Genomic DNA, 68,342 nt, shown 5'->3' on the forward strand with positions numbered 1-68,342 from the left:
AGGGAGGTGAGAGTGTCTTTGGCTTTATTTTTTCAGTTGGAATTTAAAAAAAAAAAAAAGATGAAAAAAAAAAGTGAGAAAAAAAAATACAAAAAAAAATTTCGTTTTTAGGGAATGAATGGACAAAGGGAAGTTGTGGTTGAGAGAGAGAGAGAGAGAGAGAGGAAGACAAAAAAGTGAAAAATGTTGTTAAAATAAAAAAAAGCTAAAAAAGATGGAATTTAAAAAAATTAAAAAAAAAAAAAAAAAAGAATCCAACAGCACAAAAATAACAAAAAAAAAAATCACAAGAAATGGACATTTCAGAGTCCCCGGGTGATTTTGCACTGCCCGAGCGAGGGGCGCTGCCCCCTGAGCCATAGACCCTGCGACAAACACTGAATGTACCGGGACGGCTGGGACCGATGGGACAGGTGGGGACAGCCTGGGATAGCCCAGGATAACCTGGGGACAGCCTGGGATAGCCCAGGATAACCTGGGGACAGCTTGGGGACAGTTGGGGACATCCCAGGATAGCCCAGGATAGCCCAGGATAACCTGGGGACATCCCAGGATAGCCCAGGATAACCTGGGGACAGCCTGGGATAGCCCAGGATAACCCGGGATAACTTGGGGACATCCCAGGATAGCCCAGGGACAAAACAGGGACAGTTGGGGACATCCCAGGATAGCCCAGGGACATCCCAGGATAGCCCAGGATAACCCGGGGACAGCCCAGGATAGCCCAGGGACAAAACAGGGACAGTTGGGGACAGCCTGGGATAGCCCAGGATAACCCGGGGACAGCCCAGGATAGCCCAGGGACAGAACAGGAACAGTTGGGGACAGCCCAGGACAGCTTGGGGACATCCCAGGATAGCCCAGGGACAGTTGGGGACAGCAGGGGAACATTCCAAGATAACCCAGGATAACCAGGGACATCCCGGGATAGCCCAGGGACAGAACAGGGACAGTTGGGGACAGATAACCCAGGAAATAAACCCAAACGGATAAACCCAGGATAACCGGGTGACAAAACGGGAACCAGTTGGGGACAGCCTGGGACAGCTTGGGGACATCCCAGAATAGCCCAGGATAACTTGGGGAAACCGGATAGCCGACTGGGGATAGCCCAGGATAACCTGGGATAGCCCGATAGCCCAGGGAAGAACAGGGACAGTTGGGGACATCCCAGGATAGCCCAGGGACAGTTGGGGACAGCCCAGGATAACCTGGGGACATCCCGGGATAGCCCAGGGACAAAATAGGGACAGTTGGGGACAGCAGGGGGACATCCCAGGATAGCCCAGGATAACCTGGGGACATCCCGGGATAGCCCAGGGACAAAACGGGGACAACCCCGGGATAGCCTGGGATAGACAGAGACAGCCTGGGACAACTTGGGGACAGTCCAGGACAACTCCGGGATAGCCTGGGATAGACAGGGACAGCCTGGGATAACCTGGGCTAGCCCTGGGATAGCTCGGGACAACCTGGGGACAGCTTGGGGACAGTCCAGGATAACCCGGGATAGCCCAGGGACAGTTTGGGGACAGCCTGGGATAACCTGGGGTAACCTGGGGTAACCTGGGGACAATGGGGGACAGCCCAGGGACAGCCCTGGGGCTGCTGCTGCCGGGGATTACGGGTTGGTAGGGAAGCATGTCCCTCTGTCCCTCTGTCCCTGTGTCCCTCTGTCCCTCTGTCCCTCTGTCCCTCTGTCCCTCTGTCCCGCTCCTGTCCCCATGTCCTGCTCCTGTCCCTCTCCTGTCTCTTTATCCCGTTCCTGTCCCATTCCTCTCTCTTGTCCCTCCGTCTGTCCATTCCAGCCTTCCTTGTCCTCCTTCCTCTGTCATGTCCTCTCGCTCCCTTCCCACGTTTCCTCCTCTCTCCCTTTCCATTCCCTCTTTCCCCCTTTTCCATCTCCTCCCTTTTCCTTCCCTTCCCTTCACCTTCCTCTGTTTTCCTTCTCTCCCTCTCCTCTCCATTTTCCTCTCCTCCCTCTCCCCCCTTCTCCTCCCTTTCCATCTTTCCCTTCCCTCTCCCTTATCCCTTCCTCCTTTTTTCCTTTCCTCCTCTCTTCCCTTCCTTTCCTTTCCCTTCCCTTTCCTTCCTTTACCTTTCTTTCCTTTCCATCCTTTCCTTTCCTTTCCTTGAATCCTTTCCTTGAAATTTCCTTTTTCCTTATTTCCTTCCTGAATTCTTCCTTAATTTCCTTCCTTTCCTTCCTTGAAATTTCCTTTCCTTTTTCCTTTCCTTTCTTGAAATTTCCTTGAAATTTCCTTGAAATTTCCTTGAAATTTCCTTGAATTTCCTTTCTCTCCTTTGAAATTTCCTTTTCCTTGAAATTTCCTTCCTTGAAATTTCCTTGAAATTTCCTTTCCTTTCCTTGAAATTTCCTTTCCTTGAAATTTCCTTTCCTTGAAATTTCTTGAAATTTCCTTTCTTGAAATTTCCTTTCCTTGAAATTTCCTTGAATTTCCTTGAATTCCTTTCCTTGAAATTTCCTTTCCTTGAAATTTCCTTTCCTTGAAATTTCCTTTCCTTGGAATTTCCTTTCCTTGAAATTTCCGTGAAATTTCCTTGGAATTTCCTTTCCTTCCCTTCCTTTCCCTCCCCTTCCCCCTTTCCCCTTTTCCCCTTTTTCCCCTTTTTCCCCTTTTCCCTTTTCCCCTCTCATTTTTCCCCTTTTTCCCCTTTTTCCCCTTTTCCCTTTTCCCCTCTCATTTTTCCCCTTTTTCCCCTTTTTCCCCTTTTCCCTTTCCCCTCTCATTTTTCCCATTTTTCCCTCCCCAATCCCACAGGAGCAGCCCCACCTTCCCACCCCTGGCCACATCCCGGGGCCGAAATCCAACAGATCAAAAAATTTAAAAAAATTAAGAATAATAAAAAAACAACATAGCACTAAAAATCCAAGCAAAAAAAAAAAAATAAAATAAACCCACACACAAAAAAAAAATCTCCAAAAATGTGGAATCACTTTGAATTCTGGTCCCGTTTTTGGGGAGCTCCGTGCAGATCCCAATTCCCAGCACGGGGAGGAACAAGGAAAACCCCAAACCTACAAAAGCAGAGACCCCAGAAAGAACCATTTCTCTTTTATTTTTATTTTTTTTTAATTCTTATTTTTATTATTCCTTGATTTTATCCCGATGTTCTGTGGGGTGGGAATGTCGGGGTGGGATCCCACCTTTGCCTTCAGTGAGAAACCAAAGGATAAAAACCCAACCCCTTCCTGTCCATCCTGGCACGGACACGTGGATTCCTCAAAAATTCACATTTTTTTTATTATTTTATCCTTTTATTTCCCTTTTTCTTCCTTTTTCTCCAAGGACACAAGGAGCTGTTCAATCCTCTTCTCCTGGCTGGAATTTTTCTGAGCTCGGCAGCGAAAAGGAAATTTAAAAAATCCAACAAAAAAAAAAAACCCACAAAATATATTTTAAAAAATCATAAAAAAAGCCGAGGTTCACCCAAAAAAAAAAATAAAAAATCGAGAGGGGAGCTCTGGAGCTGCCCTAAAATATTTGGAATTATGGGGTGAGGCTGGAGGGGATGGGGGGAAAAACATTTCTAAGGCATCTGTAGCAACTCTGTGTCTTTAATATCCTCCGTGTCAATGCTGCACCTCTGTATTTTATGCACATAAATGTTCCTTTGATGCCGACAGGACAAAAAAAAATACAAAAAAAAAGATAAAAATATAAAAAAATAATAATAAATATACAAAAAAAAAAAATAAAAAAACCTCATCATCACCTGTCAGGTACAGCCAACTCCTCCTTGTGCTGGTCCGTGTCTCGTCCCGGGCCTCGTCCTCCTCCTCCTCCTCCTCCTCCTCTTCTCGTGCAGGGGGGACAAAAAGATGGGGAGAGGGGAGAGGGTTTAAAAAAATAACAAAAAAAATTTAAAAAAAAATCATTAAAAAAAAAAAAAGGAAAATAGCCTTACTCGACCCAGTCGTTATCGATATTGTTCTCTGTCAACTTGAAAATAAATAAATAAAGGAAACTTCGCATGGAAAGTTTGGGTTGTGGTGATTTTGGGGGGTTTTTTTGGGGGGGTTCTTGTTGCTCCTCTGGGGTTTTGCAGAGTTTGGTTCTTCCTCCTTCCTGGTCCTTTTTTGCTTTTTCTGAGCCAAATTTTTCATGGTTTGATCAAAAGCTGGTGGGTTTTGGAGCTCTGGGTTGGTTTGGGGGAATTTTGGGGGTTTTGACCTGGGATGAACCTCCAGGATGGGTCAGGGAGGGACAAAGAGAGGGGGGAGAGGATGGAGGGATCCCAAAACCTTGAGGGATCCCAAAACCTTGAGGGGTCCCAAAACCTTGAGGGATCCCAAAACCTTGAGGGGTCCCAAAACCTTGAGGGGTCCCAGAACTTTGAGGGGTCCCAAAATCTTGAGGGGTCCCAAAACTTTGAGGGATCCCAAAATCTTGAGGGGTCCCAGAACCTTGAAGGGTCCCAGAACTTTGAGGGGTCCCAAAATCTTGAGGGGTCCCAAAACCTTGAGGGGTCCCAGAACTTTGAGGGGTCCCAAAACTTTGAGGGGTCCCAAAACCTTGAGGGGTCCCAAAATCTTGAGGGGTCCCAGAATTGTGAGGGGTCCCAAAATCTTGAGGAGTCCCAAAAATTTGAGAGGGCCCCAAAATCTTGGGGGGGGGGGTCACAGAATCTTGAGGTGTCCCAGAATCTTGAGGGGTTCTGGACCTCCCGGAGGAGTCTCAGAACCTTGAAGGATCCCAAAATCTTGAGGGGTCCCAGAACTTTGAGGGCTCCCAAAATCTTGAGGGGTCCCAAAACTTTGAGGGATCCCAAAACTTTGAGGGGTCCCAAAACCTTGAGGGGTCCCAGAACTTTGAGGGGTCCCAAAATCTTGAGGGGTCCCAAAATCTTGAGGGGTCCCAAAACTTTGAGGGATCCCAAAACCTTGAGGGGTCCCAGAACTTTGAGGGATCCCAAAATCTTGAGGGGTCCCAAAACTTTGAGGGGTCCCAAAACCTTGAGGGATCCCAAAATCTTGAGGGGTCCCAAAATCTTGAAGGATCCCAGAACTTTGAGGGGTCCTAAAATCTTGTGGGGGTTCCAGAACCTTGAAGGATCCCAGAACTTTGAGGGGTCCCAGATCTCCCTGAGGGCTCCCAGAATTGTGAGGGGTCCCAAAATCTTGAGGGGTCCCAAAATCTTGAGGGGTCCCAAAACCTTGAGGGGTCCCAAAACCTTGAGAGGTCCTAAAATCTTGAGGGGTCCCAGAATTGTGAGGGGTCCCAGAGTCTTGAGGGCTCCCAAAAATTTGAGAGAGCCCCAAAATCTTGTGGTGGGTCTCAACCTTGAAGGATCCCAAAATCTTGAGGGGTCCCAAAACCTTGAGGGGTCCCAAAATCTTGAGGGGTCCCAAAACCTTGAGGGGTCCCAAAATCTTGAGGGGTCCCAAAACCTCGAGGAGTCCCAGAGTCTTGAGGAGTCCCAAAAATTTGAGAGGGCCCCAAAATCTTGGGGGGTTCCAGAATCTTGAGGGGTCCCAGAACTTTGAGGGATTCCAAAACTTTGAGGGATCCCAAAATCTTGAGGGGTCCCAAAACCTTGAGGGGTCCCAAAATCTTGAGGGGTCCCAAAACCTTGAGGGGTCCCAAAATCTTGAAGGATCCCAGAACTTTGAGGGGTCCTAAAATCTTGTGGGGGTTCCAGAACCTTGAAGAGTCCCAGAATTTGAGGGGTCCCAGATCTCCCTGAGGGGTCCCAGAATTTTGAGGGGTCCCAAAACCTTGAGGGATCCCAAAACCTTGAGAGGTCCCAAAACCTTGAGGGATCCCAAAACTGTGAGGGGTCCCAGAATTTTGAGGGGTCCCAAAATCCTCAGGGGTCCCAGAATTTTGAGGGATCCCAAAACCTTAAGGGATCCCAAAATCTTGAGGGGTCCCAAAACTTTGAGGGGTCCCAAAACCTTGAGGGGTCCCAAAATCTTGAGGGGTCCCAGAATTTTGAGGGGTTGCAGAACTTTGAGGGGTCCCAAAACCTTGAGGGGTCCCAAAACTGTGAGGGCTCCCAAAACCTTGAGGGGTCCCAGACTCCCCTGAGTGAATCCTGGGGGAAAAAAAACCCAAAACAAACCCCCAAAAAAAGCAAAACCATTCAGAATTTCTCTATTTCTACCCTGTAACTGTGACCAAATCCTTTTTTTATTGCAGCTCTGGCTCAATTCTGTTTATTCAACCTCGTGCTCGGGGGGTCCTTCCTCTTCCTCAGCTCCTCGGGGGGGTTCAGGAGGGTTCGGATTCGGGAAAATTCGGGGAAAGTCGGGGAAATTCGGGTCCATTCGGGAAATTCGGTTCCATTCGGGTCCATTCGGGTCCATTCGGGTCCATTCGGGTCCATTCGGGGAAATTCGGGGAAATTCGGGGAAAGTCGGGGAAAGTCGGGGAAAGTCGGGGAAAGTCGGGTCCATTCGGGTCCATTCGGGTCCATTCGGGGAAATTCGGGGAAAGTCGGGTCCATTCGGGTCCATTCGGGGAAATTCGGGGAAAGTCGGGGAAATTCGGGGAAAGTCGGGGAAATTCGGGGAAAGTCGGGTCCATTCGGGGAAATTCGGGTCCTCCCGGGGAAATTGGGGGTTCAGGGGGTTCGGAGCCAGCCCCGGAGCCGCCCGTGACCCCCAGGGGGCAACGCGGGGACCCCGAGTCCCCTCCCTGGGGCTGCTCCGGCCCCGCGAAACCCTCGGGGGCTTCGTGAGGAGGGGGAAAATCCAACCCTGGGGAGGGTCCCGGGGGTCCCGGGGAGGGTCCCGGTGCTCCCGGTGCTCCCGGTGCTCCCGGGGGTCCCGGGGTCCCTCAGGGCTGCAGCCAGGAGCGCAGGTGCCCCTCGGCCAGGGCGATGCCCAGCATGATGCCAGCGCCCAGCAGGAACCCCGCGTTCTGCAGCGCGAAACGGCCCCAGGTGCCCTCGGCGGAGCCGCGCAGAACCTCGGGGAGCTGGGGGAGAGCAGGGGGGGCTCCGTGAGACCCCCGGGATACCCCCAAACCCTCCTCAGGCATCCCCAATCCCCTGTGAGACCCCCGGGCACCCCCAAACCCTCCTCGGGCACCCCAATCCCCCGTGAGACCCCCGGGTACCCCCAAACCCTCCCCGGGCATCCCCAATCCCCTGTGAGACCCCCGGGTACCCCCAAATCCCTCCCCGGGCATCCCCAATCCCCTGTGAGACTCGGGTACCCCCAATCCCCCGGGTACCCCCAAATCCCCCCGGGCATCCCCAATCCCCTGTGAGACCCCCCCGGACACCCCCAAACCCCCCGCAAGACCCCTCGGACACCCCCAAATCCATTGTGAGACCCCTTCGGACACCCCCAAATTCATTGTGAAACCCTCCCGGACACCCCAAACCCCCCATGAGAGCCCTGGACACCCCCAAACCCCACATGAGACCCCCCCAGACACCCCCAAATCCATTGTGAGACCCCCAGACACGCCTAAATCCATTGTGAGACCTCCAGACACCCATAAACCCCCCATGAGACCCCTGGACACCCCCAAACCTCCCATGAGACCCCCAAATCCATTGTGAGACCCCCGGCACCCCCAAACCTCTGTGAGACCCCCGGACACCCCCAAATCCATTGTGAGACCCCCCCGGACACCCCCAAACCCCTTGTGAGACCCCTGGACATCCCTTGTGAGGCCCCCGGACACCCCCAGAGCCCCCCAGCCCCCCTCACCATGTCGGCCAAGGCCACGTAGAGGAAAACGCCGGCGGTGGCCGCGAGCAGCCAGGGGGCCAGGGGGGTCCCGCTGCGGCCCAGGGCGACCCCGGCCCCCGCCCCCAGGCACGAGAGCAGCGCCGAGAGCAGCGAGAGCAGCAGCAGCGAGCGCGGGGCAGCGCCCGCCCGCAGCAGCAGCGCCAGGTCACCTGCGGGCACCGGGGGTGGCACCGGGGGGCACCGGGAAGGTCAGGGGGTGGCATCGAGGGGGCACCGGGGGGGCACCGGGGAGGCACCGGGGGGGGGGGGGAAACCGGGGGTGGCATCGGGGGTGGCACTGGGACGGTCAGGGGGTGGCACCGGGGGGGGCACCGGGGTGGCATCGAGGGGGCACCGGGGGGGCACCGGGGATGGCAACGGGGGTGGCACCGGGAGGTTCAGGGGGTGGCACCGGGGGGCACCGGGAAGGTCAGGGGGTGGCATCGAGGGGTGGCATCGAGGGGTGGCACCGGGAATGACACCGGGGTGGCACGGGGGGCGCCGGGGGGGGCACCGGGGGTGGCATGGGGGAGTCAGGCGGTGGGCAGCGGGGGTGGCTTCGAGGGGGTCAGGGGGGTGGCACTGGAGGGATCAGGGGGATGACACCGGGGGTGGCACTGGGAGGTGGCATCGAGGGGTTTAGGGGGTGGCTCGGGGGTGGCACAGGGGGGTGGCACCGGGAGGTTCAGGGGGATGGCACGGGGATGGCATCAAGGGGTGACATCGAGGAGGTCAGGGGGTGGCACTGAGGGATCAGGGGGATGACACGGGGGTGGCACTGGAAGGTGGCACGAGGGGTTTAGGGTGGCACGGGGATGCACAGGGGTGGCACCGGGGATGGCACTGGGGGAGTCAGGGGGTGGCAGCGGGGGGTGGCATCGAGGGATGGCATCAAGGGGTGCATCGAGGGGGTCGGGGGGGCACTGGAGGGATCAGGGGATGACACCGGGGTGGCACTGGAAGGCGGCACGAGGGGTTTAGGGGTGGCACGGGGATGGCACAGGGGGTGGCACCGGGAGGTTCAGGGGATGGCACCGAGGTGGTCAGGGGGGTGGCACCGGGGATGGCACCGGAGGTTTGGGGGTGTGCCCAGCTCGGGGAGGGCACAGGGGGGGCGCAGGGACTCACCCAGCTCGTGGGGCAGCTCATGGCAGAGCACGGCCAGCGCGGTGCTGAGCCCGCTGGGGAGGCTGTGCGAGAAGGCGGCGCCTGCGGGGGGAGAGGGGACCTGGTCCGCTGTGCCCCTGTCCGTCTGTCCGTCTGTCCCTCTGTCCCTCTGTCCCTCTGTCCCCCTGTCCCCCTGTCCCTCTGTCCCTCTGTCCCCTTGTGCCCCTGTCCCCCTGTCCCTCTGTCCCTCTGTCCCTCTGTCCCCCTGTCCCTCTGTCCCCCTGTCCCTCTGTCCCTCTGTCCCTCTGTCCCCTTGTCCCTCTGTCCCTCTGTCCGCTTGTTGCCCTGTCCCTCTGTCCCCTGTCCCCAACATTCTTCTTTTCCCCTGTCTTTGTGGCTCTCCTCCATCTCCATCCCATCCCCATCCCCGTCCCCGTCCACGCCCCGTTCCCTTTCCCGTTCCCGTTCCCGCTCCCCTCCCCTGCCCCGTTCCAGTCCCAATCCGTTCCCGTCCCGTTTCCCGGTCTCACCGATGGCCAGCCGTCGCTCAGTTGTGCACGCCGTCCCGCTCCCCTTCCCATCCCGGTTCCATTCCCGTTCCATCCCGGTCCCGTTCCCGTTCCGTCCCATCCCCTGCCCCGTTCCCGCTTCCGCGTTCCGGTCTCACCGATGGCCAGCCCGTCGCTCAGGTTGTGCACGCCATCCCCGTTCCCGTTCCCATCCCCGGTTCCCATTCCCGTTCCCATCCCCGGGTCCCGTTCCCGTTCCCGTCCCCATCCCCTGCCCCGTTCCCGTTTCCCGGTTCCGGTCTCACCGATGGCCAGCCCGTCGCTCAGGTTGTGCACGCCGTCCCCGCTCCCGTTCCCATCCCCATTCCCGTCCCCATCCCCGTCCCCGCTGCCGTTCCCGTTCCCGGTTCCTGTTCCCGTCCCCATCCCATGCCCCGTTCCCGTTTCCCGGTCTCACCGATGGCCAGCCCGTCGCTCAGGTTATGCACGCCATCCCCGCTCCCGTTCCCATCCCCATTCCCGTCCCCATCCCCGTTCCCGTCCCCGCTCCCGTTCCCGTTCCTGTTCCCGTTCCCGTCCCCATCCCCTGCCCCGTTCCCGTTTCCCGGTCTCACCGATGGCCAGCCCGTCGCTCAGGTTGTGCACGCCGTCCCCCAGCACCACCATCCACACGATGTCGGTGGCACCGGGCCCGGGGGGCAGCGCGGGGCCGTGCGAGTGCCCGTGGGGGGGTCCCGGCGGTCTCGGCTCCAGCTCCGCCTCCGGTACCGCCAGCAGCCGCAGCTCGGTGCCTGCGGCGGGACGGGCCCGGTGGGTCCGGGGCTCCGGTGGGTGCCGGGGCTCCGGTGAGGGGTGCGGGGGGGTCGTACCTGCCCGTGACGGTGCCAGGCCGGGGGTCTCTCCATGGGAGTGTCCCTGGGGACAACGGAGGCGTTTTGTGCGGAGCCGGCCCCGGTGCCCGCCCGGTGCCCGCCCGGTGCCCTCCCGGTGCCCGCCCGGTGCCCGCCCGGTGCCCGCCCGGTGTCCCGCTCTCACCGTGGCCTCCCGGCGGCGCCGCAGCATCGCCAGCAGCAGCTCCAGCACGAAGAGCGCGTAGATGCCGCCCAGCACCGCCAGCCCCTGCAGCACCGCCGGGCTCGCGTCCCCCGGAGCCTCCGGGTGCTTCCCCTGAGCCTGGAGACCGGGCGGGAACGGAAATGGGGACGGGAACGGGAACGGGGATGGGAACGGGAACGGGAACGGGAACGGGGATGGGGACGGGGACGGGAACGGGGATGGGAAACGGGGATGGAGAACGGGAATGGGAACGGGGATGGGGACGGAACGGGAAGGAATGGGAACGGGGATGGAACGGGAATGGGATGGGAACGGGGAACGGGAACGGAAATGGGAACTGGGAACGGGAATGGGAATGGGGATGGGAGCGGGAACGGGGATGGGAATGGGGAGGATGGGGACGGGACGGGAACGGGGAGGGAACGGGAATGAGGACGAGGATGGGGATGGGGACGGGAAGGGAATGGGAACGGGAACGGGAACGGGGATGGGAACGGAACGAGATGGGGACGGGGACGGGGGAACGGGAATGGGAAAGGGGATGGGGACGGGTTCGGAATGGGGTGGGAACGGGAACGGAAATGGGAACGGGAACGGGGAGGGAACAGGGTCCGGGGATGGACCACGGAATGGGAACGGGAACGGGGGGGGACGGAGACCGGGATTGGAACGGGAACCCGACGGGGACGGAGACAGGGATGGGAACGGGAACGGAGATGGGGATGGGAACGGGAACCCGACGGGAACGGAGATGGGGATGGGAACGGGAATGGGAGATGGGGACGAGAACGGGGACGAGAACGGGAACGGGGATGGGGACGGAAATGGGAACGGGAACGGCGAAAGGTAACAGGAACAGGGACGGGGACGGACACGAGAATGGGGACGGGGGACAGGGAACGGGGACAGGGGCGGACGCGGGGATTGAGACAGAGATGGGTACGGAGGGAGCAGAGGCGCACAAGGATGGGGTAAAGCCGTGCCCCCGGTGCCACCCCCGGTGCCACCCCCGGTGCCACCCCCGGGACCTACGTGCGGCCAGAGGTGCAGCAGCGCGTCCCCGCAGAGCGTCCCCACGGCCAGCGCCACCAGGAAGGCGAGGAGCGAGCGGAAGGAGCCGCGGGCGCGCAGCGGGAGCAGCAGCACGGCCAGCACGGACGGGACGCTCACCGAGAGCACGGCCAGCAGCGCCCAGCCCAGAGCTGCGGGCACCGTCAGGGCACGGCACGGACGGGGCACCCGCAGGGCGCGTGGGGAGGTGGGGATGGGGATCCAGGGGTGGAGACCGCGGGGATTTAGGGATGGGGACCCCAGGGATGTGGGAATGAGGACCCCAGGGATGGGGACCCCAGGGATGGGGAATGGGGACCCCGAGGTGTGCGGAATGCGGGACCCATGGGGTGGAGATCTCAGGGACTTAGGGACAGAAACCCCAGGATGGGGACCCAGGGACTGGGGGAATGGGACCCCAGATGGGATTGGGGATGGGGACTCCAGGGGTGGAGACGAGCAGGGATTGGGAATGGGAATCCCAGAAATGGGGACCCCAGGGATGTGGGAATGGGGACCCAGAAATGGGGAACTCAGGGATTTAGGGAACCCCAAGGATGGAGACCCCAGGATCAGGAATGGGGTCCCAGGGATGTGGGAATGGGGAACCCCAAGGATGGAGACCTAGGACAGAAATGGACCGGGTAACCCCAGGGATGGGGAACTCAGGGATTTAGGGAACCCCAAGGATGGAGACCCCAGGATCAGGAATGGGGTCCCGGGGATGTGGGAATGGGGAACCCCAAGGATGGAGACCCCGGGATCAGGAATGGGACCCCAGGGATGTGGGAATGAGGATCCCAGGGATGGGGAACTCAGGGATTTAGGGACGCGAACCCCAAGGATGGAGACCCCGGGATCAGGAATTGGGGGCCAGAGGGACACAGGGATGGGGGTGGGGAATGGGGGTCCCTTGGGGATGCAGGAATGGACTCCCCCACATCGGGGACAGGGAACCCGAACTCGGGGACCCCAGGGCCGGGGGAGGTGGGCGCGGGGGCCGGCTCGGAGCCCCGGGCTGGGGTTACCTGGCCACAGGGCCCCCCCCGGCGGTGGCGGCGCCACCTCATCGCGGTGCCGGATGCAGACGCGGCTGTCGATCTGGTAGAGCAGCGCCGGGCAGAGCAGCGTGAACTGCTCCGGTGTGAGCTGCGCCACCGAGTCCAGCCCGAAATTCCCCAGCAGCTGCGTCACGTTCAGGCACTGCGGGCGGGGGGCTCGGGCTGAGCTGGGGGAGCCCCCAGACCCCCGGAACGCGGCACAGCGCGACCCCTCCCCGGCCCCGCTCACATCATCGTGCGGGTGGTCGGCGCTGGAGTGCTCCAAGCCCAGCACCCTCCCCAGCAGGCTGAGGGTGGGCCGGTACTCCCGGGGGAGCCCCGCAGCACCGGGGGGCTCGGTGGGCACCGCTTGGGGCCAGCTCGGTGTCTGGGAGGGCGGGGGGCTGCGAGAAATGGGGGTGCTGAGGTCAACGGATCGGCAGCTCTGTTCCCGTTCCCGTCCCCGTTCCCATCCCTGCTCCCGTTACCTGGCGCCGTTTCCGTTCCCATCCCCGTCCCCGCTCCTGTTGCCATTCCCGCTCCCGTTCCCCTTCCATCTCGTCCCGTTCCCGTTCGGAATCCATCCGTTCCCGTTCCCGTTCCTGTTCCATCCCCGTCCCTCCTGCTCCATTCCGCTCCCCGTTCCGTTCCGTTCCTGTTCCCATTCGTCCCCGTTCCCACTCCATCGGTCCCGCTCCCTGCTCCGTCCCCATTCCGTCCCGTTCCCGTCCCGTTCCCACTCCGTTCCCGTTCTCGTCCCCGTTCCTGCTCTGAGCTCCCCCTTGCTCAGCGCAGCCCCTCGGGGATGGAACCCCCCGGTTCCTGAGGGGTCCCACCGATACCTGAGGGCTCTCCCCGGTACCCGAGGGGTTCCCCCGGTATCTGAGGGGTCCCCCCGTTATTTGAAGGGTTCCCCCGTTACCTGAGGGATCCCCCCCGTTACCTGAAGGGTTCCCCCTTACTGAGGGGTCCCCCCGTACTGAAGGGTTCCCCGTACCTGAAGGTCCCCGTTACCGAGGGCTTCCCCCGGTACCTGAGGGGTTCCCCCGTTACCTAAAGGGTTCCCCCATTACCTGAGGGGTTCCCCCGGTACCTGAGGGTTCCCCGGTACCTGAGGGTCCCGTTACCTAAAGTGTTCCCCATTACTGAAGCCTCCCCATACCTGAGGGTTCCCCGTACCTGAGGGGTTCCCCCGGTACCTGAGGGTCCCCGTATTTGAAGGGTCCCCGTTACCTGAAGGGGTCCCCCCCGCCATTACCTGAGGGGTTCCCCCGGTACATGAGGGGTCCTCCCCACCATTACCTGAGGGATTCCCCGGTATCTGAAGGGTTCCCCCGTTACCTGAGGGGTCCCCCCGTTACCTGAGGGATTCCCCGGTTCCTGAGGGGTCCCCCCTGTACCTGAGGGGTCCCACCAATAGCTGAGGGGTCCCCCCGTTACCTAAAGGGTCCCCCCGTTACCTGAGGTGTTCCCCCATTACCTGAAGCCTCCCCCCATTACCTGAGGGTTCCCCCGGTACCTGAGGGGTTCCCCCGGTACCTGAGGGGTCTCACCAGTACCACAAGGGTCCCCCCCGTTACCTGAGGGTCCCGCCGGTACCTGAGGGGTCTCCCCGGTACCTGAGGGGTCCCCCCGTTACCTGAAGGGTCCCCCGGTATCTGAAGGGTCCCCCGGTACCTGAGGGTTCCCACCGGTACCTGAGGGTCCCACCAATACCTGAGGGGTCCCCCATTACCTAAGGGGTCCCCCCGTACATGAGGGTCCCCCCACCATTACCTGGGATTCCTCGGTATCTGAAGGGTCCCCCGTTACCTGAGGGTTCCCCGGTACCTGAAGCCTCCCCCCTTACCTGAGGGGTCCCCCCCCGTTACCTGAGGGTCCCTGCGGTGCTCGGAGCCGTTTCCCCGCCGTGCTCCCACAGCGGGTGCCGGTGCCGGTGCTTGTCCTGCTGCACCTCCAGCAGGTCCAGGTGGCTGACGTGGCCGTGGCCGAGCTCCTCGTGCTGGATCTGCACCACCTGCACCCGGCCCAGCCCGAGGCTGCCCAGCAGCCGCGCCAGCCCCTCGGAGGGCAGCGTGCCGTTCTGCCCGTAGGCACCGAACAGCTGCCGCAGGTAATAGCCGTGCTCCTGCTCCGCGTCCTCCGGGAGCGGCCCCGGGGTCCCCGCAGCGCCCCCGGCCCCCAGAACGAGCAGCGGCAGCAGCGGGGCCAGGAGGAGCCCAGGGCGGCGCATGGGGCCGGGTCTGGAGCTGGGAAAAGGGGGGACAGAGAGGTTTTGGGGATCCCGTGCGATGTCGGCCGAGCGTGGGGAAAGCGACAGGCGGTACCGGGACACGTGCGGTGGCACCGGGGCTTGGGGACACCTCCGGGGAGCGAGATTTGGGGTGGAATTTTGGGGTACGCGGTTGTTGTGCCCCCCCGGGTGGGTTTGGGGTGGGATTTGGGGGTCACAGGGACCACCAGGGAGGGGGGGGACAGCGCGATTTTGGGGTCCCCTCCATGTCGCCAGCGTGGGGAAAGCGAAGATGCGCACCGGGGACACGTGCGGTGGCACCGGGACTTGGGGACACCTCCGGGGAGGGAGATTTGGGGTGGATTTGGGGTGGAATTTTGGGGGTACGCGGTTGTTGTGCCCCCCTCCCCGCCACCCCTGTGGAATTTGGGGGTCACGGGGAGCACATGGGGGGGCACAGAGCGGTTTTGGGGTCCCCTCCGATGTCGTCAGCGTGGGGAAAGCGACAGACGGCACCAGGGTCACCTCCCGGTACACGTGCGGTGGCACCGGGGACCGGTGGATTTGGGGGGGGATTTCGGGGTACGCGGTTGTTGTGCCCCCCAGGTGGGTTTGGGTGGGATTTGGGGGTACAGGGACCAAAAGAGGGGGCACAGAGCGATTTTGGGGTCCCCTCCGATGTCGCCCGAGCGTGGGGAAAGCGACAGGCGGCACCGGGGACACGTGCGGTGGCACCGGGGTGGACACCTCCGGGACCGAGATTTGAGGGGATTGGGTGGATTTTGGGGGTACCGGTTGTTGTGCCCCCCCCCGCCACCCTGTGTGGATTTGGGGGTCACGGGGAGCACATGGGGGGGGCACAGAGCGATTTTGGGGATCCCTGCGATGTCGCCCGAGCGTGGGGAAAGCGACAGACGGTACCGGGACACGTGCGGTGGCACCGGGGACACCCCGAGGACCGGGATTTGGGGGGATTTTGGGGGTACACGGTTGTTGTGCGCCCCCAGGTGGGTTTGGGGTGGGATTTGGGGGTCACAGGGACCACAAGGGGGGGGCACAGCGCGATTTTGGGGTCACCCCAGCCCGAGCGTGGGGAGAGAGGACAGGGCACCTCCCGGGACACGTGCGGTGGCACCGGGGACATCTGGGACGGGATTTGGGATTGCGGGATTTTGGGGGATTTTGGGGGTACGCGGTTGTTGTGCCCCCCAGTGGGTTGGGTGGATTTGGGGGTCACGGGGACCACAAGGGGGGGGCACAGAGCGGTTTTGGGGTCCCCTCCGATGTCGCCCGAGCGTGGGGAAAGCCACAGACGGTACCGGGGACACGTGCGGTGGCACCGGGGACACCCCGGGGACCGGGATTTGGGGGGATTTGGGGGGATTTTGGGGGTACGCGGTTGTTGTGCCCCCCCGGGTGGGTTTGGGGTGGGATTTGGGGGTCACGGGGAGCACATGGGGGGGGCACAGAGCGGTTTTGGGGTCCCCTCCGATGTCGCCCGAGCGTGGGGAAAGCCACAGCGACCAGGTCACCTCGGTACACGTGCGGTGGCACCGGGGACACCCCGGGGACCGGGATTTTGGGGGGATTTGGGATTTTGGGGGTACGCGGTTGTTGTGCCCCCCCGGGTGGGATTTGGGGCTCACGGCGACCCCACCGGGGGGACCCAGCCGGTGACCCTCGGCCTCGAGGCGCCGGTTTTGCAACGGGCGCGGGTTTAGGGGCAGTTAATGTTTCACCGGGAGCGAGATAAAAAAAAAAAATCCAAAACCAAACCGGGGCGACCCCGCAGCCCCCCCAGGCCGGTACCGGGAGGGGGAACCGGAGAGAACCGGGAAGGCCGCACCGCCCCCCCCCACCGCGCGCTCCACGTGCGCGGCCCGGCCACGCCGCCGCACCGGGAAATCCCCGCGGGAGCCGCCCCGGTGTTCCCGCCTCGTTCCCGGGGTCTCCGCCATCACCGGAGCCCCCCCAGCCCGGTGTGGCTGCGGCCCCCGAGCACCGGGACCGCTCCGGTGCCAACCGGGACCCCTCTCGTGCCCCCTCCGGTGCCTACCGGGACCCCTCCCCGCACCCCACGGGGGTCTCGACCCTCACCGGAGCCTCCCCTGCCCGGTGTGGCTGCGCCCCCCCAGCACCGGGACCGCTCCGGTGCTCACCGGAACCCACCGGGACCCCTCCCGTGCCCACCGGTGCCCATCCGTGCCCACCGGGACCCCTCCCGTGCCCACCTGAGTCCCCGGTGTTCCCTCCCGTGCCCATCGGGACCCCTCCCGGTCCCCTCCGGTGCCCACCGGGACCTCCCCGTGCCCACCGGGACCTCTCCCGTGCCCCCTCCCGTGCCCATCGGGACCTCTCCCGGTCCCCTCCGGTTCCCACCTGTTCCCACCGGGACCCCTCCCGTGCTCACCGGGACCCCTCCACCACCCACGGGACCCCACCCGTTCCCACTTTAGCCCACCGGGAACCCACCCGTGCCCACCGCGACCCCTCCCGGTGCCCTCCGGTGCCCACCTGAGCCCCCGGTGTCCCCTCGGTGTCCCCTCGCCGTCCCCTCGCCCGTCCCGCTCCCGTCGCGCCCGAGCCGGGGGGGCCAAGGGTCAGCCCGGAGCTGCTCCCAGCCGGCCCCGGTACCGGGAGGGGCCGCGGGGAGGGGTCCGGGCAGAGCGGCCGAGGCGGGGGCAGAGCTCGGTTCTTTATTAACCCGGCCCGAAAACGGGGGGGCACCGGGGGAACACCGGGACCCCCGAGCACCGGGGGAACACCGGGGGGACACCGGGGGGACACCGGGAACTTTGGGATTGGGGAAAACGGGGATCCCCCGGTTATGGCGGTGCCGGGGGGGTCTCCATGAGGTCCCGGTGGGTCCCGGGGAGGATCCAGACCAGCACCGGGAGAACACCGGGACCTTCGGGACTGGGGAAACCGGGGATCCCCCGGTTGTGGCGGTACCGGAGGGGTCCCGGTGGGATCCCGGGGGGCTCAGGGGGGTCCCGGGGAGGATCCGGACCAGCACCGGGGGAACACCGGGAGGACACCGGGCACCCCCTCCCCGTTACCGGCTTGGGAATCCCCCGGTTGTGGCGGTGCCGGGGGGGGGGGTCCCGGTGGGGTCCGGACCAGCACCGGGGGGCACCGGGAACTCCGGGCTTGGGGAAACCGGGGATCCCCCGGTTATGGCGGTACCGGCGGGGTCTCCATGAGGTCCCGGGGAGGATCCGGACCAGCACCGGGACCTTTGAGATTGGGGAACCGGGAACCCCCGGTTGTGGCGGTACCGGGGGGGTCTCCATGAGGTCCCGGTGGGTCCCGGGGGGTTCCCGGTGGGTCCCGGGGAGGATCCAGACCAGCACCGGGGGAGCACCGGGACCTTCAGGGCTTGGGGAACCGGGGAGCCCCCGGTTGTGGCGGTGCCGGTGCTGTCCCGGTGCCGTCCCGGTGCCATCCCGGTGCCGTCCCGGTGCCGTTCCCGTTATCTCTTGCCGCTCCTCCGGGTCTCTTTGCCGTTGCTGACCGGGCCGGGCTGGCTGCGGGTGATGCGGCCGCTCGGGGGGTGCGCGGGGGGGCCCCCGGGGCTCAGCCCGTTCCCGTTCTGGCTCTCGGGGGCTGCGGGGAAGCGGCAGTTACCGGGGGGGGCACCGGGAATCACCGGGAGGAGTCTGGGGGTACCGGGAGGGTATTGGGGGGGGGCACCGGGGAGTACCGGGGGGGTATCGAGGTTACCGGGGGGGTACCGGGAGTTACCGGGGGAGTTTGGGAGGTACCGGGAGGGTACAGGGGAATAGCGGGAGATGAGGGGGGGGGCACCGGGGGGTACCGGGAGGGGTTTCGGGGGGGGTTTGGGGGGTACCGGGGCATTTGGGGGGTACCGGGAGATGAGGGGAGTACCGGGAGTTACCGGGGGGGGGGTTGAGGGTACCGGGGGGTATCGGGGGGATACCGGGAGATGAGGGGGGGGACACCGGGGGTTACCAGGAGGGGGTTTAGGGGATACCAGGGGTTACCGGGGGCCTTTGGGAGGCACCGGGGGGTACCGGGAGGGGTTTGGGGCGGGGTTTGGGGGTACCGGGGCTTACCGGGGGTTACCGGGGGGGTATCGGGGGGGGCACCGGGAGTTACCGGGGGGGGTTTGGGGGTACCGGGAGGGTACAGAGGAATACCGGGAGATTGGGGGGGGGCACCGGGGGGGGTTTGGGGGGTACCGGGCTTACCGGGGGTTACCGGGAGGGTACGGGGGAATACCGGGAGATGGGGGGGGGTTACCGGGGGATACCGGGGGGGTATCGGGGGGGGTTTGGGGGTACCGGGGAGTACCGAGAGGGTTTTGGGGGGTACCAGGAGATGAGGGGGAGTACCGGGAGTTACCGGGGGGGGGGGGGTGTTGAGGGTACCGGGGGGGTATCAGGGAGTACCGGGGGGGCACCGGGAGTTACCGGGGGGGGGGTGTAGGGGGTACCGGGGAGTACCGGGAGTTACCAGGAGGGTACGGGGGAATACTGGGAGATGGGGGGGGGTTACCGGGGGGGGGTTGGGGTTACCGGGAGGGTACAGGGGAGTACCGGGAGGTGAGGGGGGGGCACCGGGGGTTACCGGGGGGGGGTTTGGGGGGGTACCGGGAGATGGGGGGGGCACCGGGGGTACCGGGAGGGGTTTGGGGGGTGCTTTGGGGGTACCGGGGCTTACCGGGAGGGTACAGGGGAATACCGGGAGATGAGGGGGGAGGCACCGGGAGGTAACGGGGAGGGGTTTAGGGGTTACCAGGGAGTACCGGGAGGGGTTTGGGGGGTACCGGAAGATGGGGGATGGCACTGGGGTTACCGGGGGGCTTTGGGGGTACCGGGGGGTACCGAGAAGGGTACGGGGGGGGAAGTTGGGGTTACCGGGGGTTACCGGGAGGGGGTTTAGGGGGTACCAGGAGATGGGGGGGGGGTTACCAGGGAGGGGTTTGGGGGTACCGGGAGAGTACGGGGGAGTACCGGGAGATGGGGGGGGTACCGGGGGTTACCGGGGGGGGAAGTTGGGGTTACCGGGAGGTACCAGGGAGGGGTTTAGGGGTTACCGGGGGTACCGGGGGGTGTTTGGGGGTTACCGGGGGGTACCGGGGGGGTTTGGGGGTACCGAGAAGGGTACGGGAGGGGGAAGTTGCGGTTACCGGGGGTTACCGGGGGGGTTTGGGGGTTACCGGGGGTACCGGGGGTTACTGGGAGGGGTTTGGGGGTTACCGGGGGCGTCTGGGGGCGGTACCAACCTGCGGGGGCAGCGGGGGGGCCCGGGGGGGGCTGCGGAGCTGCCGGGGCCGAGCTGTCGGGGGGGGCCTGGGGAGGGCAGGGAGAAACCAAGAGAGTTACACGGGGGGGGGGAAACTGGGGAGATTTGGGGAAATTTGGGGGAAATTCAAGAGGAATTAGGGGGTGTTTGGAGGAAATTTCAGGATGTGGATTTTGGGAGAAATTTGGGGGAGAATTGGGGCAAAGTTAGGGGAGATTTGGGGCAAATTTGGGGTAAATTCGAGGGAAATTGGGGTTTTGGGGGAATTTGGAGGGATTTGGGGGAAATTAAAAGGAAATTGGGGAAATTTGGGGAGATATTGGGGGAGATTTGGGGCAAATTTGGGGGAAATTTTGGGGGAAATTGGGGAGATTTGGGGTAAATTCGAGGGAAATTGGGGTTTGGGGGGAATTTGGGGGAAGTTAAAAGGAAACTGGGGAAATTTGGGGGAAATTAGGGGAGATATTGGGGGGATTTGGGGCAATTTGGGCAAATTTTGGGGGAAATTTGGGGGAACTTGGGGAGATTTGAGGGAAATTTGAGGGAAATTGGGGGAGATTTGGGGGAAATTTGGAGGGGGATACAGGAGAAATTTGGGGGAAATTCAAGAGGAATTAGGGGGCATTTGGAGGAAATTTCAGGATGTGGATTTTGGGAGAAATTTGGGGCAATTTGGGGGAGAATTGGGGCAAATTTGGGGGAAATTCTGGGGGAAATTTGGGGGAACTTGGGGAGATTTGAGGGAAATTTGAGGGAAATTGGGGGATATGGGGGAAATTTGGAGAGGGGGACAGGAGAAATTTGGGGGAAATTTGGGGGAAATTTCAGAGAATGGATTTGGGAAAAATCTGGAGGGATTTGGGAGAAATTTGAGGCCATTTGGGGGAGAATTGGGGGAAAGTTAGGGGAAATTTGGGGCAAATTTGGGGGAAATTTTGGGGCAATTTGGGAGAAATTAGGGGGGATTTGGGGTGGAGCTTATGTGGGATTTGGTGGGGATTTGGGTAAATTTGTGGGGATTTGGGGTAAATTCATGGGGATTTTTGGCAAATTAATGAGGATTTGGGGTAAATTAATGATGGTTTGTGTCAAATTCGTGGGGATTTGGGGTGATCCCCCCTTGCCCCCCAAACTCACCCCCTTGCCCTGTGCCTGCTGTGCCACGTACTCGGGGTTGGGCTCGCTGAAATTGGGCACCTCGGAGTAAACCATGCAGAACCTGTGAGGATGAGAGGATTTGGGGTTTGGGAAACGCCAAATATCCCCCAAATATCCCCCAAAATATCCCAAAAATATCCCCCAAATCTACCCCCAAATATCCCCAAAATATCCCTCAAATATCCCTCAAATATCCCCCAAATATCCCCAAAATATCCACCAAATATTCCCCAAAACCACCAAATATTCCCCAAAATATCCACCAAATCCACCCCCAAATCCCCACCAAGTCTGCCCCAAATTCTCCCTAATTTCCCCCAAATTTCCTCCAAATATCCCCCAAATATCCCCTAAATTCTCCCTAATTTCCCCCAAATCCACTCCCAAATATCCCCCTAAAAATCCCCCAAATCCACCCCCAAATTTCCCCCAAATCCCCACCAAGTTTGCCCCAAATTCTCCCAAAATATCCCCCAAATTTCCCCCAAATATCCCCCAAATCCACCCCCAAATATCCCCCAAATATCCCCCAAAATATCCCCCAAATATCCCCCAAAATATCCCCCAAATATCCCCCAAAATATCCCTCAAATATCCCCCAAATATCCCCCAAATATCCCCCAAAATATCCCCCAAATCCACCCCCAAATCCCCACCAAGTTTGCCCCAAATTCTCCCTAATTTCCCCCAAATATCCCCCAAAATATCCCCCAAATCCACCCCCAAATATTCCCCAAAATATCCCCCAAATTTCCCCCAAATCCCCACCAAGTTTGCCCCAAATTCTCCCCAATTTCCCGCAAATTGCCCCCAAATTTCCCCCAAATATCCCCCAAATCCACCCCCAAATCCTCACCAAGTTTGCCCCAAATTCTCCCTAATTTCCCCCAAATCCACCCCAAATATCCCCCAAATTTCCCCCAAATTCTCCCTAATTTCCCCCAAATATCCCCCTAAAAATCCCCCAAATCCACCTCCAAATTTCCCCCAAATCCTCACGAATTTGCCCCAAATCTTCCTTAAATTTTCCCCAATTCTCTCCCAAATCTGCCCCCAAAAATTTGGGGTGGATTTGTGGGAAACTTGGTGGGGATTTGGGACAGATCTGGGAGAGAACTGGGGGAAATTTAAGGGAGATTTGAGGCAAATTTGTGGAGATTTGGGGGAAATTTGAGGGAAATCAGGGAGAATTTGGGGAAAACTTAGCAGGGATTTAGGGGAAGTTTGGGGTGGAATTGGGGGAAACTTGGGGGGATAATTGGGGGAAATTTAAGAGAGAATTGGGGGAAATTTGTGGGGATTTGGGGGAAGTTTGGGGTGGATTTGGGCAAAATTTGGGATAAATCAGGGAGAATTTGGGGCAAACATAGCGAGGATTTGGGGGAAATTTGGGGGGGGATTTGGGGAAATTTGGGAGAATTTGGGGGGGGTTTGGGGGATATTTGTGGTGGATTTGGGAAAAATTTGGGGGAAATCAGGGAGCATTTGGGGAAAACTTAGCAGGGATTTGGCGGAAATTTGGGAGAACTTGGGGGAAATTTGGGGTGGTTTTGGGCAAAATTTGGGGGAAATTAGGGAGAATTTTGGGGAAAAGTGGAGGGATAATTGGGGGGAAATTTAAGGGAGATTTGGGTCAAATTTGTGGGGATTTGGGGGAAATTTGGGAGAACTTGGGGGATATTTGGGGTGGATTTGGGAAAAATTTGGGGGAAATTAGGGAGAATTTGGGGAAAACTTAGCAGGGACTTGGGAGAAATTTGGAGGTGGATTTGGGGAAGTTTGGGGGGATAATTGGGGGAAATTTAAGAGAGAATTGGGGGAAATTTGTGGGGATTTGGGGGAAATTTGGGAGAAAGGGAGAATTGGGGGGAAACTTGGTGGGGATTTGGGGGAAAACTGGGGAGAGAATTGTGGGAAATTTAAGGGAGATTTGAGGCAAATTTGGGAGAATTTGGGGGAAATTTGAGGGATATTTGGGGTGGATTTGGGAAAAATTTGGGGGAAATCAGGGAGAATTTGGGGAAAACTTAGCAGGGACTTGGGGGAAATTTGGAGGTGGATTTGGGGGAAACTTGGGGGGATAATTGGGGGAAATTTGGGAGAAATCAGGGAGAATTTGGGGGAAACTTGGTGGGGATTTGGGGGTAAACTGGGGGGATAATTGGGGGGAAATTTCAGGGAGATTTGGGTCAAATTTGTGGGGATTTGGGGGAAATTTGAGGGAAATTTGGGGGAAATTTGGGGGATATTTGGGGTGGATTTGGGAAAAATTTGGGGGAAATCAGGGAGAATTTGGGGAAAGCTTAGCAGGGTTTTGGGGGAAGTTTGGGAGAACTTGGGGGAAATTTGGGGTGGATTTGGGCAAAATTTGGGAGAAATCAGGGAGAATTTGGGGGAAAACTGGGGAGATAATTTGGGGAAATTTAAGAGAGAATTGGGGGAAATTTGTGGGGATTTGGGGGAAATTTGGGGGTGGATTTGGGGGAAATTTGGGGGAAATCAGGGAGAATTTGGGGAAAACTTAGCAGGGACTTAGGAGAAATTTGGAGGTGGATTTGGGGGAAATTTGTGGAGATTTGGGGGAAGTTTGGGGCGGATTTGGGCAAAATTTGGGAGAAATCAGGGAGAATTTGGGGGAAACTTGGTGGGGATTTGGGGGAAAACTGGGGGGATAATTGGGGGAAATTTCAGGGAGATTTGGGTCAAATTTGTGGGGATTTGGGGCAAATTTGGGGGTGGATTTGGAGGAAACTTGGTGGGGATTTGGGGGAAATTTAAGGGAGATTTGGGGCAAATTTGTGGGGATTTAGGGGAAATTTGGGGGTGGATTTGAGGGAAAATTGGTGGGATTTGGGGGAAAATTGGGGTGGATTTGGGGGAAAATTGGGGGATTTGGGGGAAAATTGGGGTGGATTTGGGGGAAAATTGGGGTGGATTTGGGGGAAAATTGGGGGGATTTGGTGGAAAATTGGGGGATATTTGGGGGAAAATTGGGGGGATTTGGGGGAAAATTGGGGGATATTTGGGGGAAAATTGGGGGGGATTTGGGGGAAAATTGGGGTGGATTTGGGGGAAAATTGGGGGGATAATTGGGGGGAAATTTCAGGGAGATTTGGGTCAAATTTGTGGGGATTTGGGGGAAATTTGGGGGTGGATTTGAGGCAATTTGGGGATTTGGGGTCCCTCCGACCTCACAAACCCCCCAAAAACCCCCAAAGCCCCCCAAAATCCCCTCCTTACTCCCCAATCTTCTGCAGGTCCCCCCCTCGGCCGGTGTAGAGCGTCAGGCAGCCCTTGAAGACGGAGGCGTAGCTGAGGATGAGGAGGATGAGGAAGGTCAGCCAATCCACCCCAAATATCCCCAAAAATTGCCCCAAATCCCCCCCAATTTTCCCCAAAATCCCCCTCAATTTTCCCCCAAATCCACCCAAATTTTCCCCCAAATCCATCCCAAATTTTCCCCCAAATCCACCCTAATTTTCCCCCAAATACCCCCCAATTTTCCCCCAAATACCCCCCAATTTTCCCCCAAATCCACCCCAATTTTCCCCCAAATCCACCCCCAAATTTCCCCTAAATTCCCACAAATTTGCCCCAAATACCTCCCAAATTTCCCCCTAAGTTTCCACCAAATTCTCCAATTTCCACCAATTTTTCCCCAAATCCACCCCAATTTTCCCCCAAATCCGCCCCCAGATTTGCCCCAAATCTCCCTTAAATTCCCCTCAATGATCCCCTCAAATCTCCCCCAAATCCCCCTAAGTTTCCCCAAAATCCCCCCTAAATTTCCCCCAAATTATCCCAAATTTCCCCCAAATCCATCCACAAATTTGCCGCAAATCCCCACCAATTTTTTCCCAAATCCACCCCAAATCTCCCCCAGTTTTCCCCCAAATCCACCCCCAGAAGTGTCCCCAGGTGTGTCCCCAATGTCCCCAGTGTCCCCTGTACCCCTTGGTGAGGTGGATGATGTCCCCGGGCTGGATCAGGTTCCCCACATCGTCCTAAATCCACCCCAAATTTCCCCCAAATTCTCCCCAAATCTACCCCCAAATGTCCCCAGATCCCCCCAGAAGTGTCCCCAGGTGTCCCCAATGTCCCCAGGTGTCCCCTGTACCCCTTGGTCAGGCAGATGATGTCCCCGGGCTGGATCAGGTTCCCCAAATCCCCGCTAAATTTCCCCAAATTCTCCCCTAAATTTCCCCCAAATGTCCCCAAATCCACTCCCAGGTGTCCCCAATGTCCCCAGGTGTCCCCTGTACCCCTTGGTGAGCCGGATGATGTCCCCGGGCTGGATCAGGTTCCCCAAATCCACCCCCAAATGTCCCCAAATCCCCCCCAAATGTCCCCAAATCCCCCCAGAAGTGTCCCCAGGTGTGTCCCCAGGTGTGTCCCCAATGTCCCCAGGTGTGTCCCCAGGTGTCCCCAGGTATCCCCAGTGTCCCCAGGTGTCCCTCACCCCTTGGTGGGGCAGATGATGTCCCCAGGCTGGATCACATTCCCCACATTGCCCCAAATCCACTCTCAGGTGTCCCCAAATGTCCCCAAATCCACCCCCAGGTGTCCCCAAATGTCCCCAGGTGTCCCCAGGTGTCCCCAGGTGTCCCCTGTACCCCTTGGTGAGCCGGATGATGTCCCCGGGCTGGATCAGGTTCCCCACATGGCCCCAAATCCACCCCAAATCCCCCAGGTGTCCCCAGGTGTCCCCAAACGTCCCCACGTGTCCCCAATGTCCCCAGTGTCCCCTGACCCCTTGGTGAGCCGGATGATGTCCCCGGGCTGGATCAGGTTCCCCACATTGCCCCAAATCCACCCCAAATCCACTCCCAGGTGTCCCCAAATCCCCCAGGTGTGTCCCCAGGTGTGTCCCCAGGTGTGTCCCCAATGTCCCCAGGTGTCCCCAATGTCCCCAATGTCCCCAATGTCCCCAGGTGTCCCCTGACCCCTTGGTGAGCCGGATGATGTCCCCGGGCTGGATCAGGTTCCCCACATCGTCCCACACCGAGATGTTGATGCTGCCGCTCTTGTCGGCCACTTTGCACGTCCGGACCTCGTGGCCGTCCTTGGTCTTGGTGACCCGGCCTGGGGGTCACAGGGGTCACACAGGGGTCACACAGGGGTCACACGGGGGTCACACAGGGGTCACTCAGGGGTCACACAGGGGTCACACGGGGGTCACAGGGGTCACACAGGGGTCACACGGGGGTCACACGGGGTCACACAGGGTCACACGGGGGTCACACAGGGGTCACACAGGGGTCATGGGGTCACACAGGGGTCAAGGGGTCACACAGGGGTCACACAGGGGTCACAGAGGTCACACAGGGGTCACACAGGGGTCACACAGGGGTCACACGGGGGTCACACAGAGGTCACACAGGGGTCACAGTGAGGTCACACAGAGGTCACACGGGGTCACACAGGGTCACGCAGGGGTCACACAGAGGTCACACAGGAGTCACGCAGGGGTCACATGGGGGTCACAGGGTCATACGGGGTCACATAGGGGTCACACAGGGGTCACACAGAGGTCACAGGGTCACACAGGGGTCAAGGGGTCACACAGGGGTCACACAGGGGTCACCCGGGGGTCACCCGGGGACACTCAGGGGTCACAGAGGTCACCCAGGGGTCACAGAGGGGTCACCCAGGGGTCACAGGGGTCACAGAAGGGTCACACAGGGTCACACAGGGGTCACACAGGGTCACAGAGGTCACACAGGGGTCACAGAGGTCACACAGGGGTCACACAGGGGTCACGGGGTCACACAGGGGTCACACAGGGGTCACACGGGGGTCACACGGGGGTCACAGAGGGGTCACAGGGGTCACACAAGGGTCACCCAGGGGTCACAGAGGTCATACAGGGGTCATGGGGTCATAAAGGGGTCACACAGGGTCACATAGGGGTCACACAGAGGTCACAGGGGTCACACAGGGTCATGGGGTCACACAGGGCCACACAGGGGTCACATGGGGGTCACACAGAGGTCACACAGGGGTCACACAGGGGTCACACAGGGGTCACACGGGGGTCACCCAGGGGTCACCCAGGGGTCACAGGGTCACTGACCGGTCTCCAGCACGATGAAGATCAGGTTCAGGTTCTTCAGGCCGGGCTTGACGTCCTTGACCAACGTCTCGGAGCTCATGGTGGGACTGGGGCTGGGGGGACAGAGGGGACACTGAGGGGACACGGAGGGGACAGGGAATGGCACCAAGGGGACACTGAGGGGATTCTGAGGGGACACAGAGTGGCATTGAGGGGACAGGGAGGGAACATGGCACCGAGGGGACACTGAGGGGACAGGGAATGACACCAAGGGGGCAGGAAGGGAACACAGGGACAGCAGGGACACTGAGTGACACCGAGGGGACACTGAGGGGACAGGGAATGACACTCAAGGGACACAGAGTGGCACTGAGGGGACACTGAAGGGACATGGGGGACACTGAGGGGACAGGGAGGGGACAGCAGGGACACAGAGTGACACCAAGGGGACACTGAGGGGACACAGGGTGGCACTGAGGGGACTGAGGGGGACACTGAGGGGACAGGGAGGGGACTGAGGTGACACTAAGGGGACACTGAAGGGACAGGGAGTGGCACTGAGGGGACACTGAGGGGACTGAGGGGACACAGGGTGGTACTGAGGGGACATGGCACTGAGGGCACTGAGGGGACACTGAGGGGACAGGAGTGGCACATGTGATGACACGGGGGACACTGAGGGACTGAGGGGACCAAGGGGACAGGGAGTGGCACCAAGGGGACACTGACGGGGACTGAGGGGACATGGGGGGGGCACTGAGGGGACTCTGAGGGGACACAGAGTGGCATCGAGGGGACAAGGAGGGAACATGGCACCAAGGGGACACTGAGGGGACTGAGGGGACCAAGGGGACAAGGAGTGGCACCCAGGGGACACTGAGGGGACAGGGAGAGGACCAAGGGGACACCAAATGGCACTGATGGGGACAGCAGGACTGGGGGACACCGGGGACCAGAGGGGGGACACCGGGAATGGGATGGGGACACCGAGGGGACACCGGGAATGGGGGTGGCACTGAGGGGACACCGGGAATGGGGGTGGAACAATGAGGGGACACCGGGGACCAGAGGGGGACACCGGGAACCGGGATGGGGACACTGAGGGGACACCGGGAATGGGGATGGGGACACCGAGGGGACACCGGGAATGGGGATGGGGACACTGAGGGGACACCGGGAATGGGGATGGGGACACTGAGGGGACACCGGGAATGGGGGTGGCGCTGTGGGGACGTTATGGATGGGGGGGACACGGGACCGGGGTGACACCGGGAATGGGGAGGGGACACCGGGGACAGGGAGGGCTCCGGAAACCGGGGCGACACCGGCGATGGCAGCCCCGGGACCGGGATGGGACACCGGGACACCGGGATGGAACACCGGGACTGGGATACCGGGACACCGAGACCGCGGGACCCGGGGGTGGCCCATGGGGACATCGCTGCTGGACACGGGGACCGCAGGGACGGGACAACCGGGACCGGACACCGGGAATGGAACCACCGGGACCGGCCAGCACCGGACACCGGGAACGCCACGGTAGCAACGAGACACCGAGAACGGCAACGCGAAGGCAGCACCGAGAGGGACGGAACACCGCGAGCATCCCTGCAGGGAACCGGGACCACCGGAGCGCGGGGGACACCGGGACACCGGGAACGGGACCGCGGGAACGGGGCTACGCACGAACGGCACTCCGGGGCCACCGGGACCGGGAGCAGAACCAGGACCGGCACCGGCACCGGGAGCGGGGCCGCGCTCCCGTCCCGCCACCAGGGGGCGCCCGCCGCTCCCGCCGCGCTCACCGGGCACGGCGCCGCCGCCGCCGCCGCCGGCGCTCCCGGAAGTCCGCAGCGCAGCCAATCAAAACGCAGATAGCCGAGTGACGCGCTGCGCTTCTAACCAATAGCAACGCAGAAAGGGCGGGACTATGATGATAAGCCACGCCCACTCCACACCGCCCTTACCACCGAGTTCCGGCCAGAGCGGCACTTCCGGCGCGGCACTTCCGGTGCGGCGGCGCCGGGCGGCGGCACCGGGAGGAGGCCGCGGCCGCCGCTGAGCCCCGAGCGGCACCGAACGGCCCCGAACGGCCCCGAGCGGGCCGGGCCCGCCGCCCGCGGTACGTGCGGCCTGCGGGGGAGGCACCGGAGAGGCCCCCGGGGCGGTCCCGGTAACACCGGGAGAACCGGGGGAGGAGCGGGGAACGTTCATGGAGGAGACCGGAAAGCTCGAGGGGGGTCGCGGTTGAAGGAGGAGGCTCGGGGTGGTGTCGGTAACGGCGGAATGGAAGGGAACGGAACCGGGGATGGGAACCGGGAACGGCTCCGGTTGGGAATTGTCCGGTAACGGGAGAGCGAGGAGGAAATGGGGGGGAAATCCAGGAAAATTTGGGAAAAATCCCGAGGAATTTTTCGGGGGGAAAAATCAGGGGGAGAATTTTGGAAATAATTGGAAGGAATTTGGGGAAAATCGAGAGAAATTTTGGGAATAATTAAAAAAAAATGGGAATTATTTGAGAGAATTTTGGGAATAATTCGGGGGAATTTGGGCTGAAATTCCCAAATTTCTGAGCGTGGATCCCACTGGAATTGGGGCTGAAATTCCCAAATTTCTGAGCCTGAATCCCACTGGAATTGGGGCTGAAATTCCCAAATTTCTGAACCTGAATCCCACTGGAATTGGGGCTGAAATTCCCAAATTTCTGAGCTTTGATCCCACTGGAATTGGGGCTGAAATTCCCAAATTTCTGAGCTTTGATCCCACTGGAATTGGGGCTGAAATTCCCAAATTTCTGAGTGTGGATCCCACTGGAATTGGGGCTGAAATTCCCAAATTTCTGAGTGTGGATCCCACTGGAATTGGGGCTGAAATTCCCAAATTTCTGAACCTGAATCCCACTGGAATTGGGGCTGAAATTCCCAAATTTCTGAGCTTTGATCCCACTGGAATTGGGGCTGAAATTCCCAAATTTCTGAACCTGAATCCCACTGGAATTGGGGCTGAAATTCCCAAATTTCTGAGTGTGGATCCCACTGGAATTGGGGCTGAAATTCCCAAATTTCTGAGCTTTGATCCCACTGGAATTGGGGCTGAAATTCCCAAATTTCTGAGTGTGGATCCCACTGGAATTGGGGCTGAAATTCCCAAATTTCTGAACCTGAATCCCACTGGAATTGGGGCTGAAATTCCCAAATTTCTGAGTTTGGATCCCACTGGAATTTGGGCTGAAATTCCCAAATTTCTGAGTGTGGATCCCACTGGAATTGGGGCTGAAATTCCCAAATTTCTGAGCTTTGATCCCACTGGAATTGGGGCTGAAATTCCCAAATTTCTGAACCTGAATCCCACTGGAATTGGGGCTGAAATTCCCAAATTTCTGAACCTGAATCCCACTGGAATTGGGGCTGAAATTCCCAAATTTCTGAGCTTTGATCCCACTGGAATTGGGGCTGAAATTCCCAAATTTCTGAGCGTGGATCCCACTGGAATTGGGGCTGAAATTCCCAAATTTCTGAGCCTGATTTGGGGCTGAAATTCCCAAAATTCCCATAAAATCACCACAGAGGGTGGGAATTTCTCCCCATGGTTGGGAATTCCGTGTGGGATTTGACTTTTCCTGATTTTTTTCTGTTTTTTTGGGATCAGATCCGCGCCCTGCTGCAGAGGAGAGGGAAAAATGGGAGAATTTGGGGAGGAATTCCCTGCTCAGAGTGAGGCCCCGAGTCCTGCCAGGAGGAATTCTGCCACGGGAGGTAAAATTCCATTTTCTTGGGAATTCCTTCAATTCCCTCCCTTTTCCATGAGGATTCCTTCAATTTCTTCAATCTTTCTTTTCCTTGAAATTTCCTTGAAATTTCCTTTCCTTGAAATTTCCTTTCCTTTCCTTGAAATTTCCTTTCCTTGATATTTCCTTTCCTTGAAATTTCCTTAAAAATTCCTTTCCTTTTTCCTATTTTTGAAATTCTTCCAATCTCTCCTTTTTTTCCCTTTTTTTTTTCCTTTTATCCTTTTATCATTTCCAATCTTTTCCTCTTTTTTAGGAATTCCTCCAATCCTTCCTTTTTCCCATAGGAATTCCTTCAATTCTTCCTTTTTTTTCCTTTTCCCTTTCTTCCAATCCTTCCTTTTTTATTTGTCCTTTCCTTTTTCCTTTTTAGAGAATTCCTCCAATTTTTCATTTTTTTCCATGGGAATTCCTCTAATCCTTTTATCCTTTTTTTTTTTAATTTTTTTTTTCCTTTTTCTTTTCCTTTCCTTTCCTTTTTAGGAATTCCTTCAATCCCTCCTATTCCCATGGGAATTCCTTCAATCCTTCTTTTTCCTTTTCCCTTTTTGCTTTTATCCTTTTTCCTTTTTCATTTCCAATCCTTTCCCTTTTTCTTTTTTTGGGAATTTCTTCCCATCCTTCCTTTTTTCCCTTTTCCTTTTTCCTTTTTTGAAATTTCTTCAATCCTTCCCTTTTTCCCATGAGAATTCCTCCAATCCCTTCTCTTTTCCTTTTCCAATATTTTCCTTTTTCAGGAATTCCTTCAATCCTTCCTTTTTTCTTTTTTAATTTTTCTTTTTTCTTTTTCCTTTTCCTTTTCCTTTTCCTTTTCCTTTTCCTTTTCCTTTTCCTTTTCCTTTTCCTTTTCCTTTTCCTTTTCCTTTTCCTTTCCTTTTTTTAGGAATTCCTCCAATCCTCCCTTTTTTTCCTTTTCCTTTTCATTTTTCCTTCCCTTTCCTTTTTTGGGAATTCTTTCAATCCTTCCTTTTTTCCCCATAGGAATTCTTTCAATCCTTCCTTTCTTTTTCCATTCTGGGAAGATCCCAGAGGAATTTTGGGAAAATTTCAGAGACATTTTGGGATGAACCTGGTGAGATTCCCAAAAGGAATTTTTGGGCTTTTGGGAAGATCCCAGAGGAGTTTTGGGAAGATCCCAGAGGAATTTTGGGATGAACCTGGTGAGATTCCCAAAAGGAATTTTTGGACTTTTGGGAAGATCCCAGAGGAGTTTTGGGAAAATTTCAGAGACATTTTGGGATGAGTTTGGTGAGATCCCAAAAGGAATTTTGGGAAGATCCCAGAGGAGTTTTGGGATGAACCTGGGGGAGATCCCAGAGGAATTTTGGGAAGATCCCAGAAGAATTTTGGGAAGATCCCAGAGGAATTTTGGGAAGATTTCTGAGACATTTTGGGATGAGCCTGGTGAGATCCCAAAAGGAATTTTGGGCTTTTGGGAAGATCCCAGAGGAATTTTGGGCTGTTCCTGGATTTTTTGGGCACCCCTGAGCTCCAGGGAATTTTCCAGAAGAGCCCTGATCCCCTGGGCTGGGATTTGGGGCCGTTCCAGGATTTGGGAGCAGCCCTGACCCCCCAGTCCTTATCAAATTCTGCTCCTTATCAAACCCTGCCCCTTATCAAACCCTGCTCCTTATCAAACCCTGCTCCTTATCAAACCCTGCTCCTTATCAAACCCTGCTCCTTATCAAACCCTGCTCCTTATCAAATCCTGCTCCTTATCAAACCTGCTCCTTATCAAATTCTGCTCCTTATCAAACCCTGCTCCTTATCAAACCCTGCTCCTTATCAAACCTGCTCCTTATCAATCAAATCCTGCTCCTTATCAAACCCTGCTCCTTATCAAACCCTGCTCCTTATCAAATTCTGCTCCTTATCAAACCCTGCTCCTTATCAAACCCTGCTCCTTATCAAACTCTGCTCCTTATCAAACCCTGCTCCTTATCAAACCCCGCTCCTTATCAAACCCCGCCCCTTATCAAACCCCGCCCCTTATCAAACCCTGTTCCTTATCAAATCCTGCTCCTTATCAAACCCTGCTCCTTATCAAACCCCGGGGCTGTGGAGTTTTCCCAGGGATTTTTTTTTTTGGGATTAAAGGAAGGACCTGGAGCTGCTCAGGGGACAGGGAGGGGACAAAGGCCCTGCCTGGGCCATGGTGGGGACGCGGGGTCACATCTGGGCAGGAGCTGGGCACATCTGGATGCGTTTGGGAGGCCACATCTGGACAGGAGGCCACATCTGGACAGGAGGACAGGGTTTGGGTGCAGGAGCTCAGCACATCTGGCTGGGGTCAAGCTGCAGGAGCTGGGCACATCTGGATGCATTTGGGAGGCCACATCTGGACAAGAGGCCACACAGAGGCAGGGTTTGGGTGCAGGAGCTCAGCACATCTGGATGTGTTTGGGAGGCCACATCTGGCTGGGGGACAACAGCAGGGCCAGGCCTGACCTGCTCCCCTTGGGGTGGGCACAGCTGGAATTCCCAGTTCCCCTCACAGCTGGAATTCTTGCCCAGCACAGCTGGAATTTTTGCCCCTCACAGCTGGAATTCCTGGAGTGGGCACAGCTGGAATTCCTGATGTGGGCACAGCTGGAATTCCTGGGGTGGGCACAGCTGGAATTCCTGACGTGGGCACAGCTGGAATTCCTGGGGTGGGCACAGCTGGAATTCCTGAGGTGGGCACAGCTGGAATTCCCAGTTCCCCTCACAGCTGGAATTCCTGCCCAGCACAGCTGGAATTCCTGCGGTGGGCACAGCTGGAATTCCTGCCCAGCACAGCTGGAATTCCTGCCCAGCACAGCTGGAATTCCTGCGGTGGACACAGCTGGAATTCCTGCCCGGCACAGCTGGAATTCCTGCCCAGCACAGCTGGAATTCCTGACATGGGCACAGCTGGAATTTTTGCCCCTCACAGCTGGAATTCCTGGGGTGGGCACAGCTGGAATTCCTGCCCGGCACAGCTGGAATTCCCAGTTCCCCTCACAGCTGGAATTCCTGACGTGGGCACAGCTGGAATTCCTGACGTGGGCACAGCTGGAATTCCTACCCAGCACAGCTGGAATTTTTGCCCCTCACAGCTGGAATTCCTGACGTGGGCACAGCTGGAATTCCTGATGTGGGCACAGCTGGAATTTTTGCCCCTCACAGCTGGAATTCCTGGGGTGGGCACAGCTGGAATTCCCAGTTCCCCTCACAGCTGGAATTCCTGCCCAGCACAGCTGGAATTCCCGAGGTGGGCACAGCTGGAATTCCCAGTTCCCCTCACAGCTGGAATTCCCGTGTCCCCTCACAACTCCCGGTCCCCATCCCGGTGTCCTCCTCCCATTTCTGCCCCTCCCGTTGGGGTTTGGGGTGGGGACTCCTTATCGGGGCCGTTGTCACGGCTCTGTCACCGCCTTTGATGTCGGGGAGGGGCCCAGGGAGCAGCAACGGCCGGGGCAGAGCTCAAGGCCGGGGCTGGGGAGGGAATTTATTGGGAATTCTGAGCTGGAGAGGGAATTTATTGGGAATTCTGAGCTGGGAATGAGGCTGGGGAGGGAATTTATTGGGAATTCCAGGATGGAGAGGGAATTTATTGGGAATTCTGAGCTGGGAATGAGGCTGGGGAGGGAATTTATTGGAATTCCAGGCTGGGGAGGGAATTTATTGGGAATTCCAGGATGGGGAGGGAATTTATTGGGAATTCCAGGCTGGAGAGGGAATTTATTGGGAATTCTGAGCTGGAGAGGGAATTTATTGGGAATTCCAGGCTGGGGAGGGAATTTATTGGGAATTCTGAGCTGGAGAGGGAATTTATTGGGAATTCTGAGCTGGGAAGGGGCTGGAGAGGGAATTTATTGGGAATTCCAGGCTGGAGAGGGAATTTATTGGGAATTCCAGGATGGAGAGGGAATTTATTGGGAATTCCGAGCTGGGAATGGGCTGGGGAGGGAATTTATTGGGAATTCCAGGCTGGGGAGGGAATTTATTGGGAATTCCAGGCTGGAGAGGGAATTTATTGGGAATTCCAGGATGGAGAGGGAATTTATTGGGAATTCCAGGCTGGAGAGGGAATTTTTTGGGAATTTTGAGCTGGGAAGGGACTGGAGAGGGAATTTATTGGAATTCCAGGCTGGAGAGGGAATTTATTGGGAATTCCAGGCTGGAGAGGGAATTTATTGGGAATTCCAGGATGGAGATGGAATTTATTGGGAATTCCAGGATGGGGAGGGAATTTATTGGGAATTCCAGGCTGGAGAGGGAATTTATTGGGAATTCTGAGCTGGGAACGTTTCCATTCCCAACCCCAGACGTGCTGAGCTCTGCAAATCAAATAAACCACCCCCAAAAAACCCCAAATCAAAGCCACAAATTGGAAATTCAGGGTTAGGATTCAGGTTGGGATTTAAAAACCCTTCCCAACCCTTTCCCTGTAGGACTTTGGATTTTTAACCCTTTTAGATCCCAATCCCAGGGGCTGGAATGGCTCTGGGAAGACCCAAAAAGCTCCAAGGAACCCAAATCCCTGACCCAAAGGAACTCAAGAAAAACCAGATTTTACTCAAACTCCTTCCCGACTCTTTTCCTGTAGGATCTTTGCCTTCAAACCCTGTTAGATCCCAATCCCAGGGGCTGGAATGGACCCAAAAAAGCTCCAAGGAACCCAAATTCCTGACCCAAAGGAGCTCCAGAAGAAACGAGTTTGACTCCAAACCCTTTTCCCTGCAGGACCTTGGCCTTCAAATCCCAATCCCAAGGGCTGGAATGGCTCTGGGAAGACCCAAAAACCCCGAGGAACCCAAATTCCTGACCCAAAGGAACTCAAGAAAAACCAGATTTTACTCAAAAATCCTTCCCGACTCTTTTCCTGTCGGATCTTTGGCCTTCAAACCCTGGTAGATCCAATCCCAGGGGCTGGAATGGACCCAAAAAAGCTCCAAATAACCCAAATTCCTCCCCCTCCCTGACCCAAAGGAGCTCCAGAAGAAACGAGTTTGACCCCAAACCCCTTTCCCTGCAGGACCTTGGCCTTCAAATCCCAATCCCAGGAGCTGGAATGGCTCTGGGAAGACCCAAAAAAGCTCCAAGGAACCCAAAGGAACTCAAGAAAAAACCAGATTTTACTCAAAAATCCTTCCCGACTATTTTCCTGTAGGATCTTTGCCTTCAAACCCTGGTAGATCCCAATCCCAGGGGCTGGAATGGACCCAAAAAAGCTCCAAGGAACCCAAATTTCTCCCCTCCAAGGAACCCAAATCCCTGACCCAAAGGAGTTCAAGAAGAAACGAGTTTGACTCCAAACCCCTTTCCCTGCAGGACCTTGGATTTCAAATCCCAATCCCAAGGGCTGGAATGACTCTGGGAAGACCCAAAAAAGCTCCAAGGAACTCAAGAAAAACCAGATTTTACTCAAAAATCCTTCCCGACTCTTTCCCTGTAGGATCTTTGCCTTCAAACCCTGTTAGATCCCAATCCCAGGGGCTGGAATGGACCCAAAAAAGCTCCAAATAACCCAAATTCCTTCCTTCCAAGGAACCCAAATTCCTCCCCTCCAAGGAACCCAAATCCCTGACCCAAAGGAACTCAAGAAAAACCAGATTTTACTCAAAAATCCTTCCCGACTCTTTTCCTGTAGGATCTTTGCCTTCAAACCCTGTTAGATCCCAATCCCAGGGGCTGGAATGATTCTGGGAAAACCCAAAAAAGCTCCAAGGAACCCAAATTCCTGACCCAAAGCAGCTCCAGAAGAAATGGGTTTGACTCCAAACCCCTTTCCCTGCAGGACCTTGGCCTTCAAATCCCAATCCCAAGGGGCTGGAATGGCTCTGGGAACACCCAAAAACCCCGAGGAACCCAAATCCCTGACCCAAAGGAACTCAAGAAAAACCAGATTTTACTCAAAAATCCTTCCCAACCCTTTCCCTGTAGGACTTTGGCCTTCAAACCCTGTTAGATCGCAATCCCAGGGGCTGGAATTACTCTGGGAATACCCAAAAACCCCGAGGAACCCAAATTCCTCTCCACCCCTGACCCAAAGGAGCTCCAGAAGAAATGGGTTTGACTCCAAACCCCTTTCCCTGCAGGACCTTGGACTTCACATCCCAATCCCAGGGGCTGGAATGACTCTGGGAAAACCCAAAAACCCTGAGGAACCCAAATCCCTGACCCAAAGGAACTCAAGAAAAACCAGATTTTACTCAAAAATCCTTCCTGACTATTTTCCTGTAGGATCTTTGCCTTCAAACCCTGTTAGATCCCAATCCCAGGAGCTGGAATGGACCCAAAAAAGCTCCAAGGAACCCAAATCCCTGACCCAAAGGAGCTCCAGAAGAAACGAGTTTGACTCCAAACCCCTTTCCCTGCAGGACCTTGGCCTTCAAATCCCAATCCCAGGGGCTGGAATGGCTCTGGGAAGACCCAAAAACCCCGAGGAACCCAAATCCCTGACCCAAAGGAACTCAAGAAAAAACAGATTTTACTCAAAAATCCTTCCTGACTCTTTTCCTGTTGTATCTTTGCCTTCAAACCCTGTTAGATCCCAATCCCAAAGGCTGGAATGGCTCCAGCACCAGAGGAACCCAAATTGCTCCCCACCCCTGACCCAGGTGACCCCAAGAAGGTTCAGGTTTGACTGAAACCCCGAGGTTTTGCCCCGTTTTCCCCACAGGTGGCTCGGTTCCAGGGAGAAAATCCTTGGAAATCCCAATCCCAGGGGCTGGAATGACTCTGGGAAGACCCAAAAAAGCTCCAAGGAACCCAAAGGAACTCAAGAAAAACCAGATTTTACTCAAAAATCCTTCCTGACTATTTTCCTGTAGGATCTTTGCCTTCAAACCCTTTTAGATCCCAATCCCAGGGGCTGGAATGGACCCAAAAAACCTCCAAAGAACCCAAATTCCTCCCTTCCAAGGAACCCAAATCCCTGACCCAAAGGAGCTCCAGAAGAAACGAGTTTGACTCCAAACCCCTTTCCCTGAAGGACCTTGGCCTTCAAATCCCAATCCCAAGGGCTGGAATGGCTCTGGGAAGACCCAAAAAGCTCCAAGGAACCCAAAGGAACTCAAGAAAAACCAGATTTTACTCGAAAATCCTTCCTGACTATTTTCCTGTAGGATCTTTGCCTTCAAACCCTGTTAGATCCCAATCCCAGGAGCTGGAATGGACCCAAAAAAGCTCCAAGGAACCCAAATTCCTCCCCTCCAAGGAACCCAAACCCCTGACCCAAAGGAGCTCCAGAAGAAACGAGTTTGACCCCAAACCCCTTTCCCTGCAGGACCTTGGCCTTCAAATCCCAATCCCAGGGGCTGGAATGGCTCTGGGAACACCCAAAAACCCCGAGGAACCCAAATCCCTGACCCAAAGGAACTCAAGGAAAACCAGATTTTACTCAAAAATCCTTCCCAACTCTTTTCCTGTAGGATCTTTGCCTTCAAACCCTGTTAGATCCCAATCCCAGGGGCTGGAATGGACCCAAAAAAGCTCCAAATAACCCAAATTCCTCCCCATCCCTGACCCAAAGGAGCTCCAGAAGAAACGAGTTTGACTCCAAACCCCTTTCCCTGCAGGACCTTGGCCTTCAAATCCCAATCCCAAGGGCTGGAATGGCTCCAGCACCCGAGGAACCCAAATTCCTCCCCATCCCTGACCCAGGTGACCCCAAGAAGGTTCAGGTTTGACACAAACCCCGAGGATTTGCCCCATTTTCCCCACAGGTGGCTCGGTTCCAGGGAGAAAATCCTTGGAAATCCCAATCCCAGGGGCTGGAATGGCTCTGGGAAGACCCAAAAAAGCTCCAAGGAACCCAAAGGAACTCAAGAAAAACCAGATTTTACTCAAAAATCCTTCCCGACTCTTTTCCTGTAGGATCTTTGCCTTCAAACCCTGTTAGATCCCAATCCCAGGGGCTGGAATGGACCCAAAAAACCTCCAAATAACCCAAATTCCTCCCCTCCAAGGAACCCAAATCCCTGACCCAAAGCAGCTCCAGAAGAAACGGGTTTGACTCCAAACCCCTTTCCCTGCAGGACCTTGGCCTTCAAATCCCAATCCCAGGGGCTGGAATGACTCTGGGAAGACCCAAAAAAGCTCCAAGGAACTCAAGAAAAACCAGATTTTACTCAAAAATCCTTCCCAACCCTTTCCCTGTAGGACTTTGGCCTTCAAACCCTGGTAGATCCCAATCCCAGGGGCTGGAATGATTCTGGGAAAACCCAAAAAAGCTCCAAGGAACCCAAATTCCTCCCCATCCCTGACCCAGGTGACCCCAAGAAGGTTCAGGTTTGACACAAACCCCGAGGATTTGCCCCATTTTCCCCACAGCTGGCTCGGTTACTGGGAGAAAATCCTTGGAAATCCCAATCCCAAGGGATGGAATGGCTCTGGGAAGACCCAAAAACCCCGAGGAACCCAAATCCCTGACCCAAAGCAGCTCCAGAAGAAATGGGTTTGACTCCAAACCCCTTTCCCTGCAGGACCTTGGCCTTCAAATCCCAATCCCAAGGGCTGGAATGGGTTCCAGCACCAGAGGAACCCAAATTGCTCCCCATCCCTGACCCAGGTGACCCCAAGAAGGTTCAGGATTGACTCAAACCCCGAGGATTTGCCCCGTTTTGCCCGCAGGGTTCTGGCGCCGGTGACGAGCGATGGGGTATGATGTGGCTCGGTTCCAGGGGGACGTGGACGAGGACCTGATCTGCCCCATCTGCAGCGGGGTCCTGGAGGAGCCGGTGCAGGTAGGGCACACCTGGGCATGGGGTAGGGCAGGTAGGACACACCTGGGGATGGTGGGTGCAGGTAGGACACACCTGGGCATGGTAGGACACACCTGGGGATGGTGGGGGCAGGTAGGACACACCTGGGCATGGTGGGTGCAGGTAGGACACACCTGGGCATGGTGGGGGCAGGTAGGACACACCTGGGATGGGGTGGGGGCAGGTAGGACACACCTGGGGATGGTGGGGGCGGGTAGGGCACACCTGGGCATGGTAGGACACACCTGGGCATGGTGGGGGCAGGTAGGACACACCTGGAGATGGGGTGGGTGCAGGTAGGACACACCTGGGCATGGTGGGTGCAGGTAGGACACACCTGGGCAGGTAGGACACACCTGGGCATGGTGGGTGCAGGTAGGACACACCTGGGCAGGTAGGACACACCTGGGCATGGTGGGTGCAGGTAGGACACACCTGGGCAGGTAGGACACACCTGGGCATGGTGGGACACACCTGGGATGGAGTGGGTGCAGGTAGGACACACCTGGGCAGGTAGGACACACCTGGGCATGGTGGGGGCAGGTAGGACACACCTGGGCATGGTAGGACACACCTGGGCATGGAGGGGGGGCAGGTAGGACACACCTGGGCATGGTGGGGGCAGGTAGGGCACACCTGGGCATGGTAGGACACACCTGGGCATGGAGTGGGGGCAGGTAGGACACACCTGGGCATGGTGGGGGCAGGTAGGACACACCTGGGGATGGTGGGGGCAGGTAGGACACACCTGGGCATGGTGGGACACACCTGGGATGGGATGGGGGCAGGTAGGACACACCTGGGCATGGTAGGAGCAGGTAGGACACACCTGGGCATGATAGGACACACCTGGGCATGGTAGGACACACCTGGGCATGGTGGGTGCAGGTAGGGCACACCTGGGCATGGTAGGACACACCTGGGCAGGTAGGACACACCTGGGCATGGTAGAACACACCTGGGCATGGTGGGGGCAGGTAGGGCACACCTGGGCATGGTGGGGGCAGGTAGGACACACCTGGGCATGGTAGGACACACCTGGGGATGGGGTGGGACATGGTGGGTGCAGGTAGGACACACCTGGAGATGGGGTGGGTGCAGGTAGGACACATCTGGGCATGGTAGGGGCAGGTAGGGCACACCTGGGCATGGTAGGGGCAGGTAGGACACACCTGGGATGGGGTCGGGGCAGGTAGGACACACCTGGGCATGGTGGGGGCAGGTAGGACACACCTGGGGATGGGGTGGGACATGGTGGGTGCAGGTAGGACACACCTGGGCATGGTAGGACACACCTGGGCATGGTGGGTGCAGGTAGGGCACACCTGGGCATGATGGGGGCAGGTAGGACACACCTTGGGATGGGATGGGTGCAGGTAGGACACACCTGGGCATGGTGGGTGCAGGTAGGACACACCTGGGCATGGTGGGACACACCTGGAGATGGTAGGACACACCTGGGCATGGTGGGGGCAGGTAGGACACACCTGGGCATGGTGGGACACACCTGCGCATGGTAGGACACACCTGGGGATGGTAGGACACACCTGGGCATGGTGGGGGCAGGTAGGACACACCTGGGGATGGGGTGGGGGCAGGTAGGACACACCTGGGCATGGTGGGACACACCTGGGCATGGTGGGAGCAGGTAGGGCACACCTGGGCATGGTAGGACACACCTGGGCATGGTAGGACACACCTGGGCATGGTGAGGGCAGGTGGGACACACCTGGGCATGGGGTGGGTGCAGGTAGGACACACCTGGGATGGGATGGGGGCAGGTAGGACACACCTGGGCATGGTAGGACACACCTGGGCATGGTGGGAGCAGGTAGGACACACCTGGAGATGGTGGGAGCAGGTAGGACACACCTGGGCATGGTAGGGCACACCTGGGCATGGTAGGACACACCTGGGAATGGGGTGGGGGCAGGTAGGACACACCTGGGGATGGTGGGACACACCTGGGCATGGTGGGGGCAGGTAGGGCACACCTGGGCATGGTGGGACACACCTGGGCATGGTGGGGGCAGGTAGGACACACCTGGGCATGGTGGGGTGGGGGCAGGTAGGACACACCTGGGCATGGTAGGACACACCTGGGATGGGATGGGATGGGATGGGATGGGATGGGATGGGATGGGATGGGATGGGATGGGATGGGATGGGATGGGATGGGATGGGATGGGGGCAGGTAGGGCACACCTGGGCATGGGGTGGGACATGGTGGGTGCAGGTAGGACACACCTGGGGATGGGATGGGTGCAGGTAGGACACACCTGGAGATGGGATGGGTGCAGGTAGGACACACCTGGGCATGATGGGGGCAGGTAGGACACACCTGGGCATGGTGGGACACACCTGGGCATGGGGTGGGCAGGTAGGACACACCTGGGCATGGGGTGGGGGCAGGTAGGACACACCTGGGGATGGGGTGGGTGCAGGTAGGACACACCTGGGCATGGTAGGACACACCTGGGCATGGGGTGGGTGCAGGTAGGACACACCTGGGCATGGTGGGACACACCTGGGGATGGTGGGTGCAGGTAGGACACACCTGGGCTTGTAGGACACACCTGGAGATGGTGGGTGCAGGTAGGACACACCTGGGCATGGTAGGACACACCTGGGGATGGTGGGAGCAGGTAGGACACACCTGGGGATGGTGGGGGCAGGTAGGACACACCTGGGCATGGTAGGACACACCTGGGCATGGGGTGGGACATGGTGGGTGCAGGGGTGGCACTCAGGGCTCTCCTGGAGATCGAGTCCACCTTGAACTTGGCAATCTGGGAGGTTCCTCCACCCCAGCCATTCCCTGGGTGACTCCATGAGGGATTCTGTGAGGAATTCCAGGAATGATCCCATGAGTGATCCCATGATCAGTTGTATGATCAATCCCATGATCAATCCCGTGATTGAAGGAGTAGAGGTGGCACTCAGGGCTCTCCTGGGGATTGGTTCCATCTTGGCCTCAATGCCCTGGGAAGTTTCCCCACCCCAACCACTCCACAAGTGACCCCATGACTGATCCCATGACTGATCCCATGGTTGATCCCATGATCAATCCTATGACTGAACCAGCAGAGGTGGCACTTGGGACTCTCTTGGGGATTGAGTCCATCGTGGCCTCAATGCCCTGAGAAGTTTCTCCAACCCAACCATTCCATGATCAATGCCATGACTGAACCAGCAGAGGTGGTACTCAAGGCTCTCCTGGACATCAAGTCCATCTTGACCTCGATGCCCTGGGAGGTTCCATTGCATCATCGATCCCATGATGATCCTGTGAGTGACCCCATGATCAGTCCTCTGAGTGAACGAGCAGAGGTGGCACTTAGAGCTCTCCTGGGGATTGAGTCCATCTGACCTCAATGCCCTGAGAAGTTTCTCCAACCCAACCATTCCATGATCAATGCCATGACTGAAGGAGCAGAGTGGTACTCAAGGCTCTGTTGGACATCAAGTCCATCTTGCCTTGACAATCTGGGAGGTTCTCCCACCCCATTCCATGAGTGACCCCATGATTGAAGGAGCAGAGGTGGCACTTGGGACTCTCTTGGGGATTGAGTCCATCGTGGCCTCAATGCCCTGAGAAGTTTCTCCAACCCAACCATTCCATGATCAATGCCATGATCAATGCCATGACTGAACCAGCAGAGGTGGCACTCAGGGCTCTCCTGGACATCAAGTCCATCTTGACCTCGACAATCTGGGAGGTTCTCCCGCCCCAACCGCTGCCGTTCCCCGCAGGCGCCGCACTGCGAGCACGCCTTCTGCAATGCCTGCATCACGCAGTGGTTCTCGCAGCAGCAGACGTGCCCCGTGGACCGCAGCGTGGTGACGGTGGCCTTTGGTCTCCTTGGCCTCAATGCCCTGGGAGATTTCCCCAACCCAACCATTCCATGATTGATCCCATGAGTGATCCTGTGAGTGACCCCATGATCAATCCCATGATTGAAGGAGCAGAGGTGGCACTCAGGGCTCTCTTGGATATCAGTTCCACCTTGGCCTTGATGCCCTGGGAGGTTTCCCCAACCCAACCATTCCACGAATGATCCCATGTGTGATCCCATGAATGGTTCCCAGACCAATCCCATGACTGAATGAGCAGAGGTGGCACTTGGGGCTCTCCTGGACATCAAGTCCATCTTGACCTCAATGCCATGTGAAGTTTCTCCAACCCAACCATTCCATGATCAATGCCATGACTGAACCAGCAGAGGTGGTACTCAAGGCTCTCCTGGACATCAAGTCCATCTTGGCCTCGACAATCTGGGAGGTTTCCCCACCCCATCCTGGGAGGTTTCCCCGCCCCAGCCATTCCATGCATGACTCCATGAGGGATTCCATGATCAATCCCATGATTGATCCCATGACTGAACCAGCAGAGGTGGCACTCGGGGCTCTCTTGGACATCTTGACCTCGACAATCTGGGAGGTTTCCCCACCCCATTCCATGAGTGACCCCATGACTGAAGGAGCAGAGGTGGCACTCGGGGCTCTCTTGGACATCCTGACCTCGACAATCTGGGAGGTTTCCCCACCCCAGCCATTCCATGCATGACTCCATGAGGGATTCCATGATCAATCCCATGATTGATCCCATGACTGAACCAGCCGAGGTGGCACTTGGGGCTCTCTTGGACATCAAGTCCATCCTGACCTCGACAATCTGGGAGGTTCTCCCGCCCCAACCGCTGCCGTTCCCCGCAGGCGCCGCACTGCGAGCACGCCTTCTGCAATGCCTGCATCACGCAGTGGTTCTCGCAGCAGCAGACGTGCCCCGTGGACCGCAGCGTGGTGACGGTGGCCTTTGGTCTCCTTGGCCTCAATGCCCTGGGAGATTTCCCCAACCCAACCATTCCATGATTGATCCCATGAGTGATCCCATGTGTGATATGAATGGTTCCCAGACCAATCCCATGATCAATCCCATGACTGAAGGAGCACAGGTGGCACTTGGGGCTCTCTTGGGGATTGAGTCCATCGTGGCCTTGATGCCATGGGATGTTTCCCCAACTTAGCCATCCCATGACTGATCCCATGAATGTTCCCTTGATCAATGCCATGACTGAAGGAGCAGAGGTGGCACTCAGGGCTCTCCTGGACATCAAGTCCATCTTGACCTCGACAATCTGGGAGGTTTCCCCACCCCAGCCATTCCATGCATGACTCCATGAGGGATTCCATGATCAATCCCATGATCAATCCCATGAGTGAATGAGCAGAGGTGGCACTCAGGGCTCTCCTGGGGATTGGTTCCATCTTGGCCTCAATGCCCTGGGAAGTTTCCCCGCCCCAACCACTCCACAAGTGACCCCATGACTGATCCCATGGTTGATCCCATGGTTGATCCCATGATCAATCCCATGACTGAAGGAGCAGAGGTGGCACTCAGGGCTCTCCTGGACATCAAGTCCACCTTGGCCTTGACAATCTGGGAGGTTTCCCCACTCCATCCTGGGAGGTTCCATTGCATCATCGATCCCATGATTGATCCTACAAGTGACCCCATGATCAATCCTATGACTGAATGAGCAGAGGTGGCACTTGAGAAGTTTCTCCAACCCAACCATTCCATGATCAATGCCATGATCAATGCCATGACTGAACCAGCAGAGGTGGCACTCAGGGCTCTCCTGGACATCAAGTCCATCTTGACCTCGACAATCTGGGAGGTTTCCCCACCCCATCCTGGGAGGTTTCCCCACCCCAGCCATTCCATGCATGACTCCATGACTCCATGAGGGATTCCATGATCAATCCCATGATTGATCCCATGACTGAAGGAGCAGAGGTGACACTTGGGGCTCTCTTGGGGATTGAGTCCATCTTGGCCTCAATGCCGTGTGAAGTTTCTCCAACCCAACCATTCCATGATGAACCAGCAGAGGTGGTACTCAAGGCTCTGTTGGACATCAAGTCTACCTTGGCCTTGACAATCTGGGAGGTTTCCCCACCCCATTCCATGAGTGACCCCATGATTGAAGCAGCCGAGGTGGCACTCAGACTGAAGTCCATCTTGGCCTTGATGCCCTGGGAGGTTTCCCCAACCCAACCATTCCACGAATGATCCCATGTGTGATCCCATGAATGGTTCCCAGACCAATCCCATGATCAATCCTATGACTGAATGAGCAGAGGTGGCACTTGGGGCTCTCTTGGACATCTTGACCTCGACAATCTGGGAGGTTTCCCCACCCCATCCTGGGAGGTTCCATTGCATCATCGATCCCATGATTGATCCTACGAGTGACCCCATGATCAATCCCATGACTGAACCAGCAGAGGTGGCACTCGGGGCTCTCTTGGACATCAAGTCCATCCTGACCTCGACAATCGGGGAGGTTTCCCCACCCCATCCTGGGAGGTTTCCCCACCCCAGCCATTCCATGCATGACTCCATGAGGGATTCCATGATCGATCCCATGACTGAAGGAGCCGAGGTGGCACTCGGGGCTCTCTTGGACATCCTGACCTCGACAATCTGGGAGGTTCTCCCGCCCCAACCGCTGCCGTTCCCCGCAGGCGCCGCACTGCGAGCACGCCTTCTGCAATGCCTGCATCACGCAGTGGTTCTCGCAGCAGCAGACGTGCCCCGTGGACCGCAGCGTGGTGACGGTGGCCCACCTGCGCCCGGTGCCGCGCATCATGCGCAACATGCTCTCCAAGCTGCAGATCACCTGCGACAACGCCGTCTTCGGCTGCACGGCCGTGGTGCGCCTCGACAACCTCATGGCTCACCTCAACGACTGCGAGCACAACCCCAAGCGCCCCGTCACCTGCGAGCAGGGATGCGGGTGAGGGCACGGGGTGGGCATGGGATGGGCATGGGACGGGCGCAGGAATGGCTCTGGGATGGACATCAAATGAGGATGGTCAAGGGATGGGGATGGGCATGGGATGGGGATGGCCATGGAATGGGCACAGGATGGGGATGGACACAGGATGGGCATGGACACAGGATGGGGATGGACACTGGTATGGACACAGGATGGACACTGGCATGGACACAGGATGGGCATGGGATGGACACAGGATGGGGATGGTCATGGGATGGACGTGGGATGGGGATGGCCATGGAATGGGCACAGGATGGGGATGGACACAGGATGGGCATGGACACAGGATGGGCATGGGATGAGCATGGGATGGGGATGGTCATAGGATGGGGATGGACATGTAGAACTGGCACAAGTATGGGCACAGGGTGGGCATGGGGATGAGGGTGGACATGGGATGGGCACAGACATGGAAGGGCCCTGGGATGGGCACAGGATGGGCACAGGATGGGGATGGGATGGACACAGGATGGGGATGGTCATGGGATGGACGTGGAATGGGGATGGCCATGGAATGGGCACAGGATGGGGATGGACACGGGATGGACGTGGAATGGGGATGGCCATGGAGTGGGCACAGGATGGGGATGGACACGGGACGGGGATGGACACTGGCATGGACACAGGATGGGCATGGGATGAGCATGGGATGGGGATGGTCGTAGGATGGGGATGGACATGGACATGTAGAACTGGCACAAGTATGGGCACGGGGTGGGCATGGGGATGAGGGTGGACATGGAAGGGCCCTGGGATGGGCACAGGATGGGGATGGTCATGGGATGGACGTGGGATGGGGATGGACACAGGATGGACACTGGCATGGACACAGGAATGGCCCTGGGATGAGCATGGGATGGGGATGGACATGTAGAACTGGCACAAGTATGGGCACAGGGTGGGCACGAGGTGGGCATGGGCATGAGGGTGGACATGGGATGGGCACAGGAATGGCCCTGGAATGGCCCTGGGGTGAGCATGGGATGGGGATGGCCATAGGATGGGGATGGACATGTAGAACTGGCACAAGTATGGGCACAGGGTGGGCGCGGGGTGGGCATGGGGATGAGGGTGGACATGGGATGGGCATGGGATGGGCACAGACATGGAAGTGCCCTGGGATGGGCACAGGATGGGCACTGGGATGGACACAGGATGGGGATGGTCATGGGATGGACGTGGAATGGGGATGGCCATGGAATGGGCACAGGATGGGGATGGACACAGGATGGACACTGGCATGGACACAGGAATGGCCCTGGGATGGACATGGGATGGGGATGGTCATAGGATGGGGATGGACATGTAGAACTGGCACAAGTATGGGCACGGGATGGGCATGGGGATGAGGGTGGACATGGGATGGGCACAGACATGGAAGGGCCCTGGGATGGGCACAGGATGGGCACTGGGATGGACACAGGATGGGGATGGGATGGGCACAGGAATGGCCCTGGAATGGGCACTGGTATGGACATGGGATGGTCCTGGGGATGGACATGAGGTAGGCATGGACATGGGATGGGGATGGACACATAAATGGGCACAGGATGGCCATGGAACAGGCACAGGAATGGGCACTGGGATGGCACAGGAATGGGCACTGGGATGGACATTGAATGGGAATGGTCGTAGGATGGGGATGGACACATAGAATGGGCACTGGATGGACATGATGTGGTGCTGGGATGGACACAGGGTGGAGATGGACATGGGATGGGCACAGGAATGACTCTGGGATGGGCACAGGGTGGAGGTGGACATGGGGATGGAACAGGCACAGGAATGACTCTGGGATGGGCACAGGATGGGCACTGGGATGGGCACAGGATGGGGATGGGTGTGGGATGGGTACAGGAGCAGACATTGGGATGGAGATGGACACAAGGTGGGAGTGGGATGGGCATGGGATGGGCACTGGGATGGACACAGGAATGGGCACTGGGATGGACATGAGATGGCCCTGGAATGGGCACAGAGTGGGCATGGGATGGGCACGGGATGGCACTGGGTTGGGCACAGGGTGGAGATGGACATGGGGATAGAACAGGCACAGGATGGGCACTGGGATGGGCACAGGATGGGCACTGGGATGGACGTGGAATGGCCCTGGGATGGACACAGGAATGGGCACTGGGATGGACACAGGAATGGGCACTGGGATGGACATGAGATGGCCCTGGAATGGACACAGAGTGGGCATGGGATGGGCACGGGATGAGGATGGACACAGGAATGGGCACTGGGATGGACACAGGATGGCCTTGGAATGGACACAGGAATGGGCACTGGGATGGACACAGGAATGGGCACTGGGATGGACATGAGATGGCCCTGGAATGGGCACAGAGTGGGCATGGGATGGGCACAGGATGAGGATGGACATGGAATGGCCCTGGGATGGACACAGGAATGGGCACTGGATGGACATGAGATGGCCCTGGAATGGACACAGAGTGGGCATGGGATGGGCACGGGATGAGGATGGACATGGAATGGCACTGGGATGGGCACAGAGTGGGCATGGGATGGACACAGGAATGGGCACTGGGATGGGCACAGAGTGGGCATGGGATGGGCACGGGATGGCACTGGGTTGGGCACAGGGTGGCCATGGAATGGCCGAAAGAACGGCCCATCAAAGCAAAAGAAAGAAGAAAGAAGGCATCAAAGCAAAAAAAACCCCATTTATCCCCCAAATCCTCCTTCAGCCTGACACTCAGAGCCTTTCCCCACCTGAATTACGGTGTAAAATCCCCTAAATTTGTGTCCCCACCTTTTTTCCTCTCTCTCCTGGCAGGTTGGAGATGCCCAAGGACGAGCTGCCCAACCACAACTGCATCAAGCACCTGCGCTCGGTGGTGCAGCAGCAGCAGACGAGGATTGCAGAGCTGGAGAAAACCTCAGCTGAGCACAAGCACCAGCTGGCCGAGCAGGTGGGCACCTGCCAGGGCAGGTTTGGGCTGTTGGGCACTGAAATCCCCCCCAAAAAAATGGGGGAGAAGGTGTGGTTCTGTAGGGTTGGGCTGGGCTACACTGGGGACTCCAGAAATCCCAAATTCCCCCCAAAAAAATCCCAAAAAATTCTGTGGGGAGGTGTGAGTTGAGTGTGGCTCTGTGGGATTGGCCTACACCATGCTGGGGGCTCCAGAAATCCAAAAATCCCCAAAAAATTCTCAGAAAACAGGAAAAATTGTGCTGAGGGGAGCAATGGGTTGAGTGTGGCTGTGCAGTAATGAAAATTTAAAAATGTGGTGAAAGATCTGATTTTTTAGAAGAATGTAAGTTAAATCTGGTAGTAATTATTATTTATTGTTCTAATAAGTTTTAAGGTCTTCATTCCAAGTTTTTATTTATGTTTATATTTGTATTTATTACCTTTGTAAAATAAAAAAAAAGGGGAAAAACAAGGGGCGGGTTTGGGTTGTTAAGCACCAAAAATGAGGGAAAAAAAAAAAAGGGTAAATTTTTGGTGCTTGGACACCAAAATCCTCACCAAAAAAAAGGAGAAAAAAGGGATAATTCTCATTCTAAATCCCATTTTTTCCTATCTTGGCAGAAGAGGGACATCCAGCTGCTCAAGGCCTACATGAGGGCAATCCGCAGCGTCAACCCCAACCTGCAGAACCTGGAGGAGACCATCGAGTACAACGAGATCCTGGAGTGAGTGCGGGGCCTTTGGGGGCTTTTTGTGGGAAATTTGTTGGTTTTTAAGGGAAATTTATCATTTTTTGAGGGAAATTTGTAGTTTTCTGAGGGAAATGGGTCATTTTCTGAGGGAAATTTTTGGTTTTTTGAGGGAAATTTATCATTTTTTGAGGGATTTTTGTTGTTTTTTGAGGGAAATGGGTTATTTCCTGAGGGAAATTCACCAATTTTTGAGGGAAATTTGTCGTTGTCTGAGGGAAATTTGTAGATTTTGGGAGAAAATTTGTCACTCTTTGAGGAAAACTCATTGATTTTTGAGGGAAGTTTGTCATTTTCCAAGGGAAGGTTGTAGGTTTGGAGGGAAATTAGTTGATTTTTGAGGGAAATTAATCAATTTTTGAGGGAAATTTGTAGGTGTTTGAGAGGAATTAGTAAATTATTGAGGGAAATTCATTGATTTTTGAGGGAAATTCATTGATTTTTGAGGGAAATTTGTAGGTTTTGTGGGGGAATTTGTTGGTTTTTGAGGGAAATTTGTTGTTTTTTTGAGGAGATTTTGTAGGTTTTGGGAGAAAATCTGTAGATTTTTGAGGGAAATCTGTTGGGTTTTGAGGGAAATCTGTCATTTTCTGAGGGAAATTAATTGATTTTTGAGGGAAATTTGTCATGTTCTGAGGGGAATTTGTCATTTTCTTAGGGAAATTTGTAATTTTTTGAGGGAAATTCATCGATTTTTGAGGGAAATGTGTAGGTTTTTAGGGGGAAATTCATCATTTTCTGAGGGTAATTCGTTGATTTTTGAGGGAAATTTGTCATTTTCTGAGGGAAATGCATCAACTTTTGAGGGAAATTAATTGACTTTTAAGGGAAATTTGTAGGTTTTGGAGGGAAATACGTCAATTTTTGAGGGACATTTTTAGGTTTTGGGAGAAAATCTCATTTTTTGAGGGAAATTCATCAGTTTTTGAGGGAAATTCATCGATTTTTGAGGGAAGTTTGTAGGTTTTAGGAGGAAGCACATCAATTTTTGAGGGAAATTTGTAAGTTTTGGGTGGAAATATGTCGACTTTTAGAGGAAAATTTATTGTTTTTTGAGGGAAATTCCGTGATCCCACCCCATCCCTTTCCCCCCAGGTGGGTGAACCCCCACAATTCCACAATCCCTGACCCCATTATCCCCCCTAAGCTGGCTGAACCCCCACAATTCCACCCCAAACCTTCATCCCCGTGCACATTGTGTCCCCCGAGGTGGCTGAACCCCCACAATTCCATGATCCCACCCCACCCCTGACCCCTCTGAGTTTCCTGAGCTGGCTGAACCTCCACAATTCCACAATTTCACCCCAAATCTCTCTCTCAGTGTCCCCTAAGCTGGCTGAACCCCCCCAATTCCACAATCCCTGACCCTGTTATGTCCCCTAAGCTGGCTGAACCCCCACAATTCCACAATCCCTGACCCCGTTATGTCCCCCCAGGTGGCTGAACCCCCACAATCCCACCCCAAACCCCCATCCCTGACCCCATTATCCCCCCTAAGCTGGCTGAACCCCCACAATTCCACAATCCCTGACCCCGTTATGTCCCCTAAGCTGGCTGAACCCCCCCAATTCCACAATCCCACCCCACCCCTGACCCCGTTATGTCCCCTAAGATGGCTGAACCCCCACAATTCCACAATCCCTGACCCCGTTATGTCCCCCCAGGTGTCTGAACCCCCACAATTCCACGATTTCACCCCAAATCTCTCTCTCAGTGTCCCCGCAACTGGCTGAACCCCCCCAATTCCACAATCCCACCCCACCCCTGACCCCGTTATCTCTGTCCAGGTGTCTGAACCCCCCCAATTCCACAATCCCTGACCCCGTTATGTCCTCCCAGGTGGCTGAACCCCCACAATTCCACAATTTCACCCCAAATCTCTCTCTCAGTGTCCCCGCAACTGGCTGAACCCCCCCAACTCCACAATCCCACCCCTCCCCTGACCCCGTTATCTCCCCCCAGGTGTCTGAACCCCCCCAATCCCACAATCCCACCCCTCCCCTGACCCCGTTCTCTCCCCGCAGGTGGGTGAACCCCCACAATTCCACAATCCCTGACCCCGTTATGTCCCCCCAGCTGGGTGCATCTCCCCAATTCCACAATCCCTGAGCCCGTTCTCTCCCCGCAGGTGGGTGAACTCCCTGCAGCCGGCGCGGGTGACGCGCTGGGGCGGCATGATCTCCACGCCCGACGCCGTCCTCCAGGCCGTCATCAAGCGCTCGCTGGTGGAGAGCGGCTGCCCGGCGTCCATCACCAACGAGCTGATCGAGAACGCGCACGAGCGCAATTGGCCGCAGGGGCTGGCCACGCTGGAGACGCGGCAGATGAACCGCAGATACTACGAGAACTACGTGGCCAAACGCATCCCCGGCAAGCAGGCCGTGGTGGTGATGGCCTGCGAGAACCAGCACATGGGAGAGGACATGGTGCTGGAGCCGGGGCTCGTCATGATCTTCGCTCATGGCGTGGAGGAGATATGAGAGGAGTGGTGGAGATGGGGGGGTTTGGGGTTGTGAGTGTTGGTCATGGAGGAGAGCTGAAAAAAATGCAGTTTGGAGATAACAGGGGTTTGCTGGACTTGGGTTTTTTGCTCATGGAGTGGAGGAGAGCTGAGAAAAATCCATCTTGGGATGGAGGGGAGTTTGTGGAGGAGATGTGAAAAAATCCAACTTGGGACACTGGGGGTTTTGTGGAGTTGGGTTTTTCCCTCATGGAATGGAGGAGATCTGAGAAAAATCCACCTTGGGATGGAGGGGGGTTTGTGGAGATGGGTTTTTGGGGTTGTGATTTTTGCTCCCGAAAAAAAATCCAATTTGGAGACGGCAGGGGTTTCCTGGACTTGGATTTTTCCCTCATGGAGTGGAGGAGATCTGAGAAAAATCCATCTTGGGATGGAGGGGAGTTTTGTGGAGATGGGGGTTTTGGGGTTGTGAGTGTTGGTTGTGGAGGAGAGCCGAAAAAAATCCAATTTGGAGATAACAGGGGTTTGCTGGACTTGGGTTTTTAGTGGTCATGGAGGAGAGATCCAAAAAAATCCAACATGGGACACTGGGAGTTTGCTGGACTTGGGTTTTTCCCTCATGGAGTGGAGGAGATCTGAGAAAAATCCAATTTGGGACAGTGGGAGTTTTCTGGAGTTGGGTTTTTGGGGTTCATGATTTTCATTCATGCCATGGAGGAGATCTGAGAAAAATCCAATTTGGGACAATGGGGGTTTTGTGGACTTGGGATTTTGGGGTTGTGAGTGTTGGTTGTGGAGGAGAGCTGAAAAAAATCCAATTTGGAGATAACAGGGGTTTGCTGGACTTGGGTTTTTCCCTCATGGAGTGGAGGAGATCTGAGAGAAATCCACCTTGAGATGGAGGGGAGTTTGTGGAGGAGATATGAAAAAAATCCAATTTGAGACACTGGGGTTTTGCTGGACTTGGGTTTTTCCCTCATGGAGTGGAGGAGATCTGAGAAAAATCCAATTTAGGACAATGGGAGTTTTGTGGAGTTGGGTTTTGGGGTTGTGATTATTGGTCATGGAGTGGAGATCCAAAAAAATCCAACATGGGACACTGGGGGTTTCCTGGACTTGGATTTTTCCCTCATGGAGTGGAGGAGATCTGAGAAAAATCCAACTTGGGATGGAGGGGAGTTTGTGGAGGAGATGTGAAAAAATCCAATTTGAGACACTGGGGGTTTTGTGGAGTTGGGTTTTTGCTCATGACATGGAAGAGATCCAAAATAATCCAACTTGGGACACTGGGGGTTTCCTGGACTTGGGTTTTTCCCTCATGGAGTGGAGGAGATCTGAGAAAAATCCAATTTAGGACAATGGGAGTTTTGTGGAGATGGGGGGTTTGGGGTTGTGAGTGTTGGTTGTGGAGGAGAGCTGAAAAAAATCCAGTTTGGAGATAACAGGGGTTTGCTGGACTTGGGTTTTTCCCTCATGGAGTGGAGGAGATCTGAAAAAAATCCAATTTAGGACAATGGGAGTTTGTGGAGATGGGGTTTTGGGGTTGTGGTTGTTGGTCATGGAGTGGAGATCCAAAAAAATCCAACATGGGACACTGGGGGTTTCCTGGACTTGGGTTTTTCCCTCATGGAGTGGAGGAGATCTGAGAAAAATCCAATTTGGGACAATGGGAGTTTTCTGGAGTTGGGATTTTGGGGTTGTGATTTTTGCTCCAGAAAAAAATCCAATTTGGAGATAACAGGGGTTTGCTGGACTTGGGTTTTTCCCTCATGGAGTGGAGGAGATCTGAGAAAAATCCAATTTAGGACAATGGGAGTTTTCTGGAGTTGGGTTTTTGGGGTTCATGATTTTCATTCATGCCATGGAGGAGATCTGAGAAAAATCCAACTTGGGATGGAGGGGAGTTTGTGGAGGAGATGTGAAAAAAAATCCACCTGGGGACAATGGGGGTTTTGTGGAGTTGGGGTTTTGGGGTTGTGATTATTGGTCATGGAGGAGACCCAAAAAAATCCAATTTGGAGATAACAGGGGTTTGCTGGACTTGGGTTTTTCCCTCATGGAGTGGAGGAGATCTGAGAAAAATTCACCTTGGGATGGAGGGGGGTTTGTGGAGTTGGGGTTTTGGGGTTGTGATTATTGGTCATGGAGTGGAGATCCAAAAAAATCCAACATGGGACACTGGGGGTTTCCTGGGCTTGGATTTTTAGTGGTCATGGAGGAGAGCCAAAAAAAATCCAATTTGGAGATAACAGGGGTTTGCTGGACTTGGGTTTTTCCCTCATGGAGTGGAGGAGATCTGAGAAAAATCCAATTTGGGACAGTGGGAGTTTCCTGGAGTTGGGTTTTTGGGGTTCATGATTTTCATTCATGCCATGGAATAGAGCTAAAAAAAATCCAATTTGGAGACGGCAGGGGTTTGCTTTACTTGGATTTTTCCCTCATGGAGTGGAGGAGATCTGAGAAAAATCCACCTTGGGATGGAGGGGAGTTTTGTGGAGTTGGGTTTTTTGCTCATGGAAGACATGGAAGAGATCCAAAATAATCCAATTTGGGACAGTGGGAGTTTTCTGGATTTGGGTTTTTGGGGTTCATAATTTTCATTCATGCCATGGAGGAAATCTGAAAAAAATCCACCTTGGGACAATGGGGGTTTTGTGGAGTTGGGTTTTGGGGTTGTGATTTTTGGTCATGGAGGAGACCCAAAAAAAATCCAATTTGGAGATGGCAGGGGTTTGCTGGACTTGGATTTTTTGCTCATGGAGTGGAGGAGATCTGAGAAAAATCCAATTTAGGACAATGGGAGTTTTCTGGAGTTGGGATTTTGGGGTTGTGATTTCTGCTCATGGAGGAGATCTGGAAAAAAATCCATTTTGGGATGGCAAGAGGTTTTCTAGAGTTGGGATTTTTGCTCATGACATGGAAGAAGAGATCCAAAAATAATCCATTTTGGGATGGCAGAGGTTTTCTGGACTTGTGTTTTTTCCCTCATGGAGTGGAGGAAATCTGAGAAAAATCCAATTTGGGATGGCAGAGTTTTCCTGGATTTTTAGGGTTTGTGATTTTCACTCATGGCCAGGAGCAGATCTGAAAAAAAATCCAACAATGAGGATTTCCTGGATTTGGAATTTTTGGGGTTGTGATTTTTGTTTATGATATGAAGAAGATCTGAGAACAATCAACGGTTCCACCCCCTCAGGACGGTGGGGTTTAATTGAATTTGGATTTTTTGGGTTTTGTGATTTTCCCTCACAGCATGGAAATCTGGAGATGTGAAAAAATTCCTCCTCAGGACAGCGGGGGCTCCCTGGACTTGGAATTTTGGGGTTCCCCATTGGATTTTTGGGGTTCCCTGGACTCGGAATTTTGGGGTTCATTGAACTTGGAATTTTGGGGTTCCCCATTGAATTTTTGGGGTTTCCTGAACTCAGAATTTTGGGGTTCATTGGACTCGGAATTTTGGGGTTCCCCATTGGATTTTTGGGGTTTCCTGGACTCGGAATTTTGGGGTTCCCCATTGGATTTTTGGGCTTCGTTGGACTCAGATTTGTGGTTCCCCATTGGATTTTTGAGGTTCCCTGGACTCAAAATTTTGGGGTTTCCCACTGAATTTTTGGGGTTCATTGAACTTGGAATTTTGGGGTTCATTGAACTTGGAATTTTGGGCTTCCCCGCTGGATTTTGGGGTTTCCTGAACTCAGAATTTTGGGGTTCCCTGGACTCAGAATTTTGGGGTTCCCCATTGGATTTTGGGGGTTCCCTGGACTCGGAATTTTGGGGTTCCCCATTGGATTTTTGGGGTTCCCTGGACTCAAATCTTGGGGTTCCCCACTGAATTTTTGGGGTTTCCTGAACTCAGAATTTTGGGGTTCATTGGACTCGGAATTTTGGGGTTCCCCATTGGATTTTTGGGGTTCCCTGGACTGAGAATTTTGGGATTCATTGGACTCGGATTTGGGGTTCCCCATTGGATTTTTGGGGTTCCCCTCTGAATTTTTGGGGTTTCCTGAACTCAGAATTTTGGGGTTCATTGGACTTGGAATTTTGGGGTTCCCCATTGGATTTTTGGGCTTCGTTGGACTTGGATTTTTGGGCTTCTTTGGACTCGGAATTTTGGGGTTCCCTGGACTCAAATCTTAGGGTTCCCCATTGGATTTTTGGGGTTCCCTGGACTCAGAATTTTGGGTTTCCCCACTGAATTTTTGGGCTTCCCCATTGGATTTTTGGGCTTCATTGCACTTGGATTTTTGGGGTTCCCCACTGGATTTTTGGGGTTCCCCTGTGCATTGGACCCATTCCAAGCCCAGCTCAGCTCTCCCCATTCCAAGAGAGAACTGGGGGGCTCCGGGCCCCTCGGGGGTCCCCCAAACCCCGCAAGCTCCATCTCCTCCCTGCAGTGACCCTTGGGGACCCTCCTGTCCCCCTTTTCCGTGCATGCCCCAGGAGCATCTCCCACCTCCTCCTGATTATTCTGTATTTTTAATTTTTTTTATTTTTACCTTTTTTCTGATTTTTTTTTTTTTTTTTTTTTTTTTTACTCTCCCTTTTTTAATTTGATTTTTCCAAGTAACCGTCATGGGCAGGCACCTCTGGCCTGGGACTCGTTGGGAATTTAATTTAATTTATTTGCATTTATTTTGTTGTTTTTTGGGGTTTTTTTTATCATTGTTTTCTCCTCCCGGCAGATCTGGAGGGAGGCAGGGATTGAAGTGATCAATAAACAGAATTCTGGTTGCTTTATCCCCGTTTTGGGGGGCTCCTCCTGCACCCCAAAACCCTCCCTCTGTGTCGGGGGGCTCAGTTTTGGGGTGAAAATGGGTGGGTTTGGGATCCTGGGGGGATTTAGGGGTTAATAAATGTCAGTTCTAAAAGGGAATGGGGGTGGGTGAGGGTCTTGGGGGGTTCCCTCTGTGCCCACCCCAAAAAGGGCTGGGATTGGGGGTCCCCATCCTAAAAAGGGCTGAAACTGGGGGGTCCCACCCCAAAAAGAGCTGGGATTGGGGGTCCCCACCCCAAAAAGTGATGGGATTGGGGGTCCCACCCTAAAAAGAACTGGGACTGAAACTGGGGGGTCCCCACCCTAAAAGAGATGGTCTGGGATTGGGGGGTCCTCACCCTAAAAAGGGCTGGAATTGGGGGGTCCCCACCCTAAAAAGAGATGGTCTGGGATTGGGGGGTTCCCACCCTAAAAAGGGCTGGGATTGGGGGTCCCCACCCCTAAATGAGCTAGGATTGGGATTGGGGGGTCCCCACCCCAAAAAGAGCTGGGATTGGGGGGTCCCCATGCTAAAAAGAACTGGGACTGAAACTGGGGGGTCCCCACCCTAAAAGAGCTGGAATTGGGGGGTCCCCACCCTAAAAAGAGCCAGGATTTGGATTGGGGGTCCCCACCCCAAAAAGTGATGGGTCTGGGGGGTCCCACCCCAAAAAGAGCTGGGACTGGGGGTCCCCACCCCTAAAAGAGCTGGAATTGGGGGGTCCTACCCCAAAAAGTGATGGGACTGGGGGTCCCCACCCCTAAATTAGCTAGGATAGGGATTGGGGGGTCCTCACCCCAAAAAGAGATGGGATTTGGGGGGTCCCACCCCAAAAAGAACTGGGACTGGGGGTCCCCACCCCTAAATGAGCTAGGATTGGGATTTGGGGGTCCTCACCCCAAAAAGGGCTGGGATTGGGGGGTCCCACCCTAAAAAGGGCTGGAATTGGGGGTCCCCACCCCCAAAAGAGATGGGATTGGGGGGTCCCACCCCAAAAAGTGATGGGATTGGGGGGTCCCCATCCCTAAAAGGGCTGGAATTGGGGGTCCCCACCCCCAAAAGAGATGGGATTGGGGGGTCCCACCCCAAAAAGAGCCAGGATTGGGATTGGGGGGTCCCCACCCCAAAAAGAGCTGGGATTGGGGGGTCCCCACCCTAAAAGAGCTGGGATTGGGGGTCCCCACCCCAAAAAGAGCTGGGACTGAAACTGGGGTTCCCACCCTAAAAAGAGCTGGAATTGGGGGGTCCCCACCCCAAAAAGAGCTGAAACTGGGGGGTCCCCACCCTAAAAAGTGATGGGATTGGGGGTCCCCACCCCTAAATTAGCTAGGATTGGGATTTGGGGGTCCTCACCCCAAAAAGTGATGGATTGGGGGGTCCCCACCCTAAAAAGAGATGGTCTGGGATTGGGGGGTCCCACCCTAAAAAGGGCTGGGATTGGGGGGTTCCCACCCTAAAAAGAGATGGGATTGGGGGTCCCCACCCCAAAAGAGCTGAAATTGGGGGGTCCCCACCCTAAAAAGTGATGGGTCTGGGATTGGGGGGTCCCACCCTAAAAGAGCTGAAATTGGGGGGTCCCACCCTAAAAAGTGATGGGACTGGGGGTCCCCCCCCCTAAATGAGCCAGGATTGGGATTGGGGGGTCCTCACCCCAGAAAGAGCCAGGATTGGGATTGGGGGGGTCCCACCCTAAAAAGAACTGGGACTGAAACTGGGGGGTCCCACCCTAAAAAGGGCTGGAATTGGGGGTCCCCACCCCTAAATTAGCTAGGATTGGGATTTGGGGGTCCTCACCCCAAAAAGTGATGGGATTGGGGGGTCCCCACCCTAAAAAGAGATGGGATTGGGGGGTCCCCACCCCTAAAATGGGCTGGGATTGGGGGGTCCCCACCCTAAAATGGGCTGGGATTGGGGGGTCCCCACCCTAAAAAGAGATGGGGCTGGGATTGGGGGGTCCCACCCTAAAAAGGGCTGGGATTGGGGGTCCCCACCCCTAAATGAGCTAGGATTGGGATTGGGGGGTCCCACCCTAAAAAGGGCTGGGATTGGGGGGTCCCCACCCAAAAAGAGCTGGGATTGGGGGGTCCCCACCCTAAAAGAGCTGGGATTGGGGGGTCCCACCCTAAAAGGGCTGGGATTGGGGGTCCCCAACCCTAAATGAGCTAGGATTGGGATTGGGGGTCCCCACCCCAAAAAGTGATGGGATTGGGGGTCCCACCCTAAAAAGAACTGGGACTGGGGGTCCCCACCCCTAAAAGAGCTGGAATTGGGGGGTCCTACCCCAAAAAGTGATGGGACTGGGGGTCCCCACCCCTAAATGAGCTAGGATTGGGATTGGGGGGTCCCACCCTAAAAAGAGATGGATTTGGGGGGTCCCACCCTAAAAAGTGATGGGATTGGGGGGTCCCCACCCTAAAAGAGCTGAAATTGAGGGGTCCCCACCCCAAAAAGTGATGGGACTGGGATTGGGGGGTCCCACCTCAAAAAGAGCCAGGATTGGGATTGGGGGGTCCCCACCCCTAAAAGAGATGGGGCTGGAATTGGGGGGTCCCCATCCCTAAAAGAGCTGAAATTGGGGGGTCCCCACCCTAAAAAGTGATGGGACTGAAACTGGGGGGTCCCCACCCCCAAAAGAGATGGGATTGGGGGGTCCCACCCCAAAAAGAGCCAGGATTGGGATTGGGGGGTCCCTGCTGCTCCCACCCCATTAAAGGAACCGGGATTCGAGGGCGTTCCCCGTTATTCCCACCCCTAAAGGAGCCGGTACCGGGGCTTGGCCACTCTCCGATCCTCCCGCCGTTAAAGGAGCCGGTACCGGAGGCCGAGCACGCGTTCCATCCGCTGCTGCCGCCGTTAAGAGCCGGTAACCGGGCGAGGATCCCCGTTAGAAGAGCCAGGACCTGTGGGGAGGTCCCCGTTGTTCCTGCCGTTAAAGGAGCCGGTACCGGAGACTGAGCGTGTGTGGTCCCAGGTATCCCCGCCGTTAAAGGAGCCGGTACCGGCGGGCGGGAGGCTCCGTGATGCCCCCACCGTTAAAAGAGCCGGTACCGGACGCTGAGAATGAGTTTTCCCCGCTGTTCCCGCCGTTAAAAGAGCCGGTACCGGACGTGCACCGTGTGTGCGCTCGCCGTTACCGGCGGAGCTCCCGCGTGTGTCTCCCACCAGCAAAAGTGAGCGTGGCGTCACGGACAGGATTCGAACCTGTGCGGGGAAACCCCATTGGATTTCGAGTCCAACGCCTTAACCACTCGGCCACCGTGACTCTCGCGCCTCCTCTGCGCCGCGCTCCGCATAGACCCGGCCCCGCCGCCGCTCCCGGCCCCGCCCCGCCCCGTGCTCGGTGCTCGGTGTCCGGTTTGGTGCTCAGGGCCCGGTGCGGTGCTCAATGCCCGGTGTCCGGTGCTCGGTTTGGTGCTCAATGCCCGGTGCGGTGATCAAGGCCTGGTGCCTGGTGCTCGGTGCTCGGTGCTCAATCCCCGGCTTGGTGCTCAATGCCCAGTACCCGGTGCAGTGATCAATGCCCGCTGCCCGGTGCTCATTGCTCGGTGCCCGGCTTGGTGCTCAAGGCCCTGTGCCCGGTGTGCGGTGCGCAATGCCCGGTTTGGTGCGCAATGCCCGGTGTCCGGTGCTCGGTTTGGTGCTCGGTGCCCGGTGCAGTGATCAAGGCCTGGTGCTCGGTGCCCGGTGCTCAATGCCCGGCTTGGTTCTCAATGCCCAGTACCCGGTGCAGTGATCAATGCCCGCTGCCCGGTGCTCATTGCTCCGTTCCCGGTGCTCAGTGCCCGGTTTGGTGCTCAAAGCCCGGTGCCCGGCTTGGTGCTCAAGGCCCGGTGCTCAGTGCCCGGTTTGGTGCTCAATGCCCAGTACCCGGTGCAGTGATCAATGCCCGCTGCCCGGTGCTCATTGCTTGGTGCTCGGTTCCCGGTGCTCAGTGCCCGGTTTGGTGCTCAAGGCCCAGTGCCCGGTGTGCCGTGCTCAATGCCCGGTGCTCGGTTCCCGGTGCTCAGTGCCCGGTTTGGTGCTCAATGCCCAGTACCCGGTGCAGTGATCAATGCCCGCTGCCCGGTGCTCATTGCTTGGTGCCCGGTTCCCGGTGCTCAATGCCCGGTGTGGTGCGCAATGCCCGGTGCTCGGTGCCCGGTGCCGTTCCGCCGCTCCCTCCGGTGCCCATCCCTTCCCACCCCCGCCTTCCCCGGTCCCGGGATGCTCCAAGCCCCGTCCAACCCGGCCTGGAGAACCTCCGGGCATGGAGCAGCGACGGCACCTCTGGGAAATCCATTCCCCACCCTCCCAGGGAGGAATTTCCTCCCAATCTCCCATCTAAACCAAATTTCTTGAGATTTGAACCCATTTCTCCTTGTCGTGCCTCTCTTGTCGCACTTGCGGGCGGCGGGGCCGGTAACGGGCAGCGGGACCAACAAGGGGCGGTGGAGTGAGGAAAGGGACCCGGAGGGCCGGGAACAGCGCCCGGGGAACAGCGGGGACGGCGGGAACGGCGGGAGCGGCACCAGCAGGAGGCGGTGGCGGGCGCGGCGGGACCGGCGGGCGGTACAACGGGGCCGGGAACCGCGATCGGGGTCGTGAAGAACGATCGGGGTCGTGAAGAACGATAGGAGGTGGCGGTGCGGGAGCGGGAAATCGACCAGGGCCGGTAAAACCGGGCGGGAGCGGGAACAGCGATCGGCACCGGCAACACCGGGCGGGAGCGGCAGTGCGGGAGCGGCACCGCCAGGGGGCGGCAGCGGCGGCGGCGGGAGCGGCAGTGCGGGAACGGGAGGGCACCAAAGGGGGCGGCGGGGCTTTAACAGCGAGCGGGGCCGGGACGAGCGGCGGAGACAGCGACCGGGAACGGGGACAGCGGGACCGGGGACAGCGGGACCGGGGACAGCGACCGGAGGCGGCGGCGGCGGCGGGCGCGGCCGTGGCGGCGCGGGGCCGGCAGGGGGCGGCAGTGGCGGGCGGAGGCGGCGGCGCGGCCCGGCCCGCTCAAGATGGCGGTGCGGAAGAAGGACGGCGGCCCCAACGTCAAGTACTACGAGGCCTCGGACACCGTCAGCCAGTTCGACAACGTGCGGCTGTGGCTCGGCAAGAACTACAAGAAGGTAAGTGCGCGGAACCGCGGCGCCGCCGCCCGCGCCCGCCGCCGCCACGCCGGGCCCGGCCTGTCACGGCGCCGCCGCCGCCATCGCGCCCCCCCCTCCCCTCAGCGGCCGCGGCGGCCGCGCTGAGCCCCCGGCCCCGCAGTACATCCAGGCAGAGCCCCCCACCAACAAATCGCTGTCGAGCCTGGTGGTGCAGCTGCTGCAGTTCCAGGAGGAGGTGTTCGGCAAGCACGTCAGCAACGCGCCCCTCACCAAGCTGCCGGTGAGAGCCGCGGGGGAAGCGGGGGGACGCGGGGACAAGGCGGGCGGGACCCCGCGGGGCCGGTGGGGGACACGCGGGGAGCGGGGGGCGAGGGTCAGAGCGGGGGGTGCGGGGATGGAGCCTCGTGGTTGTGGGGCGAGGTGGGGAAGAGCCCCAAAGAATGGGGGGACAAAGCCCAGATTGAAGAGAGCGCCCCAAAGATGCGGGGACAGGACCCCAAAGATGCGGGGACAGGACCCCACAGGGCTGGGGACACGGCCCTGGTGAGCAGGGACAAGGCTCAGAGCAGGGGGTGTGGGGATGGAACCTCGTGGATCCAGGGCAGAGCCCCCAAGAATGGGGGGGACAAAGCCCAGATTGAGGAGAGCACCCCAAAGATGTGGGGACAGGACCCCGAAGATGTGGGGACAGCAGCCCACAGGGCTGGGGACATGTCAGGGACAAGGCTCAGAGCAGGGGACATGGCCCTGGTGAGCAGGGACAAGGCTCAGAGCAGGGGGTGTGGGGATGGAGCCTCGTGGTTGTGGGGTGAGGTGGGGAAGAGCCCCAAAGAATGGGGGGGACAAAGCCCAGATTGAGGAGAGCGCCTCAAAGATGTGGGGACAGCACCCCGAAGGTGTGGGGACAGGACCCCACAGGGCTGGGGACATGTCAGGGACAAGGCTCAGAGCAGGGGACATGGCCCTGGTGGACAGGGACAAGGCTCAGAGCAGGGGGTGTGGGGATGGAACCTTGTGGTTGTGGGGCGAGGTGAGGAAGAGCCCCAAAGAATGGGGGGGACAAAGCCCAGATTGAAGAGAGCGCCCCAAAGATGCGGGGACAGGACCCCAAAGATGCGGGGACAGGACCCCACAGGGCTGGGGACATGTCAGGGACAAGGCTCAGAGCAGGGGGTGTGGGGATGGAGCCTCGTGGATCCAGGGCAGAGCCCCCCAAGAATGGGGGGGACAAAGCCCAAGTTGAGGAGAGCACCCCGAAGATGTGGGGACAGGACCCCACAGGGCTGGGGACATGTCAGGGACAAGGCTCAGAGCAGGGACAGTGCCCCAAAGGCGCAGGGATGGCCCTGGGATGGGGTCCTGGATAGCCAGGGAGGAGCCCCAAAGAAGAGGGGACAAAGCCCTAATTGGGGACAGCACCCCCAATATCCAGGGATGGCATCAGGATGTCCCCACAATGCCCAGGGACAGGAGCCTGAGCAGGGACAAAGCCCAGAGACCTGGGGACAGAACCCCAGGGATCTGGGGACATGGCCTTGATGGCCCTGATGAGCAGGGACAGCACCCCAATACCTGGGGACCACCCTGAGGACACGTCCCCAGTGTCCCCAAAGAGCTGGGGACAAAGCTCCAAGTAGGGACAGCACCCCAATACCTGGGGACAGCCCTGGGGACACAGCCCTGAGCAGGGACAGCACCCCAATACCTGGGGACAGCCCTGAGGACACGTCCCCAATGTCCCCAAAGAGCTGGGGACAAAGCTCCAAGTAGGGACAGCACCCAATTACCTGGGGACACAACCCAGAACAGGGACAACACCCCAATACCTGGGGACACCCCTGAGCAGGGACAGCACCGCAATACCTGGGGACAACCCTGAGGACACGTCCCCAATGTCCCCAAAGAGCTGGGGACAAAGCTCCAAGTAGGGACAGCACCCCAATACCTGGGGACACAACCCAGAGCAGGGACAGCACCCCAATACTTGGGGACAGCCCTGGGGACACAGCCCTGAGCAGGGACAGCACCCCAATACCTGGGGACAACCCTGAGGACACGTCCCCAATGTCCCCAAAGAGCTGGGGACACAGCCCTGAGTAGGGACAGCACCCCAATACCTGGGGACAACCCTGAGCAGGGACAGCACCCCAATACCTGGGGACAGCCCTGGGGACACAGCCCTGAGCAGGGACAGCACCCCAATACTTGGGGACACCCCTGAGCAGGGACAGCACCCCAATACCTGAGGACAGCCCCGGGGACACAACCCAGAACAGGGACAGCACCCCAATACTTGGGGACACCCCTGAGCAGGGACAGCACCCCAATACCTGGGGACAGCCCTGGGGACACAGCCCAGAACAGGGACAACACCCCAATACTTGGGGACACCCCGAGCAGGGACAGCACCCCAGTACCTGGGGACAGCCCTGGGGACACAGCCCTGAGCAGGGACAGCACCCCAATACCTGGGGACCACCCTGAGGACACGTCCCCAGTGTCCCCAAAGAGCTGGGGACAAAGCTCCAAGTAGGGACAGCACCCCAATACCTGGGGACAACCCTGAGCAGGGACAGCACCCCAATACCTGGGGACAGCCCTGAGCAGGGACAGCACCCCAATACCTGGGGACAGCCCTGGGGACACAGCCCTGAGCAGGGACATGGCCCTGGTGACACCGTTGAGCGTTCAGGTGGCTTTGGGGACAGCAGGTGACCATGGACAGCAGCCAGTGGCAGTGCCCTGGGCAGGGACATGGCCTGGAGTGCTGGGGACAGTGCTGGGGACAGTGTGACCACACAGGGACAGGGACAGGGCCCAGCAGGGACAGAATCCCAAGGGGACACCAGGACAGCCCCAAAGGACTTGGGGACAGTGTCCCCACACAGGGACAGAGCACAGCAGGGACAGAATCCCAAGGGGACAAGGGGATGTCACCCTAGGGAGGGGATGGCACCCTGTGAGAGGGTGACACCCAGACAAGGGGATGGCACCCAGACATGGGGATGTCACCTAAATATGGAGATGTCACCCAGACAAGAGGATGTCACCCCAAAAAGGGGATGGCACCCAGACAAGGGCATGTCACCTAAATATGGAGATGTCACCCAGACAAGAGGATGGCACCCCAAAAAGGGGATGGCACCCAGACAAGGGGATGGCACTTAGGCATGGGGATGTCACCCCAAAAGGGGATGGCACCCAGACATGGGGATGTCACCTAAATATGGAGATGTCACCCAGACAAGAGGATGTCACCCCAAAAAGGGGATGGCACCCAGACAAAGGGATGGCACCCAGACATGGGGATGTCACCCCAAAAAGGGGATGGCACCCAGACATGGGGATGTCACCCCAAAAAGGGGATGGCACCCAGACATGGGGATGTCACCCAGACAAAGGGATGTCACCCAGACATGGGGATGTCACCCCAAAAAGGGGATGTCACCCAGACTAGGGGATGGCACTTAGGCATGGGGATGTCACCCCAAAAACGAGACGGCACCCAGACAAAGGGATGGCACCTGCACATGGGGATGTCACCCCAAAAAGGGGATGGCACCCAGACAAGGGGATGGCACCCAGACATGGGGATGTCACCCCAAAAAGGGGATGTCACCCAGACAAGGGGATGGCACCCAGACATGGGGATGTCACCCCAAAAAGGAGATGGCACCCAGACAAAGGGATGTCACCTAAACATGGGGATGTCACTTAAATATGAGAATGGCACCCCAATAAGGGGATGGCACCCCAAAAAGGAAATGACACCCTATGAGGGGATGTCACCTGGACATGGGGATGTCACCTAAACATGAGGATGGCACCCCAACAAGGAGGTGGCACCTGAACATGGGGATGTCACCCCAACAAGGGGATGTCATGCAGACAAAGGGATGTCACCCAGACATGGGGATGTCACCCCAAAAAGGAAATGGCAGCCTAACAAGGGGATGGCACCCAGACAAAGGGTGTCACCTAAACATGGAGGTGTCACCCCAACAAGGGATGCCACCCAGACAAGGGGATGGCACTTAGGCATGGGAATGTCACCTAAAGATGGGGATGACACCCAGACATGGGGATGGCACCCCAACAATTGGGTGTCACTCAGACATGGGGAAGTCACCTAAACGTGGGCATGGCACCACAATAAGGGGGTGTCACCCCAAAAAGGAAATGGCACCCTAACAAGGGGATGGCACCCAGACATGGGGGTGTCACTTAGGCATGGGCATGGCACCTCAAAAAGGGGATGGCACCCAGAAAAAGGGTGCCACCCTAACAAAGGGATGGCACCCCAAAAAGGGGATGGCACCCAGAAAAAGGGTGCCACCCTAACAAAGGGATGGCACTTTGGCATGGGGATGGCACCCCAAAAAGGGGATGGCACCCAGGAAAAGGGTGCCACCCTAACAAAGGGATGGCACTTTGGCATGGGGATGGCACCCCAAAAAGGGGATGGCACCCAGACATAGGAATGGCACCCTAACAAGGGGATGGCACCCAGAGAAAGGGATGGCACCCAGACATGGGAATGGCACCCAGACAAGGGGATGGCACCCCAAAAAGGGGATGGCACCCAGAAAAAGGGTGCCACCCTAACAAAGGGATGTCACTTTGGCATGGGATGGCACCCAGACATGGGAATGTCACCCTAACAAGGGGATGGCACCCAGACATGGGGGTGTCACTTAGGCATGGGCATGGCACCTCAAAAAGGGGATGGCACCCAGAAAAAGGGTGCCACCCTAACAAAGGGATGGCACTTTGGCATGGGGATGGCACCCAGAGAAAAGGATGGCACCCAGACAAGGTTATGTCACCCAGACATAGGAATGTCACCCTAACAAGGGGATGGCACCCAGAGACAGCGATGGCACCCAGACATGGGAATGTCACTTAGGCATGGGCATGGCACCTCAAAAAGGGGATGGCACCCAGAAAAAGGGTGCCACCCTAACAAAGGGATGGCACTTAGGCATGGGGATGTCACCCCAAAAAGGAGATGGCACCCAGACATAGGAATGTCACCCAGACACAGGAATGTCACCCTAACAAAGGGATGGCACCCAGAGAAAGGGATGGCACCCAGACATAGGAATGTCACCCTAACAAGGGGATGGCACCTCAAAAAGGGGATGGCACCCAGAAAAAGGGGTGCCACCCTAACAAAGGGATGGCACTTCGGCATGGGGATGGCACCCCAAAAAGGGGATGGCACCCAGACAAAGGGATGGCACCCAGACAAGGGGATGGCACCCAGACATAGGAATGGCACCCTAACAAGGGGATGGCACCTCAAAAAGGGGATGGCACCCAGATAAGGTTATGTCACCCAGACACAGGAATGTCACCCTAACAAGGGGATGGCACCCAGAGAAGGGGATGGCACCCAGACAAGGTTATGTCACCCAGACATGGGAATGTCACCCTAACAAGGGGATGGCACCCAGACATGGGGATGTCACTTAGGCATGGGCATGGCACCTCAAAAAGGGGATGGCACCCAGAAAAAGGGTGCCACCCTAACAAAGGGATGGCACTTAGGCATGGGGATGGCACCCAAAAAGGGATGGCACCAGACATAGGAATGTCACCCTAACAAAGGGATGGCACTTAGGCATGGGGATGGCACCCCAAAAAGGGGATGGCACCCAGACAAGGTTATGTCACCCAGACACAGGAATGTCACCCTAACAAGGGGATGGCACCCAGACATAGGAATGTCACCCTAACAAGGGGATGGCACCCAGAGAAAGGGATGGCACCCAGATATTGGAATGTCACCCTAACAAGGGGGTGGCACCCAGA

The 68,342-nt window shown here is 56.9% G+C and overlaps 5 protein-coding genes and 1 non-coding gene across 15 annotated transcripts in view; 3 read left to right on the forward strand and 3 right to left on the reverse strand.

Annotated features, from left to right (window-relative positions):
* The window catches only part of ANKRD52 (ankyrin repeat domain 52), a 72,766-nt gene extending 68,778 nt beyond the window's left edge, over window positions 1-3,988 (forward strand). Inside the window, exons 30-31 of the mRNA XM_064734912.1 lie at window positions 1-6; window positions 3,312-3,988. The exon at window positions 1-6 is cut by the window's left edge and continues 26 nt beyond it. The gene's annotated coding sequence lies outside the window, so the exon portion shown is untranslated. The remainder of the gene's footprint in view (window positions 7-3,311) is intronic.
* A 2,810-nt stretch (window positions 3,989-6,798) lies between these two features.
* Window positions 6,799-14,703, reverse strand: SLC39A5 (solute carrier family 39 member 5). Its single transcript, XM_064734658.1, has 11 exons — window positions 14,342-14,703; window positions 14,051-14,147; window positions 12,721-12,945; window positions 12,459-12,633; window positions 11,413-11,582; window positions 10,360-10,497; window positions 10,194-10,239; window positions 9,939-10,115; window positions 8,837-8,917; window positions 7,688-7,878; window positions 6,799-6,944 (listed from the first exon to the last, which is right to left on the reverse strand). Exons 1-11 carry the CDS (start codon window positions 14,701-14,703, stop codon window positions 6,804-6,806), a joined length of 1,803 nt encoding a protein of 600 aa, XP_064590728.1. The 3' UTR covers window positions 6,799-6,803.
* Window positions 14,704-17,385: 2,682 nt separating this feature from the next.
* NABP2 (nucleic acid binding protein 2) lies at window positions 17,386-29,051 on the reverse strand. Of its 5 annotated transcripts, none has more exons than XM_064734855.1 (7): window positions 28,987-29,051; window positions 27,203-27,294; window positions 26,073-26,211; window positions 24,370-24,441; window positions 21,109-21,190; window positions 19,952-20,018; window positions 17,386-18,309 (listed from the first exon to the last, which is right to left on the reverse strand). In XM_064734855.1, the coding sequence occupies exons 2-7, from the start codon at window positions 27,279-27,281 to the stop codon at window positions 18,176-18,178; spliced, it is 573 nt and encodes a 190-aa protein (XP_064590925.1). In that variant the 5' UTR covers window positions 27,282-27,294; window positions 28,987-29,051; the 3' UTR covers window positions 17,386-18,175. The 5 variants fall into 5 exon arrangements, with proteins under 5 accessions (XP_064590925.1, XP_064590922.1, XP_064590923.1 ...); XM_064734852.1 differs by having other exon boundaries at window positions 28,868-28,990; XM_064734853.1 differs by lacking the exon at window positions 28,987-29,051 and adding an exon at window positions 28,810-28,961.
* Window positions 29,052-29,162: 111 nt separating this feature from the next.
* Window positions 29,163-53,277, forward strand: RNF41 (ring finger protein 41). Its single transcript, XM_064734858.1, has 7 exons — window positions 29,163-29,303; window positions 30,830-30,936; window positions 39,567-39,679; window positions 46,229-46,500; window positions 49,343-49,478; window positions 50,102-50,205; window positions 52,358-53,277. Exons 3-7 carry the CDS (start codon window positions 39,590-39,592, stop codon window positions 52,707-52,709), a joined length of 954 nt encoding a protein of 317 aa, XP_064590928.1. The 5' UTR covers window positions 29,163-29,303; window positions 30,830-30,936; window positions 39,567-39,589; the 3' UTR covers window positions 52,710-53,277.
* A 7,347-nt stretch (window positions 53,278-60,624) lies between these two features.
* TRNAS-CGA (transfer RNA serine (anticodon CGA)) lies at window positions 60,625-60,706 on the reverse strand. Its single transcript has one exon. It is a non-coding gene; the product is annotated as a tRNA-Ser (tRNA).
* A 1,678-nt stretch (window positions 60,707-62,384) lies between these two features.
* Window positions 62,385-68,342, forward strand: part of SMARCC2 (SWI/SNF related, matrix associated, actin dependent regulator of chromatin subfamily c member 2) — a 37,426-nt gene continuing 31,468 nt past the window's right edge. For 2 of the 6 annotated variants that reach the window (XM_064734634.1, XM_064734633.1), the window contains exons 1-2: window positions 62,385-62,546; window positions 62,689-62,808. In XM_064734634.1, coding sequence (XP_064590704.1) covers window positions 62,436-62,546; window positions 62,689-62,808 — 231 coding nt within the window. In that variant the 5' untranslated portion in view covers window positions 62,385-62,435. The remainder of the gene's footprint in view (window positions 62,547-62,688; window positions 62,809-68,342) is intronic. The other 4 variants (XM_064734635.1, XM_064734636.1, XM_064734637.1 and 1 more) reach the window with 2 other exon arrangements.

This window comes from Zonotrichia leucophrys, chromosome 29, assembly GCF_028769735.1.
Source record: "Zonotrichia leucophrys gambelii isolate GWCS_2022_RI chromosome 29, RI_Zleu_2.0, whole genome shotgun sequence".
Taxonomy (NCBI): Eukaryota; Metazoa; Chordata; class Aves; order Passeriformes; family Passerellidae; genus Zonotrichia; species Zonotrichia leucophrys.

Excerpts from the sequence above, each read along its gene's own strand:
- NABP2 (XM_064734851.1), bottom strand. The coding sequence starts at position 28,787 with ATGCTCGCGGTGTTCCGTCCCTCTCG. Across the intron at positions 27,295-28,761 it reads GCGGTGTTCCGTCCCTCTCG|CCCCAGTCCCACCATGAGCT; the intron begins GTGCTGCCTTCG and ends CTGTCCCCCCAG. Across the intron at positions 24,442-26,072 it reads ATCATCCGGCTCACCAAGGG|CTACGCCTCCGTCTTCAAGG; the intron begins GTCAGGGGACAC and ends CCTCATCCTCAG.
- SLC39A5 (XM_064734658.1), bottom strand. The coding sequence starts at position 14,703 with ATGCGCCGCCCTGGGCTCCTCCTGGCCCCGCTGCTGCCGCTGCTCGTT. Across the intron at positions 12,946-14,050 it reads GGTACCGGCGGGACCCTCAG|GGATGGGAACGGGGACGGGA; the intron begins GTAACGGGGGGG and ends TAACGGGAGCAG. Across the intron at positions 8,918-9,938 it reads GAGCGACGGGCTGGCCATCG|GCGCCGCCTTCTCGCACAGC; the intron begins GTGAGACCGGGA and ends CTCCCCCCGCAG.
- RNF41 (XM_064734858.1), top strand. The coding sequence starts at position 39,590 with ATGGGGTATGATGTGGCTCGGTTCCAGGGGGACGTGGACGAGGACCTG. Across the intron at positions 39,680-46,228 it reads TCCTGGAGGAGCCGGTGCAG|GCGCCGCACTGCGAGCACGC; the intron begins GTAGGGCACACC and ends CGTTCCCCGCAG. Across the intron at positions 46,501-49,342 it reads ACCTGCGAGCAGGGATGCGG|GTTGGAGATGCCCAAGGACG; the intron begins GTGAGGGCACGG and ends CTCTCCTGGCAG.